The sequence below is a fragment of the Pieris napi genome, chromosome 22 (genome assembly GCF_905475465.1).
Source record: "Pieris napi chromosome 22, ilPieNapi1.2, whole genome shotgun sequence".
Taxonomy (NCBI): Eukaryota; Metazoa; Arthropoda; class Insecta; order Lepidoptera; family Pieridae; genus Pieris; species Pieris napi.
The window spans coordinates 2,799,417-2,860,364 of record NC_062255.1 but is presented as its reverse complement, the minus strand read 5'-3'; the positions used below and the strand labels follow the sequence as shown (position 1 = coordinate 2,860,364).

Sequence of the window (60,948 nt, the reverse complement as noted above, 5' to 3'; positions counted from 1 at the left end):
GCTTGAAAACTTTTAGTTTTTTTTTAAATATCAATATACTTATTTAGACATATATGTACTTAAATCTTCTAGGTCTATATTCCGATGCCTAGCACACATAACAGTCGCCACAGGCTGCAAAACTGTTCCATTTTTATTTCTTATTTGAAGTTGTTGAAATATCCAGCAAAGATTCTCCCGGTATATTCTATGGTTGGGGTGCTTTTGTCAGGTTCAATTCAGAGGCGTCAAATCACCGAACTAGGCAATTAATTTAATTCAATCATTTTTAAGTAGTGATATAATAACTATTGTGAGAAACATGATCAGTGTTGTTACACTTTTGATAATTTTAATATAATTTTCGTATATAAAGGTTTAGTAATATTCAGTAAGGAGTGAGTAAATAAAACATCGCACTGGTATTTCGAAATTTTATTTTTACATTTTACGTCGGTGACCGTAAACGAATTTAACTACAACGCTCCATCATTTCAATTTAAATTACACGATAGAATGGTACTAGAACATAAATATTTTTTTCGTATTATTTTACGATCAAATAGATAATCTTTTTTACATTCTAATGTAACGATATTATTTTAATTTAATTTGTAATTAATATTAGGCAAAATACAACAAAAATTACATAACTTATATTTAATTATACTCTTTATCGGAGTGAACAATTATTCTAAAAGCTAAATCATTTTAATTACAATTTATAAATAGTAACAAAATTGAAGGAACTAAATATTTTGATTCTACTAAAATTAAGACAATCACATAATCAACTTAGAATTAATCGCTTAATATCTATTTAAATTACGTCCTTAATTTGGCTCAGAAAATTTGAAGGTGCTGATAAAACTACATGAAAAAAAAAAACTGCAAATTCAACATTTGTAGGAAAAGTGAGGAAGTCACAGGACCTAACGTAACAGTCAAGCAACTGGTTTATTGCGACGCAACAAATGAGATTCATGATTTACACTAAATATCTTACCGTCGCTCGTAACAAATAACAAAACTTAATTAAAATATCTCAATTAAAACTTTAACAAAATCACTCTAATACTGCTGAATTTGTACGAATTATAATTAAAATATAACGAATCACAAAAGAAAGGAAGTGAAGTATAAAAAGCACTATATTTTTGGCACATCACTATAGAAATCTATAGATATATCTGCGATGTGGACACACGAAAATGCGAACGGAAATGTCAATATGTCCTTCGATTCGCAAGTCAAAGTTATGAATTCGAAACATGAATATACATGAATGTAATAAACAAATTTAAAAGCAAGTTATTAAACTATAAGCATACTAATAACGTTATATATAAAATCCCTGTAATGATATATTGTTAAATGACGAACCACTGTATACTATGTGCTCACTGCTGTTGGTATCTGTGAATTTGTGAAATATACAGACATACAAAATAGAGTCAAAAATAGTGTTCAGTCTTCTGTTAAAGAGATTTGCAGTTTTGAATATCTATATTAAAACATGAAGTGATGGATGAGGAAACTCAGGAAACGTATGTTAGGGTGTGATAAATCACTGTATATTTAATACGAAATGATTGTATACAATTATCTAAAGCCAGAAGGGTTTCGACCTTTAATCTAAACTTTCATTATTCACTAAAATCTCGAAAGCTCCTTTTTATTTGAACATTGAGTGCAGATACATTATTTGTCTAGACCAGGCGCGCACTGTCGTCATCTTATTATTGATAATCAACTCTTTGTATTTTTAATCTGTAATCATAAAGTTGCTTACGTCACGACGCAATCAGGACCACCCGAATAGTTGCGGGCACATCTCTTTTGGATCACGATTTCCGCATCGGTATCGAGCTCAAAGCTCGCTACGTTAACATGACATCGCTATACGTTGCACAGATTATGCGCTTGGTAACTCGTCATGACATAACCTATAATTTGTGGGATCACATTGAATTGAACAGATTTTGATTTTCCTATTTTATGGTTGAGTTTGTGAGCAGTGCGTCGCAGCCTCCGAACGTGCGCTCACGCACGACAGCCTAGCAATTCACCGATTTCATTCACTAATACTACAACAATTACAAATAAACTACTATTTACCATTTAGACACATATGTCATCTTATTTAATGGTTAATTAAATTTTAATATCCCAATAACTTTATAGTAACTATTTACAGTTAAAATTGTTTATCGAATAATACCTACCATTACGAAATATTTTACAAACTTTGGTGAAAATGTGTGAGTCAACTCGCACATTTAACATAATATTTACATTGGGATAACACAATTTACAGGCAAGAATACGTTAAAATATACAGTAAAATCATATTCTACAGTGATATGAAGTATTATCTAAAAATAATTAAAATGGAATGTCAGAATGGAATGTCAACAATAAAGAGAGCACGTCGACTCGACCGCCGATAACAATCACAACGCCTTTCATACTTATTGCACACCTCGGATCAATAAATATCGCCTATCCCTTATGCGCGATTTAAATACATTTACAATATTAACACATCTTTAAATATCAATTTAACTAATTTTGGAGATCACGACCTCTTTACTCCGAGTGAAACTGAAATTGTTAAAGTATAATCCAGTTCAAACGTCTTTATACATTATTGCACGAGAACCGATCAGCGTCTGGTATACGAAGACAATTTCAGTTTAACTGTCACATTCGCAAAGAAAAAACCATATTATGGAAAAATAGAAGAGGTACGGAATCTAAAGTTTACTAAGTCAGATTAAGTTTAGTCCTGTCCGTTGTGATGAAGAAGAGTACGGTTGTCCGGGGGGTGGGGAGGGTGTGAAGGGGCACGATACGTATCGCCCTCCTCATCAGCAGAGTTTTCCTTTGATCGGTCGCTCTTGCAATCTTCCTCCTTTGTCACTCCAGACAGAGAGTCCAGTGCCATTGGCATGGACTGGTATAGTTCTCTTGCTTTATCACTGGGCGGTAACAAGTGGAGCATGTTCAGCGGCATGGGGAAACCTGGTGGGAATTCAGGGTAAAAGCCCTGTTGGAAGGGGTTAAACATCGGATTCGAGGAGATATCAGGTTCGGAGCTCGCTGGTCGTTGGCCTATGTTCTGATGCTGTTCCTCTTTGACGCTATGTTTGCTTGATGGATGGTTGTTGTTATTGTTACCCGAATTTAAATTTAACACCTCTAAAGGCCCGCCTATACAGTCTTTTCTTAGCTGTTCTAATTTCAAACTTTTTCCGTACTTTCCTCGAACGTACATGAGAAGAGAATTATATGGGATGCCGAATATCCGTGACGCCTGGCTCGTCGTCATTTTCTTGTTCCAGACATGCTGAAGGGCTTCTGTGAGCTCAGCGTTTGTCCAGGAGCGAGGTGGCCCGCCGCGCGGCGCACTGTGCTGTCCCTTTGGTCGCCCTGTAGACAAAACATTACATTAAAGAATGTGAAAAACTTCATGTCAAATAAGTTAGCTAATTATGGTTTACAGTTTCGTTTAGAAAAATGCAGACTGTATCAATGCACGACATGTACCGTGCGGGCAGCAACTGCGGCAACATTGCCCCGGTAATGCGGCACAACTATCTAATAACCGTGTTTTAGCTGAGCAATAGCTCGATGCCAGTCGACACACGACCGAAATGAGCGGGTTGCGGCGACACGCCGGGATCCGTCATTAATTCGATGCGAGCACGCGACTATTAAGGCGGTTCTGTCAAAAAGAACGTACATACGGCGACGTCGCCCCCAACTTTATAGTTGTAATTTCGACGGATCACGTTAACTTCGTTCTGATCAGATAATTCCAATGAGTATTCTTAATAATCGCGGAGGTCACGCGAGTTCATTGCGCGATATTAAAAGGCGTTTTGCATTCGTAATGGGACCTTGTTTGGGGGGCATCTATATGCATGTGACGTCGATGGGCGCTAATCGATCGAGTTGGCTATTGTGTGTGGAGCTTGACAGAGGTCTATTGTGAGCATACGTTAGACTCGGCGTCTGTTCCTATGAGATACAGTATCAGATCGTCTTAATAAACATTCACCGGGAAACAATGGTCGTTTAACATTATGCGCGATGTGATTGCAAGACTGCGAGATATGTGACGGGACACGGTTGCAGCTCGTACGCTATTATTAGTTCTAGTGCATAATAACTATTGTTTGATCGGCTTTGGATACTTCGCAACATCGTTAACATACTGCGTGTAGGTATAACCAGTTGGCGATATCTTACGATCGAAGCTTCTAGACGAATGCCAAACTGTCTTACTTATCTACGCCTTTTACTAACGAGGTTTTTACACTTAACTTGCTTTTACTTAGAATAAGAACCAAGTTGTGGCCAACCTACTTTTCGTGCAGTTTTTAAGACGCCACTATTTACGATATAAAATTGGTTACACTTTCACACGTTTGTATTGGTAATAGAACCTTCTAAAAACCAAATCAGCGTTAATACAATGTTTTAATTTGACTGATTTGGTTTGTCTTATTACAGAAGTTAACATTTAAGACAATTGTAGTTAATACTATGTAGTAGGTAAGACAGATGTAGTGTTTATGAATAAGACGGTTGGTAATTAATATAATTTATTTAGTACTGGGATAAACGAGCCTCTATTTTACGCACAAATTAAATATTATAAAATTTAATTAGGAAAATTTAGAATACTTAAATGAAATTTGAAGAAATTTCGTTAACTATGTAAGATATAAGCAAAGGTTGGCCACAAGATAAAAGGGACTTACTATGAGTAGGATATAAGTGTAACCCACATTTCTTCTTGACGTTGGTGAAGAGCTGAGCGTCAAGGGGGGGCGGCCGGTGCTCCACGTCCATCAGGGGATACATCTTGTGCTCCATCCCGGGGGGAAAGAGACCCAATGGGGAGTCCATACCGAACACTGAAACAAATTAATTTCTTGAGTATTTGTCTAATTGTTGATAAGACATACCGCTCGCGCCCTGCACCGCAAAGTTTGAAATATGACATGAAATATATTATTACATAATAAAAAATCGGTTGTCTGTAAAGTCGGTTTACTGACGATAGTTGAACGTGACAACGTCATAAAAAAATATTGATGGTATGGTTGCATTTATCAAAAAAAAATTGTTTATTAGGTAATTTGTATGGATATAGAGAAGGAGGTAAATGGAAATCACAATTGAATTGATAAAGTTACATTTATTTGTACGCATAAATACAATTATGTCAATTTTAAATGGAACGCCTCAGAGCGAGGTAACGCCTCAGAGCGAGGTAACGCCTCAGAGCGAGGTAACGCCTCAGAGCGAGGTAACGACTCAGAGCGAGGGAACGCCGCTTGAGTCATGTTTTTTCGTGCGTTCAGCCGGCTCCATCGAATTATAAGACGTTGTCACGTCAAAAAATGATTGTAATTATAATATTGTATCAAAAAGATAACCATTTTCTTAGAGAATTGTCAAATATTAAGATTAATTTGTGTATTTGTTGTTATAGATATAAATTTAAGAATCGGTCGATAAGGTTTTCTAATTATTTCGATATTTTAACGAATATATTGAAATGACTGTAAAACCTGTCGTGTAACAAGTTACCTAATTGTAGGCGGTAACTGATTGCCCGTTTTAACGAAACATATATAATTCAACTTGATTTTATTACTAAACCACAACACACCTGATTTTAATCAAGAAAATTTCATTACAATTACGCTACTCGCCGGTAGATGGCATTCATATTTTATTGCATAAACGAATTTATTAATTTAAACGTGTTTATTACAGTTTACGATATACAAATAAGTGTTTTATACTACTATAAGGAATTTCACAATATAATCTTAACTATTTATACACGTAGGTACTATAATCGTTAAATTGCTATTTAATATTTTGTTCTCGTTCCCGTATGGCACATAACAACATATTATATTAGAATCCGTACTAGGAAGTGTCATATTTTTATTATTTTTAATTAAAATATTACACTAATATTATTTAATAGGATTTAAACAGAAGTTTACCGTAATTGTTAGATATGTATTTTAGAATAGATAGATTTTAACTTTAAGGAATATCAGTGCAAGTCCGGTATCTCGGACCATAGCGTCAAAAAATTATAGATCACTAAGACCATTACTAAGTATTGTATATTAAGTAAACATAATATTACTTATTAGCCATAATTATTATATAGGCTAGATTGTAATTCGTGTCACTCTAAAAACTTACACTGTAAAAAAATATTATACACGGTGCCGTGTAATTAAAGAAATAAAATAATTATTACAAAAGATATGGCATTATTTCAAACCATAACTATTTTAGTAATTTATAAGGCGTTAATACCGCCGTTCACAATACCGAAGGCTCAGAATATCAGGCTCAAAATATCAAAATCGATTTATCAATACAAAAAGTTTAAATTCAATATAAAAACTGTGAAATAGCTTTTAAATTAACATCCGTAGGATAAAACTATTTTACGTGCAATGCCCGTAAACCAACTAGCTATGAAGGTACAATAAATAAAATGCAGCTCTGCGCTGTCGTCTGTCCGAAGCGACAAATCGATACCTTGTTTCAAATACAGAATATATCTCGCCACAGATAAATCCTGCTATGACTCGTTTTGTATAGATTATAGAACTGTGAAAAGTTTTTATAATAAAACCTCATTTCGTTTTATAAGTTATAAATTGTATTGGTTTTTTGAATTTCAGGTTTTAATAGCTTTTGTTATATACAAAAAAATGCGTGCAAACAAGCGTGTCACTTTAAAGTGCTCACCAACCGACATAGCCTAGTGGCTTGCGGGTATGTTGACGACCTATGAAAGATTTGCTGCAAGCATCTAAAATCATAATTTGCTGATTGTTTTTTGTTTGAATAAAACAATATATTTTTTATAGGACAGTAGCCATACAACCGTGTCACTTTAAAGTGCTCATCAACCGACATAGCCTGGTGGTTTACGGGTGTGTTGACGACCTTTGAACGCCTTCCTAAAAGCACCTAAAAATCGTCATATGAAATCATAATTCGCTGCATATCTTTGTCGGTAATAAATAAAAATCGTTTTTCGTCGTTCTTTAACTGCTCACCAACCGTCATATTCTGGTGGTTTACGGGTGTGTTGCCGACCTTTGAACCTTAGTAAAAGTCTTTATCACTGCACTATACCAATTACACGCTGGTAGACCCACAACACCATTCAGATAACTAAGCGGAAAGGCATAAAACTATTCAAATCGACATACATTCAGTGGCGTAGCTACCTAGGGGCTAGGCGGGGCAGTGCCCCGGGGCCCTCAAGCTCAGGGGGCCCTCGAATCCTTACCAGAAATCTCGATCGAACTGAAATTTTGGTAATTTCTCCCATTTTCAAAATAAATATGACAGGTTGCAACCCCACTTTAATTCCCCTAAATTCTTTCTGTAGGTTGGCAGTGTCGTTTTGTAATTCGAGATTGGAAGCATTTATCAGAAAGAATTAAACAACACAGTTGTTCGAGTGCCCTACAGTGCACAAAATAGCTTAAGTAGCTTAGCATTTTTAAAGTATTTGTATATTCATATTTTTGTTTGATAAAACCTAATCAGTTTACAAAGTAGCGGGCCCCATTTTTCAATTGCCCCAGGGCCCTTGGTTACCTAGCTACGCCACTGCATACATTACAGCACTTTCTCGTTTTTCTCAATAAACTAGACTTCCTTTATAGTTTGTCTTGGTCCTATATCATTAACTAGTTGAGTATACCTGTGTTTAACTGTTCGCAATTAATGCGTGTGTCGTGATACCTAATATTAGTTATTTCCCGCTTCTATATAAATATCGGTTGTTGGAATAACGCTCTGCTTACGCAATTTGTGCGTATGGGTCCGAAAATGTTTGTCTAATTTTACGTACAAATCCACCCGCATTATCTCTTCGTAGATAAATGGACAAACATAATTTTTAATCTGAACTGAGATTTATACACCAACACAAAACTTCAACTGTAAACTTAAGTATATGTCGCTTCTATCACTGTACAAAATGTCGTACAATGGTAGAAAACACGTTAAGACATTAACTTAAATTTACAGCAATTTCTAAACATGACTTTGACATGTGTCAATGTCAAGTGACAGATATGTCAATGTGTGTAGTCTTTAATAAGGCACATTTACATCATTCTTTTATTCCCACTTGTAGATTGTTCTAATTTTATTATCCACATAATAAAATTGTGTTTTGACAGATTCACGGAAACTTTACACGGTTAGAAACTTGACATTGACGTATTGTATGATAAAAAACCTTTTCACTGAGACTTCACTCGCTCTTAACTTTTATCTGTGGAAATAACAGATACAGCCATTCAATCCTTAATAGATTTTTAAAATGTTGTTTAATATTTTGTGGGATTATTTCTTTTTAACATTGCTAGTTTTTACACAGATTACAAAATAGATGGAACTAATTGGAGGACATTTTATTTTTCAGTCTTTTATATTTAACCTAATATCCAAAAAACATTATTTAAAGGCGCGCCGAGAACATGTATAGCATTAAATGTTATATAAATCAATATTAAACCTACAATTAATTTTAAATAAAGTTCCGTTGTGTTTTATAGGCTATCCGAGTGTGCGGGAGTCGTTAAAACATGTCACTAGTTATGGCCACTCGATATTTGCATAATTACAAGTGTCGATATATCCACTCTTACGGAAATTGGATGAATTTTAAACGATATTACGCCTAAGGATTTAGGTTATTATTGTACTAATTTGTATAAATACCGGATGTTGAAAAAATTAATTTATAAGGACCTCACACCATCAAGTTACTTACGAAGATCTAAAATAACGTTTTCTAAATTAAAATTAAATAGTAATTGACTACTTATAAAGTGTAGTCCAACAGGGATGGTAAGTTTACAACTGTTAATAAAGCGAAGTTTTATTTTAATAGCCTTACTATCGTGAAAATTTTATCATTTTCGATTGTTTTTACTAAGTGTTTGTTGCCTAATAAATATATAGTCAAACATGGACGATTCTTATTTATTTTATGATGTAATTCACGTGGAAGGATTTTTGGAAGTGCCATCGCTAAAATGGCTATGAAAAGATGGTTTATACAAGGAATGTTGTCAATAACAACTTCTAATATTTGCGTATAGTTTTATGTCAGTTTATAAATGAAATGCTTCTCATTAGTGCAGTGGAGGTACTTATGATTAGTATAGAACAATATCTTTGAGGATTCATTGATTAAATTTAAGTGAAGGTATAGAATAAGAATAAACTTTTTAATAAAAATGGCGTCGATCTTGCGGTCACTTAGATCAATACTTTTGTGCTTTCTAATTCTAACGATCGACAACTAGTCGACCATAAACAATTGCAGAACATGTCAAATTGTGATTTTTCAATAGTCAAGTATCTTCAAGTTCTATTAAAAATATACATTATATCATTATATATCGACACCGCAAACTGGACACTTAACATTCAAAACCTATCGTGTTTATGTCCAACATAAAACGTTCAAATGGAGTAGTAAAACAAAGTTTATCGATCGCCCCATATGCGAAATCGAAAGTTACAAGCCCTTGTCAAACAGAGTTCATTCACACAAAAGTTTTAACCCTCTCGCTGAATCACGCGTGTTGTGAACATGCGTATAGAGAGGGAAAGTTACGGGCGCGTAAGGGGTAAGCTTTCCACCCGGCGTGTCCCCCCCACACCACACATAGTCGAGTCATTCATGGCACACACGGAGGTCGCGATCGTGTGACGTTACCTTGTGGGAGTCTCGTGTTGTCTGTGGTCAGGCGCGTGCCCGTTTATTTTGCAACGAGATTTACAACTATAACTGTAAATTAACTTTATCGAGCGGAGCCGAATCTAGGTCGTATGGAATCAGCATTAATTATCGCTAATCTCAGTGCCGATGTCGATACAATAGATCACATGATATAGCCAAGGACGCGAAAGTCTAACCAATTGGGTTATCTATTGTTAAGTGTGAGTGATTAGTAGGTTCTAGGCCATAGTTCCTCCTTGCATTGTTCATATCGCGTGTCGCATAAAACCTCTTTGCATAAATCATGGAGGGTACAGGTAGTTGATGCGTAGAGGAAAATAAATACACCTTGACTTGAAAAATTAATTTACAATGCAGCTTTAATTATGAATCGGTTCTGGGTGAACAATACCTTGTAAGTCATTAATTAAGTATTTAGATTGTTAATTATATTAGATGAGCGGTGTTGGAGCATCAGCGTGCGTCATCCTTGAGGTCGTAGGTTCGAGCCTCGGCTGTGCAACAACGGACTTTTTATATGCGCATTTAACATTCGTGCGGTGAAGGAAAACATAGTGAGGAAACCAGCTTGCCTTAGACCCAAAAAATCGGCGCGTGTCAGGCACAGGAGGCTGATCTACCTGCCTATTAGATTGATAGATAATCATGAAGGCAAATACAGAAATCTGAGACCTAAAAAGGTTGTCGCGCCACTGATTTATGTTATTACAATTATATTAGATAGATGGATATTTTTACTAATGTTGGATAGTGTTTGACTTTTCATTTCGACTAAGTTTGTAGGATATTTGATTTAGACTGTTTATTACGTGTTTAATATGTCACAGATATATTCTTTTCGTAGAATACATCTTAATAAGTATTTGAATGTATGGAAAGTTTTGTAGTAGGAAAAAAAAACGTTGTCTGCGCATCTAACGACGACATCTTGTCAGGAATTATAGCGGTTATTATTTATTACTTATTTACTTTATCACGCTATACAATTGTATATACTAACTTTGTCTAAGTAATTATAAATAAGAGTCGCTCCTCCAACTTAGAATTTTTTCCTCTGGAGAGACTCTTGGGCCGTGGGGTTCAAGTGCAGATGGTACCGGTGACCCCAGAGCTGGTGCTTTCCTCGCTCAACGAATAAGTATCGCAATACAGCGAGGAAATGCTGCCAGCGTTAAAGGTACACTGCCACAGTGACCAAACTTTTTAAATTTGTTTTAATTCTCTATTTTATTTTTTTTATTATTATTACTATACCTATGTAGGTTAAGAATATTACAAATATCAGTTACAAAACAGTATTCTCTCATTGTGTTCTTTTGTCGACGTCAAATAAATTGGTTCAACTCATTTATTTCATTCAATAATTATAACATACGCGGACGTATGGTATGTAATCATTATAGGGTTGCCACTTGATTGATTAAGAAATATTTTAATAACATAACTATTGAATACTGATTCAACTGTGTTGGGGCGGTGATTTTCGGCGTTTTATTTAAAAAAAATGTATATTACATAAATTATTATTATTACGAGCCAGAAATTTATATTTATAAATTAAGTGTATTATTATACATAATAAACAATATTTTCGAATATAATTATTGAAATGTTTTTTGTTAATGGCAACACGGTGCATTTTTTGTTCTGGCAACCATAATATGAGTACAACACACACGCGGGAGCGGTCCCACACAGTTGTTAATTTGATCCAATTGCTATTGAAATGGATTTTCGGTCAGATTATTGTGAGAAAGTCATTGTTCTTAAGCAGATTTCTCAAAAAACCTTATCATTACATCGCATTAATGTGTTTTAAACAGTTATTTGCAGTTTCGATGCAATTAACTCTGTCAAAATAATACAATAAATATAACATATTTTTCTTATTGTCTATGTCTTGCCCAAAGTAAACTTTCTAGAAGTGTGCGTTTGTTTTTTGTGTGACATTGTAATGTTCAAATGACTAAGTGATTTACGCTAATATTTTGTTTCACTTAAAAACAGGTGGACGAATATTTACAAATAAAACAGTATTGATTTTACTAATGATTCTGGTAAGCAATAAGCCTCAAAAAGCTATTAAATTTAACCTTAAAATATATAAATATATTAATTTATAAGTTTTATATTAACATGTACAAGATTATCTTATATTAAAACTTTTTGGTTAGACAAAATCTATGACATTCAAACAGACTACATCCTTCACAACCACAGATTAAAAATACAAAACCGCACATTATCTGTGGCAATAGTCTGTACCAATCACACGCTTCCGTATGTAATCATGTAGGCGCCAAAACGATTGTGGCAAAAATCGATTTGGCGCGATACAAATAAAAATCGATTACATGATTACGTCCGTTGCTTTCTCCGAGTAAACAAAATGCATTTTGTGTGTGAAATTACAATCTTATTGTAAAAATAAGCTTTGTGAATTCGATTTGGGAGTTGAAAGTCGCTATTGTTAATTAATATTGAATTAAATATTTTTGATTTATTCGTAAATTGACTTCTTTATAACGATTATATAATTCGGTTACGTTTAGGAATTGTTTGCGTTTTTTTAGTTTAATTTGTGTTATGCTTTACGATACGATCTTCCGAAGCGTGTAAGATCATAATTAGCTTTGTGTATCTGTAATGAACACACGGAGTTATTCATGACAATTAATTAATCAATAAGTGAAAAAACAGTATTCAAGAACAGAGTTCGTTCTAGATTTATGTACCTATTGGTTTTTAAATTACTTAGACGTTTGCGAGGATAACAATGGAAAATATGTTTTAATTCTGTATAATTATTTACAACACACCAATACATATACAGTTTTTATAATATTCTTACCTTTACTTAAATTTTTAAATTATTATTATTTAAGTTAAGAATAAATACTGTATATTTGGGTTTTGGACAAGATGTTACAATTTAATGTTTTCTTGGTACATATATGATTTAGGCCATACAAGGCGCAGAGGCGATAACAGAAACTTATCATAATTGGTAAAACAGAAGGCAAAAGATCACGTGGCCGTTCACAAACGAGATGGACCGATCAAGTGAAAGACTCATCGTCCAACGATACACTCTCATAACAGAGCGCTGGACAGAAACCGGTGGAAACAGATAGTCCACTCCAGATGCTTCCTTACTGACCACGACGCTACCGACTGAAGAGAGAGATCGACACTCGAGCCATTAGTTAACTATGGTTGGTATCAAACGCCAGTATGAGTCGCACGTCACTATACTCTCTACACTATCAAATTAATCTGAATATTGTCGGTAAGCCGCCAAAGCTCGAACACAATTAAAATCCATTAGATTTTATCATTTACTAATTACATCATACATACGTAACGCATGTTCACATATTATGAAATTATAGATGTGAGACCTAATTATCTTGCCTTTGTTAGTAAGTAATTATTTTGTTAAGGTATTTCGTAAGTCGAAATTGGAATTATCGTACTTATAGTCGTCTATATCAGTGGCGCTACAATCTTTTTAGGTCTGGGTCTCAGATTTCTGTATCTGTTTCACGATCTTTTGTTAATAGAATAGCAGGTGATCAGCCTCCTATGCCTGACCGTCTACTTTTTGGTTCTAAGGTAAGCCGGTTCACAATCTTTTCCTTCACCGCTCGAGCGAATGTTAAATAAAGAAAGAAAGGCCATTGGTACACAGCCGGGGATCGATCCTCCGACCTCAGGTATGAGAGTCGCACGCTGATGCCACTAGGCCAACACTGCTAAGTTTATAGTTCCCTAAATAAGTAATTTACTAAAACGTGTTTAAGCAACATTATGGAAACCTTTCGCCGAGTCGTTTTAAAAAGCTTTCTGTGCTAATTATTTTCTATTATTGTTATTTTCTTTATCCCTACATAACTATGTATTAAAAGTGTATATTCGCAGATGCTTGGCGAAAAAACCCAAGCGACTTCTTCAATACAAAGAGTACCCTCGTGAGTAGTGATATATTGCTACTCGATTGTGAGGAAGTTGCATGGATCTGGTTAGCGCTGCGCCTTCTTTAGTTCTTATGCCATTTTCACATGTGAATATCCTTTATATAATATATATTCATAAGTTCTGATTGTCCTCTTTGTAATGTATAATGTTTGAGAGCATAAATAAAATAAAATACAAATTAATGTGATGTAACTGTGTATAAATACAAAATTTGATTTTTTTATTTTTGAGTTGGCTTAAACAGTAGACATCTTGATATTAAATTTACAGGAAGTGACGTACGCGGAAGTTGGTACAAGACTTTCACGTTCTTTCCGTGAAATTTTTTCCCTCAACGTCACTTTTATTTTGCACCAGTTAAAACCTTTTTTAACATAACGGTCAACACTAAAAAGTATTATAAGCGAGATATTAAAAACTTCTTCCGAGAATTTCAATAGACAAAAAATATTGATACGAAATTGTTTACGTGTGTGGTTGGCCACAAGATGGCTGACTCATAATGTGAATCATGCGAGCTTGTCACTAATTGTACTTGGAAGGTAATAATGTATTTGGTAATCCTATTTCTGGGTACAAATTTAACGAATTATCGTTACTAATTAGGACTTATTACTTAATTTTATTAAAATATATGACCTCAGAAAGAAGAGTAATATTTCATGTGTCGTGGTTTTAAATTCATAGGTTCCTCACAAAGGCCGGCAACGCACTTGCGAGCCTTCTGGCAATGTGAGTGTCCATGGGTGGCGGTATCACTTAACATCAGATGAGCCTCCTGCTCGTCCAGGAGTGGACACAGTCCCATAAAACAGCATGCACATGACTGCACTATACAACCCTGGGTTGCAGATTCTTTAATGGTGGCTACACTTTACTATGGTATTAGAAAATATTATTGTCAACAAATTGTAGTAGTTTTTATAAAACATAGTTAATGTTGTAACAACATAATCTGTCAATTCATTTTAATTAGTTTTTTTAAATATTCGTTAAGAACTTGGCTTACAAAAAACAAAAAAAACTATAGCCCCGTCTATGCTAAATTATTATCATCTGTCAAACTGTGTTACACTGATAAAGATACAGCAAAAAAACGTAACAATATTTATTCAGTGTTTGTGAATATGGTTAGTAACCAGTCGATTTAATATAATGCATTTGTTTTATAGCTTCATAAAAACTTCTATGTTTGACGTTGTTGTTGACACTTGACACATGTCAAAAATAATCCCCAAAATGTGGTTACATACAAACGTCTGTGGTTTCCCTTTGTATTTTGCGATACCCACATTGTAATCTGATTTCAATATGGCTTTTTGTTGGCAGAAAACTTTTGTTTTGACTTAAAACTTGAAGTGAGCTATAGTTCGCGAAAAGCCGTAAACAAACTAAGAAGGACTATAGTGAATAAAATAAAAATTTTCAAAAGCTGGTTCTAATTGAAATAAACAACTTTTAAATTTATAATTAGATGTATTATGTTTATGAATACTTCTTTATATCTTAGGTCAACAAACAAATCTAATGAATGAATTTATTTTTGCAAGGATGATTATTATGTCCACGGTCTTTTCATTAATATAATCTTAAACAATAATTAATATGTGACGTAATGAAGTACTAACACAAATAGGATTTCTTATGAAGCTAAATTTAAAATGTATGAAATTCTCACTAGTTGTATTAGTCAAGCAAATTTTTCTTTAGCGAAATAAATAAAGGATTAAATTAATTAATTGATAGAATATACTTGAAATATAGTTGTATTACAAAATTATACAAACAAAGATTTGGAATAAATTTCTCAATACTATGAATTGATCTTTACTAAAAATTACAAGAAAAACTGCGTTTTCATATTTAATCTATTATTATTATTATTAGCCGAAGCCGGAATCGATTTGATGATCGCGTTGCGGACTGAGACACAACAAAACTAGCTCTAAGACAATCATATTTTTTCCTTTAATTATCAGTTACATACGTACCTACATTCATCTGTTTTGAGTATTGAGACCAATTTAATTTAGAAAATTACGTAAAAAACATGTTAATTCACATTATAATATAATTTCATATATTTAAGTGTCATTATAACTGATGAATTTCAACTTCGGCGTCAGCCAAATATAATCTGCATTCTGCAACGAGGGGACTTTGTCAAAATTTCAATCACTTCGTTCATTTGAAGATCAAGTGAACGAAATCAAAAAGATTCGCTCACAATGCTCGCTCGACGATTTCACGTGTCAATTGAACTTTTTTGGTGGTATTTCGATTTAATTGCTTTCAGCCCGGCATTCCCATGCCATGAAATTGCCTAGCACACGCTGCATGACACGTACTTTTTTCAACTTTTTCTGTTTATCGCTGGGAGATCTGTTCGTGTCGGTCACTCGGTTCACCCGTGATCTTATTTCGTTCCATTCATTCAGATTTAACGGAATTGGTCTCGGAATATGACGATACATCGCTACTGGTATCGCAATATCGAGTGAAAGGGAGCTGTATAAGGAATGGATTATGGATATTAATTATATTGCCTGGCTCACAGCGGGTAGGTGCACATCAATCTAGAACTGTGTCGGCACCTCTTTATCGTTTCAAAAATCGTTTTTTCACATGCACAGCTTGAACAATGGCATCTCGGTGGTTATTAAATTCGTATAAATTTAATGTAATGTGTGATTCGAGTTCCGGTTGCGTGCTGGGAATGTGGGCATGAGATCTGAGCAAATAGCTATGTAATTTACTATTGTAGATTTGCATAAGCAGCTTTCTTTCGAATTTGTGTTGATTTTATCAATTTTGGTGAAACTTAACCGTCAATAAGACGAATTCTGTTCGGCCTAGTTATAGTAACTAGCATCGAATTGCATGTTCTACCGCATTTACCACGGAATATGAAGAAGAGTTGCCAGTTGTTGAAGAAATTCCATCCGTATCACTTCGACGTCCGTCGTTCCACAACTGAGTTGTTTAAGGCAGGTGCCCACCGATGAATTTCCGAACTAATTCAACTTAGGGTCCTTCAAGCGTACCAATTCTTAAAAAGCCGGCAACACATTAGCGAAATCCATTTCTATGGGTATCACTTAACATCCCGTTTTCATTACATAAAAAAATAGAATAATCCTTAAAATGTGAATAGAGAAAATATGCTCACACGCATTATCCGAAGATAATTCAAGCCTTCAATATTGATAACAAACGAAGATCGTAAACTATAATTTACTATACATGCTTTAAGCTCGACGCACATCATCCAATTAGCTTTATGAATGTGTTAAAGCCGTGTACACATTCGCAATACATTCCTAACTCACGTGAACGTTTTTGTTCTTTACTGAATACAGTTTTTTGTAGATTAAAAACTAATATCATTAGTTTGGAGAAACGCGCTTATCTCAATACATTTGTATTTAATAAGTAATTTTGATCAACGCATCATATGGCAACTACGACAAAATTAAACTCATGATTTTGAATAAAGAATAAACACAAAAGATTAAATAAAGATACCATTCAAATTTAATGATAATTGCAATATAATGATGAATTTAATGATAATGAAATGCTGTTCTGACCGCAGTTTAATGCATATATGGGTGTTTTAAAGTTAATTTATGAGTCGTTTTCACACGTCCGTGTCACAATGGGTAAGCGGTGTATAATACCGGACAATTGTTGTAATTTGCGTAATTGACAGATATGGACGTCAACATCTAATGACAGTTGAGCTAGGTGACAATAATGACAGTAAATTGTGTGAATTCTTTTAGGCAAAGTTTTCGTATTAACAAATTTTTAGATGTCTTGGGAAATGGATTTGACGGTTAATGAATTGTTTAAGTTCCAAACACTTACTAAAAATAGCAATACTTCTTTAAGGGGTTTAAACATTGACACGTCACATACAAAATAAAAGAAGGTTTTATTGTTTGGGCCTTAGATTTATGTATCTGTTTCATGATCATTTGTTAATCTAATTGGCAAGTAGGTGATCAGCCTCTTGCCTGACGCACGCCCTCGACTTTTTGTGTCTAGGCAAGCCGGTTTCCTTACGATATTTTCCTTCACTGTTCGAGCGAATGTTAAATGCGCACATAGAAAGAAAGTCCGTTGGTACACAGGAATCGAACCCACGATCTCAAAGATGAGACGCACGCTGAAGCCACTAGGCCAACACTGCTCATATTATTGTGCAATACTCTACAATAAACTATAAAAATGTGTACCAATTCACGATTATTATTCCTATATAAGATGCCACACTGAGTGTGTGCTCCTATTAAACTGAGCACATCTCATAGACGTCAAACGTTTGATTTATTAATTATTTTTAATTAATTACAATAATTAATTGTTTTACATTTAGATGAGTATGACGTAATGGTTGCATGTGCAAACATGATGGTAAAAACAATGACGGGGAGTTTATTGCCAGTTCTTATTGTCTAGTGATTTGAGTACTGGCAACAATTTGTGTTTTACTTACTACAGCAAAAAATTATAAATTGTTGTTGTACGTTCTTATACACAAACTAAAATTTTTCCTAGTGAGATGCAAAGCTATCATAAATCATACAGCTTCCTACAGGACTGTTTTTTTCCTCGTAATTTTAATATCTAAAAAATTTCCTTTCGGAGACTATTCCATAGATATATTTAGTACTACTATAATCAAGCATACTTAAAAACATTGGTAGACAAATTTATATATTACTAGCTGATCCGGCAAACGTCGTTTTGCCATGTATATAATTTATAATTAACAAAATAGGGGTTGATCGTAGAGGGGTTAAAATTAGGGGTGTATGAATTTTTAATGTTGTATCATAAAAAAAATAAAGAATAAATTTTTATCTAAAATTAAAAAAAAAAAATTAGGGTTTGACTACCCTTAACATTTAAAGGGATGAAAAATAGATGTTGTCCGATTCTCAGACATACCCAATATGCACACAAAATTTCATGAGAATCGGTCGAGCCGTTTCGGAGGAGTTTAACCGCCGCGACACGAGAATTTTATAAATTAGATTTATACTCAGAAGTCATAACTATTTTCACCTTATTCATCACCGGGAAACGAAAACAGTTTTCATAACTTGAAAAAGTTCATGTGAAAATTAATATAAACCAGAAATACATTAAAATTAACACTTAGTCAGCCACGCCCACTCATTATGCGTTATTTAGGCGAGAAGGCTTCAAATGTTTTCAGAACGAATTAAATTATGAATTGCGAATGACAAAATGGGCCAATCGTGTACGAGGCTTTTATGCAGATAAATAAAATAATTGTATGAATACATAAAGTTGTAGTGGCGATACAAATCTTTATAGGCCTTTGACAAATATGACCCAGCTTTTGCCTGACACGTTCTGGATTAACAATAGTTAGATAGATAATATATTTGATTCAATTTCTGTATCTGTTTCATCATCATTCGTCAATTCAATAGGCAAGTAGGTGATCAGCCTCCTGTACTTGACACACGCCGTCGACTCTTTGGGGCTAAGGCAAGCCGGTTTCCTCACGATGTTTTCCTACACCGTTCGAGCAGTTAAATGGTCAGAAAGTCCATTGGTTGATCGGGGATCGAACCTACGACTACAGGGATGAGAGTCGCATGCTGAAGCCACTAGGCCAGCACTGTTGCTTATAAGTCTTTAGTAAGTAAAAATAATACAACTTTTATATGTAATAGAAGTTATATTTGCGGTTAAAACAAATGCTAGCTAGACCTAAAGAGGGCCTCAGTCGAGCTATTTAGACTTTTACGGCCAATAAACGCTTACTTGTACAACGCAGTTTGTATATTACGTGAGTTTGCTTGTGTTAAGTGATAAAATCTAGGAATTATACCACTGATACTATAAGCAAACATAGAAGAGCAGTTTCAGAAGGAGACAATTTCTGAAAATGTGTTTAATCTGTTTTGATTTAGATTAAATTTATGATTTAGGGAGCGTTCAAGTATTACGTCACACAATTTTTGGAGATTATTAACCCCCCCCCCCCAATGTAACGCGCCGTAACGTTTTTTTGTACCCAAGTATAGTAAAACGTTTCGTGACCACCTAGTGACTCTTTATACCTAAAAGTTACCATGTGGTGTAAAGTACTGAAACGTCGAAATATTATTAACAATAACGCGTAATTCAATCCCCGCCCTGTATCGTAACGTTTTACAAAAGGACCCCCCCCTCCAAAAGTTGTTACGTAATACTTGAACGCTATTTAGAAACAGGGATATAATATATGCGTTAAGTATGTGGTCCTACAGCTGGGATTTTTTTATCAGGGTTTTCTCAACTACGCAATAATATTTAATATGTAGCAAAACCTATTATTGTAATTATAAATGTATGTAATTAACCTGACACACGTGCAGGCGCCAACAAAAAATCACCTCTTATGTCACAATGGGCTAACGACGTAATTAATGTAGGCTACCCATACTTTAAGTTTATTGAATAACTAGAAGAGTAATTGTAAAAAAAAGTGCGTGCGTACAAAGTACACATGTCAGAAGTGAGACTTATTTGGCAAACTAATTTTTAAGTCTTGTTCATATTTATACAAATCTAAAACATTAGATTTCCGAGACTTAGAGGGAGGGAATTTAATGTATTTAACTGTCATTAAAATATTAAAAGTGTCGAAAATACAAACTAATTTTTTTTTAAATTTATTTCTATAATAAATACACGTGGAATTTTAATTTACAATTCGTCATTTGAGATTTCAATAAATTATTTTGCATAAAATATAAAATACTAATATTTCATAAATTCTGTATATAATTTTAAAAATCGAATTTCTATATGGTAATTCACTCTCTCTCCATCGGTCTCAATCGCTCTCTCCCTTTTCTTCGACAAATCATCTCCGTGACGTTTTCGCAAAAATTTACCCGCATGCGCCTAAAGAAGTTTCACTTCAAAAAGTTGTATAATATATTGAAGTTAAATTTTAAGCCGATTTTTTTTAAGTTATCTCTGATATAAAATACTTAAAAATAGTTCCAAGTTTTCATTTTTTTTTTCTAAATTATTTAAAACCTAGTGGAGCTGTGACCCTTTTTCTTGGACTCAGATCTGTGATCTATGGTCATTGTTTTAAAGGCATGTATCAGCATTCTGACTGAATGACTAGCATAGAAATGACTAGCCTGAATCGCCGACGGCTTTATGAGTCTCACACGCCGGTTTCTTTACGTTTAGATTTGATAGAAGACAAATGTTTTTAATTTATTTTATTATTATTATTTACTTAAGATATCATGTGGAACATAGTGTAATGGTTGCAGCTTACAAACGTTGTGCAAAACAAAGAACTTGGCGATTAAAAAGAGTGGCGCAGAGTTTATTGCCAGTTCTTCTATTCCGTTCTACGCCCTTGATTTGAAAACTGGCAGTGAATGTAAAATTTGAAGCATTTCATATACATTTATTTTTTTTGACGATCATAAGTGTACAATGTGTTATCATTATTATGATTAAATGATTTTTGAATTTTGAATTTTTTCTTTCAATGTAAAGGAAGTGCAATGCACAGCCAGTGCAATGCAACCTCAGGAAGAAAGTCGTCAACTGCTTTTTATAAACTTAATTTACTTCTAACCATTAAAGAGTATTTTTTATCGATTTTATCCTTCCGTAAATGAACTTTTTTAGAGATATTATATTATGTATTCCATATTTGGCCGTTTAGTATAATTGTGTTTTGTTATTAATTTTATGATAGCTATAGGATTACGAAAAAAATAAATGCTTACGGCATATTACCGACTGAAATTTAAAAAAAACTATTCGACAAACGTAAACTAAAACCATGAATCAATCTTGAACGTGACGGACACAAATTTACGACTGCGGACACACGAATGTCCGTAAACGGGTATAATTTGTACGTACAAGACATTAGTAGGGTATGCAAAGGGTTTAAACGGTAAGTGTAAGTAGGCCACTGACAAACGGTGTCGATTGAATGCAAATGCGCGGGCGCTGCTCGCTGCCATCTTAGAACTGGGTGACCATGGTTTTGGAAGAGTGTGAGATTAGTGTTTTATAATAATAATTTTTATTAATCAGACAAATACAGTCCATTGATTGATTAGTAAGTTAGTAACAATCGTTTCTTAAGATCTATGTTAGTAGAATTAGTAAAAATAAGAAAAAAGTAGTTAAATAAAAACTATCAGGTACAAAGCCCTGCGGAGATGTCGGAGCAGTGTCGTAAATAGGGGCACTCCATCCTCTCGACTATCATCCGTAAGATGTTGCTGGAGCTATATTGAAGTATGTTATAAAACAACTACAACTACGCCCTTTTTTTTAGGTCTGGGCTGACTTTGTTTGTGTTTCGTGATCATTTGTCAATCTAATAGGTAGATCAGCCTCCTGACACACGCCGTCGACTTTTTGGGTCTAAGACAAGCCGGTTTCTTCACGTTGTTTTCCTTCACCGTTCGAGCGAATGCGCTCATAGAAAGTCATTTGGTGCACAGCTAGGGATCGAACCTACGACCTCAGGGATGGAAGTGGCACGCTGAAGCCACTAGGTCAACACTGCTAGCTGTTTGCTAGCATTTTTGTTATAGTTTTTTAATAGATCGTCTCTTCATAGTCATATCATGAAACATTACGATTGAGCCTAACTTAAGACTATTGTTATTATTAATTAATTAATATGATTCAGACTTTTATAAGTTCTGCATCATTGATTATGCTTAGTTTATACTTCTCAGAAGCATGTGTCCTAGTCACCCTTGCGTGCGCGCAGCGTCTTCGTGTCAATGTCGGAGTTATATTCAGTTTTTTTATGTTTTTTTTTCTTAGCAAGGTTGTGTGCCCGATTGTAAGGCCTTGCGTGCCCATTGAATCTATGTTAACAATTGATTAACGTCGCAATTAAAAATATGGCTTTCTTAGTAATACATAGATAACAGAATGATAAAGATTATTACCTACATCGCTTTTTGCATCGCTCGGTTTAGACTACCCTTATCAGGGTATCAACTATATTTACGAAATATCAACCGATCTATCTATAATTCAGGGAAAGAGACGGGCTGGAAGGAAGAAGTGTTTATAACAGGAGTGGACCGGCATCACATCCGCCGAGGAGCTTTTTAGACTAGTGCAAGATTGTTATTGAAGTTGTTAAAAGCCAACCTTTAGCAATAAATGGCACCAAAAGATCTACGGATACACACAAATTCATTAATTTTTAAGCTGTTTCGGAGGAGAGGAGCAGAGAGCAGTGGTGTATTTTAAGTGAGGTCGTGGGATCGATTCCCGACTGCACCAATAGACTCACACTTGTTCATACTGTTACTAAAGACGACAAGTCATAGCTCGAATTGTAATATTTTTCGTAAGTGATTATTAAATGTCTGATTTTTAAGGTTAAATATAACAGTAAGTATAGAGTAAGTGTCACAGACCTAAATAGCTATGTCTATGGTAACAGATTAAAAATATGCATTTTATTATATACTTAAACAAACATAGACTAATCGACCTGTTTAATCGTGAGTCTCTTTCCTCTATATCTTCAACAACCTCACTTATCGTATATAAGACTGCTATTAAGAAATAAAACAGACAACATTTAGTGTTGCCATTACACCGTCATAAATACTAATGAAAAAATGAGCGGTAAAATCAAATTTCGAATTACTTGAGTCAAAGTGGCCACAATGAGGAAGTAGAACGGCTATTCCCGCAACGGTGCCTAGTCGCACGATTCGAAAACGAAATGAAACTAGCTTTTTACTTTTTTTTAATAGGGGGCAAATGGGCAGTAGTTTCGCCTGAGGTTAAGTTATATGGCCCACATTGCCACACGGCTCGCGAATGCGTTGCCGGTCGTTTACGAATTGGTACGCGCTTTTCTTGAAGGAAATTGAATTGGTTCGGACACAATTTTATGAATTTTCAGAAAAAGCTGTCAAATAATTTGAGTGATATGATTTATATTCTGACATTTATATGCAGTCCTTCAATTAATTCATCATAGTAACCCTTTTAATAGAAAATAATGCATTTATTTATTTATTATTTCCAATGATTATATTAATGACAAGTTCAAATATGTATTCTGCAATGTTTAATTAAGAAGCTTTAGTATTTAATCATTAATAATCACCTTATACACACAAATTGGTGTTTCAAAGTTTATAAGTATAGGTACAATATATGAAATGATATTTTGATTTTATTGTTCAAGTGTTAAATCTTCTATAGTAACATAAACTTCCTGTATAACGTGACTCTAAAATTTCGAATTTCGAATATAAACACTGTGCGCAGATTTTAAATTTGGAACTTGCTTTTTTAAAATAGCTTATTTTAATTTTGGTTTAATTTTTAATAAACCTTTCTTAAAATTTCCTTTATACATTGAGCAGATTTTAAATTTCGAACCTGCTTTTTTAAAACTTCGAATATACACTGTGAACAGGTTTTGAATTTTGAATTTGGAATCTTGTTAATGAACAAATTAAGTGTTTAGTACCTGCGACTAGTCGCGAAGTCTACAGAAGTTTTACGTAATAGCCCTACAGCGTGATTGCTAGCCAACCCTTCATTACATTTACGCCACCATTAAGCGTAATCAACCACTCATCACACACGAAGGAAACAATAAAATAAAATTGCATCTATCAACATTACGAATGCATTTAGCTTTTGTTTCGCATATCAAGTACATAAACTTTTGATATTAAAAGTTACCAGGATTAACATAGCTTTTTGTACTTTTTTTTAGTAAGTGTACCTTTCAAAACCAAACCTACTTATATTATGAATTATATCATATTTGGGTATAAAATCCAACTACCATTTACTTTTCTAGGGTAGGTAGATAAAAGCTGGGTAGGTAGGTAAAACCTAAATAAAAATAAAAAAAAATATTTCACACACAAAGGGAATTCTTTATCTCTGGAATTCATTTCAAAAAAATAGAATAAAGAAATTCTATTTTAGAGATGCGTTACCGATTTAAATATTCAAAACAATTCGAATTTTCAAATTTGGAATGAATTTGACAAGTGCGGAAACGATCGGGGCCACCCCTCATAGTTTCCCTACGCACCTTAAGCAACCCTACCGACTATTATGACGCAATCAAACACTCAACATATACGCAAAACTGGGGTACAAAGTTATGGCGAAACTTTATGATAAACTAATTTTTGGATTGTTTAATACTGTCAATTTACTATTATTAACACGAATGCTTAAAATCATTACTATTATATTAGAATATTAATTTTGTCAGTGTACTAATTTATTATATATATACGAATTATTTACAAGTCAGAAAACCTTCCAACACGAACAAATTTATTGTTTTTACCTAGAGGCGTTTTTCCAATTCGAATTATTTCTTATATAGATATACGTAAGCTTTGCTAGCTATAATAATTAAATTTAACGTACATACTTTAAATACTAAGTGAAAATCATATATCGTATAGAAATGTTCGAAGGCAGTTAGCCAACTATTAAATTCGCGCCGACACACGTTAAGAAGTGCATGCATGTAAAATTGTATTATCTGTATTCGAAGTGACGTTGGCGCCTATTTTATCAACAGCTTACAAATACTTACGATTGGCATTAAAATTACCGTTTAGCTTTGATTATTATAGAGAAACTATCTTATATGTGTTACTTTATAGTTTTAAATCCAATATTAAGGAATTTCAAATGTTTAATCAAAATGGAACAGAAATTCAAAATTTGTATTGTTTAAAGCGATATTTTATTCAAATATCGAATATAACTATATTCGATTTTTGATTTTAAAATTAGAACAGTTACAAAATGAAGTTTGCCATTTTAACGCAGGAAGAGTGAACGATTGCGACATAGGCTGGCTGAACTAAAACCTCTTTACGATAAACCATCGACACATGAATGGGTGATCTTAATTTATCTGTGAAAGGTTCCGGTTAACACTCTGTATCGGACTAATCGAATCATTAAGCCTACATGTGATTTAATAAATCGATAAACTTATCGATATCAGCCATTAAGTTATCATAGTTAATAAATTTAAATTAAGTAATCGTAATTTTGCATTCCGTTACGGTGATTTGATAATTAAAAGTTGCTTTAAAAACGAAATTTATCCCCTAACATTCTAATTGGGAGCCAAAATGTTTTTAAATTCTATGTATAAGAATTTATATTGTAACATTGACAGTAGATAAAGAAATCGTATGCAATGAGCGAACAAGGCCAGTTTTTTGTATTTAATTTGTTTACTATTTCAATAATTATTCGTCCACAACGCCATTGTGAAGTGACCTCCATTTTTTCAGGTTTTTAATACCTGTAATGTGTCAATATTACGAAATTTAAATCACTTTTTTCAATACTACTTTAGGTTTTAGTACCGACACAAATCGAATTTGGAAGGTATATGTTAATTTATTTGTAAACAATTTTTCTATGGCACCGAGTTCTCGAGTTTAATAAAGTAGCTATTAACACACTTCTTATCAATTAATTAATCACAAATATGCAGCCATTCCCTTTCGAATAACGTTTCTACACCAATGAACGAAGACTAGGTTTACGCAAATCTTTGAACTATGGTCGTAATTTTAGCTTAGTAAAAATGACTTACTGTGAGGAGGTGTCAGGGAAAGCGCTGATACTCCTGGCGGCACGGGCGGGAACATGTCCTGGTGCGGTGGGAACATCCTCGGTGGCGGTGGGGCTTCTGTTTCTGGCTCATCAGGCTCTTGTTTGTGTGGAGACCTTCCTCGCGATAGTCGAACGGCTTTCAAGCCACTGGGTGAACGACGCATAGACAAGTTTTCTGGCGTATCTGATTCTCCTGAACGGCGGCGAGGCCTTGCCTGTTTACGCCGGGGTTGCGGACTGTGAGGACTCGCAGGTGGCGACACGGCTGCTGGCCCTGTCGGCGGGCTGTTAACAGGCGATCTTTCAGATTCAATCGCTTCAGACACATCCTGGTCAGCCAGGCCCCGCACTTGTAACGATTCCCCCGCACGTATCACAGTACCGAGCTGTTCTTGCGCCACCGATACCTCGCCGCGGTACATGAAATCCACAACCGCCTGCACTTCCCATCCTTGGAAGTCCTTTAGCACGATCACGGGATGCTTGCATGGATTTTCGCTGAATATACGACGAAACAGCGGGCTACACGCACCGAGTAGCACTTTGTGAGCGCGGACGCGGCGTTCGGCGCAGACGAGAGTCACGTCCACGAGCGTCTCCGCATGGAGCAGGGCTTCGAAAGAACGTAACAGATGCGCCTGGTGGTTGTTCCAGCGGAGGCTGTAGTGCTCCTCGCCGGCGGTCGGTTTGTCGTCCATCGCGCGTGCCGGTGTGGACGCGTATGTGGTGTGGCGGCTTATCGTGCCGGCAGGCGCAAGCGCGGTTTCGCGCCGCCCTCCGCCCGTTGCACAACCCTTTCGCTCAGATAGTGTTCCCGGACGGTGTTCGCATCACTCGGAATGTCAAAGTAAGCACTGCACAGCACTCGAACGAGATGAGAGTAGACGCGGACGTGCGACGCGGTCGGGTCGCGGGCACGGAGTGAGCAAGCGGCCGGGACGAGCGCGCGATACGGAGACGTGAGGCGAATGGTGCGGACTGCGGAGCGACGGCCCGGCTCGACCCGCCCTCGGCCCCGCCCTGCGGCCCCCGCCCGCCCCACACCCCACCTCCACATACACCACACATGTCACACGAATACCTACACACGTGACGCCTACTCCACATTATATATTTTTCTTAATACCTACCGTTTCTCGGAAACAGTAGCAAACGTCATAACACGATATGTGTTCTCTTATATAGAAAATATATTTTAAATGGCAAAAGTACGCCATATCTTTTTTAAAATGTGGAACATCTGGAGTTCCTGTAGGAAGATAATCTGTTTTTCTATCAGATGGGTTCATTGAATGGCCGGCGAGAGCAATAAAATATTCCGGGAAAGAATTGCGGAGACTTCAGACGGTCGCGGACAGTGGCGGGTAATCCATTAAAATGTGATCGCCGAGGTAAGTTTATGATTTGAAAATATGCTTTGTTTTTCAACTTTCACTAAAGCGTAATTTTTTGTTTGACGTATCGTATTAGAAGCTTAAGATTTTATTATACCAAGAATGATTATGTTTTTTAGTTTACAGACGAAATAATCATATCTTATAAATAGTGTTTGTTGTTTACTCAAGAATATTAAAAAGTTAATGAAAAATATCGAGAAGTTTTTATTCAATAGAAGTTGTTTAGTACACATCTACAGGTTTTAAACATTCTGACATATCTAAATTAAATATTCAATATGTTCTAAGATTTTGTTTATAACGAGATTTAGAAACCTAATGTCAGGTTCGAATCTCCGTTGTGCAATAAACCTATTAATAGTGAAGGAAAAACATCATAAGAGAATCGACATAGATGATTTAGACACCTAGCTGAAAAAAACCTAATAATTACGATACAATAATATTTTTTATTGATTCATCACATACCTTTATTAGCTTTTAAATTTTTTTTCTTTTGATTTTACTTCATTCTAGTTATGTTTTTTGTGTTCCTTTTTGCTAATTATTTATACACTTCTTGTACAATCTGTAGGTGTTTTTCTTTTTTATTGTTCCATATTAGGGTTGCCTGGAAGAAATCGCTTGTTAGCGATAAGGCAGCCCGTTGCCTAATGATCTCCACTTGCTACCTGACATCTCACTGACCACCTCTCTAGCTTCATTAACTTTCATGACATTCTCCATGCATACTTGGATTATGGGTACTTTTAACATATCTAATTCGTCCTGGATTTGGTATCGGCAAGGCCAACCCGTCCCAACCTCACCATCCATCGTTGAATGTATTTTTTAACCGCTTCCGATTCATCCGTTCTACATAGTCAAACCACCCAAGCATAGGTAATCTTTCGTATCCGTGTTACTACGTCCTCTTTTATACACTATAGTATCTTAATAACTTTAAAAAGATTTCTTTTAACAAAGTATTAATTCCCAAAGTGTAAAATAGCTATTCAAAGGGGGAACGCTGCCAGTATCTTCGGAACCTTGCCTAAAGGGACTCCTTTTAATATATTTTATTTTTTAAGGTTAGTTATCGTTTTTTGTTATATAGTTAAATTATATATAAATAAAAAATGTTTACTATTCAAACTTACACCTTTACCTACTTAAGTTAACTTAATATTATATAATATTCACTAATATATGTTAAGAGGATTATAGTTTTTTTATAGAACGGGTGTAAATCGGCAAGAGGCTCATCTGATGCTAAGTGATACCGCCCATAGACACTCAATGCCAGAGGTATAACGAGTGCGTTGCTGGCCTTACTAATGAGTTGCAATAACTCATTTATAGAATTTTAATACCAGACATAGTCAATTATTAAAGTGTCTTAATTGTAATCGCTGAGTAAAGAACTTGGAAATTTAAAAGAGTGACAGAGTATTGCAGTTCTCGTCTACGCCCTTGATACTACCCGGTAAATTTAAATTTAGAAGACGTTCATAGTACATAAATGAATAAATAATATTTTGATTGACGTAATATATTTCGTGGCACAGTTCCTTGTTTTATTAGCATCGAAAACACTTACGAACTTTGTATAAAGCTAAAATAGTTCGTTCTATCGAAACTTTAGTGAAATTAATGTGAACAAGCCCATACATACGTTATTAATTTGTGGATCGCGTGGCTTTTCTTTGGGCATTTGTGGCAAATGGGCATTTAGTTGGCGTAAGTATGCTGCTTAAAATGTGCTTAGAGTATCGCAGTATTTATTTGGATATGGAAATGTTTTTTTGAATTTAGAATATGAAATCTGTGGTTTAAAAATATTCTTAGCGTCTGTTTGAATTTGGAATACATAAAAAATAAATATGTTTATGGGCAATCCATAGGTAACGTTTTAATTACGTGTTTAAAGAATTTAAGTACGAAAATATATTATGACGTCAACACAGATTATGGTGACGTAACTTTCTAAGGGGCATGGGGCAGACATGGGGCTTCTACTTCATTGATTTAGAGTAGTAGGTGATCTACCTCTGCCGATAGCACTGGAAATAAGTCGCATTCATTTAATAAATAAATTAAAAAAACCCTTTTAATTATCTTGATTTCTAACCAATTTCTCTACCCTTGTCTGCTATTTATGGCTTAGAACTTACTGGAATAAAAATACACTTTTTATTAAATTATCTACTAAAGAACTTAGCAGTTAAGCCATCAAAACATGTCATGAGAAATAACATTTTATTCACACCCAATCTAAACGAAAACGACACAGTGAATTGCCCAAAATTAAGTGCCTATATTAAAAACACCACGCACATATTCGTCGAAATAAATCAAGTTGAAATGCGTTATTACCGAAATTCGGTGGAAAGCAGTGTTTTCCACGAGCTTTATTAGCTGAGGTCAGATCTTATCGAGTGCCCACATACTAATGGCACACACGTAAGGGTAATTCGGGGTGATGTATGAGCTACGCGGGAAATGAAAAGTTTGAATTTCGAATGGATTTGCTTTTTAGTGTATGGTATGTTTTTTTATGGACAGTGTCTTTGGATAAGTTCTTAGCGGGGAGAGTTTTTATTTTTTTATTTCTGGCCAGTATTCATACTCATGTCTTTTTTCTATAAGTTTTTTAAGAACTCCTTACTGACGTTCGTCTATGTATAGATGTAATGTGGTTTATATAGTCTACAAATTTCTGCTTAGAAGACCTCGTGTTTTAAAGAAATTATTCAAATGATATTAAAATGTACGATATTGGTACCAAATACGTTCTTCGTTCTTCATTCAAATTTTCTTATAAGGAGAAAAAGGGTATACCGTATAATTCATTTTATATTCGTGCTCCAGCGTTGTAAGACGTGACGCGTCGAAGCAGAAGACATGAATACTCCGCTCTCACCTAGACGCTGCACTTTTCTTGACTTGTGAACTTATAGAGTAGAATGTCCACAGAGATTTAAATTAAATGTTGATTTGTAACTAATGTATTATAATGATTAAGAGTATTGGTTTTTCAACCGCACGTATAAAAAATTGTTAAGACATAAGTTCACACAGGTAAGTATGAAGTTTCATTGCGTATTCGTATTTTAATACAATTTTCTTATTTCAAATTATAAAAGTAATACATCAAAAATGGATATGGATATAACTGTAGTTGCAAAACAATTTAATAAAACCTTTTTTGTGTCAATTCAGAAATTGTTCTTTATTTAAAAAACAAACTCACGATGTTAATCTACTCTGTGCAACCCCTCATGCATGTTATGTTCATATCACCGGCTGAAGTTCAGCGGACGTTGAAAAGTGAAAAAAAAAAACACACTTGTCTGCCAACTTGTACGGCGAACCACTTAGATTAGTTTGGCACTGCACTTGCTAACTTCAGTGTACTTAAGTGTGTATTTTATTCATATGAACGTTTCAAAGGACAAGATTTCGTCTTTTAAATTGTATAATAAGAAAATATAGGTGCGTTGTTGTAATAATCCCTAATGGGACCTATTCATGTTTAATTTATTTTTTATATATATACGTAAAAACAAGCTTTGTGTTCGATAATTATTATCTGTCATAGGCTTCCTAGCCTTTCGATTACAATTTTTGTTTGGAAGGATTCGTACTTAACACCCATTCAATTACGATCTGTGATATGTCAGGTACGTTTACTTTTTTATTGGTCAGCGAATTTCTATAAATTTCATAAAGAAATATTAAAAAGAATAATTTAACCTATGAAATTATCTGTTCTTCCACAGAATCAATATAGATTTTTGATGTATTGTGTTGTGCCATAGAATATGTTAAAACGATAGAATATGACCACAGAGCACTGTAATGAATCAGATGTGTATCGGTGACGTGTGAGAACATACGGCCAAAATACCCGCCGTAAATATTGGCTCGCGTGCGATCACATTTGAATTTAGAATCCATAGACATTCCCATTTTAATTACATTATTGTTTCGAACTTTAAAAATGGATTATTATGTCAATTGTAATGATGCTGGAATATAATTTTATTGTAAATATATTTTGCGATATTATTTACGATGACGCAGTTTTAAAATTATGTTTAATAATAAATTATAGTTACAAAAATGTTATGGTGGTACAATCTAAAGTTAGCATATTCTGCCACACATAAATGGCGTGCAAATTTATTAACAGGTAGAATATAATTTGTAATTACATTATGTGTCAAATCATCACAGTCAATTTTTATATTATTTTATCACCACATGTTTCATCCAAATAATAATTAATAGAATAATCATTTTTTCCAAAAGTAGTACATTAAGTCTATTTTTAAAAACTTTAGTAAGAAGATCTTTGAATGTTTTTGTTATTATAAACTTGATTGCCATACAAAAGGTGTTTTTCCTATATAATTTCTTGAATATAAATCATATTTTAAATGTTTAGAAAATTAATGCGTCAAATTATCTGAGTATGCATTTAGTTTTCATCCATTTTGTCAATTACTTCTGTTATTTTCATTTTGCTTATACAGACTAGTGATAACATAATTCGTAAACTTGACACTTATAAACAGACCATATACTTGGCAAAAAAAAAGTAGATGATTTAATATCGTGTTATGTCCTTATATATAAACAAAAAATGCCTAATCTAATAGTAAAAGCTCTACGGCATTCGTGCTCATACCCGCCCCGGGCGGTGAAAATAAAAGTTAACTTCGTCTGATAAGCGCCGAAATTTTCAATGTTTCCACATTTCACTGGTTTTACATTGCCTTGCAGTTAATTTTAACCGTTAGTACTTTGTTAATAGATATGGGGGAAGTGCTGGGTTAAATATACATTTGGCATTTTAACTGGATAAAGGCGTTTTAGTTATTTTAAGTTTAGGCAGTATTCCGTGTTTTTGTTGTTTGAATTCTAAATAAAAAAGAAAATGTAAGCAAATTTGTATTTGTTTGTTTGGTCTATAGAAGCAGGTTCTGGAACATACCTATTTCATTTTGAATAAATCCCGGATGCTCAGGATTCATACTAAATATCTTTTCAGAGTTGTAATTTATGGCTAAGTATGACTCATGTACTAACCTATTGGACGTTATAAACCCAAAAGTGTCAGGCACAGAAGGCTGATTTAAATAGACACAGCCATAGACAACATTTTTTACATACGAAAACACACACACATAAACACACAAAATAACAATACTCAAAGAAAAAATAAAATAAGACATAAAAAAAAAATAAAAATTAAAAATTCCATTTTGCCATTCGGTTCGCTTCAAGTGTGCAATGTGTGTGTACTGTGGTTGTAATTAATAAACTACATATTATTTCCTCGTGTGAACAGTTTGTTTTTTTAAAGTATATCCCTTAGGCACATTCCTTTGTTAACATATTGTTTAATCCTATAGACAATTCCGCGCATTACCTGGCAATATTTTCATAGAAAGTTAATAAAATGTACCGTAAAGTCATAAAGGTGCCATCGAGACGAGCGGAAGACAATGGGTAGATACCTTTTTTTCCGCATACATTCTGTTACTAAAGATAATAAATGCTTTTATGACACATGCGGAATTACCATAAACAATGACAGCAGTCTTTACTAAGGTTTGGGCGGGAAATGGTTTAATTTATTTTTTGTTGTTAAAGTTTTACAATTGGAATTACTACATACATTTCGGGTACTTTCCAGCGATAATAAATGCTTTTGTGACACATGCGGAATTACCACAAACAATGACAGCAGTCTTTACTAAGGTTTGGGCGGGAAATGGTTTAATTTATTTTTTGTTGTTAAAGTTTTACAATTGGAATTACTACATACATTTCGGGTACTTTCCAGCGATAATAAATGCTTTTGTGACACATGCGGAATTACCACAAACAATGACAGCAGTCTTTACTAAGGTTTGGGCGGGAAATGGTTTAATTTATTTTTTGTTGTTAAAGTTTTACAATTGGAATTACTACATACATTTCGGGTACTTTCCAGCGATAATAAATGCTTTTGTGACACATGCGGAATTACCACAAACAATGACAGCAGTCTTTACTAAGGTTTGGGCGGGAAATGGTTTAATTTATTTTTTGTTGTTAAAGTTTTACAATTGGAATTACTACATACATTTCGGGTACTTTCCAGCGATAATAAATGCTTTTGTGACACATGCGGAATTACCACAAACAATGACAGCAGTCTTTTTAAGGTTTAAGTGGGAAATTGTTAAATTTATTTTTTGTTGTTGAATTTTTAAAATTGGAATTATTACATACATTTCGGGTACTTTCCAGCGATAATAAATGCTTTTGTGACATATGCGGAATTACCATAGACAATGACAGCTATCTTCTCAAAGGTTTAGGCGGGAAACGGTTTAATTTAGAAGATTTTTTTTATTTTGAATTTGGAATTCGAAAATCGGGGTACTTTCCTATGGCGTGTTAAAAATATTTGTATGTACTATGTAATTAGAGTTTCACAGAACCGCTCTTGTGGGTCTGTAAGCTTGTTTAATCTGTTCTATTCATTAAGGTACTTATTACATATACTTAAAATAAAGATATAAGGCAAACAGATGATTGCCAATAACAAAAAAAAATTAAGAAAAATATAAATATATACGCTATTTTAAACTGAGTGTTCGTCTGTTATAGGTAAAAGATTGACAAACAAACAAAATCTCATGTCATGCTCCAATCCTATAAACACTTTACGTAACACGCTCGGAAATTCAGATAAGGCATTAATGGATTGACTGACATAAATGTGACGTCACTACACATATTTCAGCGTTCGCATGTCGGTCAACCAGTTTCCGAAGACCCCTCGGCCTATACCATGAGCTGTTTTCGCCATTTTAATTTCCTTAATATCCACCTTATTCCATTGACTTAGAGTTGATTTTACTTTGCGCTAGTATATCGTATCAGTCATGTGTTAAGATTTTGTTTGGAGGACACGGAGGTCAGGTTACAGTGGTCAAAAGTTTATCAGATAGTTTGGGGGAAAGTATGCGTGGTCCGGCTTACGCCTTAAGGGTTAGATTACGATCATACATTAGCATTTCCCAGTACGTGGTTTCGGTTTTGGCTTCTCTTGAGGTCATGTGTTAATGCACGCGATTTTTATTACCTTAACCAATTTATATAGACCTATTGGTACGAATTTTGTTGAATCACAACTGTATAGTTGTGATTTGTGTACCATTGAATTGTTTATAACAATTTAAATTAGTTTTATCGCGAGGATGCGTAATTGCTAATAGCTGATATTGGTAGGGAGATGGGGGGGTACCATGGCTGTGATTCACCTTACAAAAATGCTCTTCACTCAAATGACATAAAGTCATACAAGTGGAGAACCAGCCTGATCCGTCCTGTGCAGCTTTTAATTTCACTCCACATCCAGCTTCCTTCGCCTCTGCAATGATGCTTCGTTGCCAGGTCTGTTTTGGTTTCCTTGTTTTGAGATTCCAGTCGAGAGCTTGCTTGGAAATGGGACATGGATTCTTCCGGCGTTTTATAGACCTGTCAATTGTCATCTCATAGCTTCCATTGATGATAAGAGAGTCTCTCGGGCTCAATATTCCAAGGATTTGACGCAGGGAACGGACAAAGATCTGGTGTTGTTGTGTGGTGGTCTTTGTAACTTTCCACGTTTCGCAACCATCTAACGTTCTTATATGTTTGATCGGAAAATTTTGTTTCACTTGTCGTATTAACTTCCGTGATTACTAAACAAGCCGGTTTTTGTGATTCTCAAAGTGATGCCATTTTCTCCAGTTTCTGTGAGTACGTTCCCAAGTAGGTATTTAGGGACTACCCTTGCCTGCTCGATGAGGAGTAGGTATGTACTGCTCTGCACCGCATTTCCCTTGTCTTTCGCGAGTTCAAGTCAAATGAATAATTTTCCGAAATATTAAAGAATCGTAGGGATCAAGTTACGCTGGTCGTACAGCGTTAAACGTGTGGAAGGCTTATGACGATTTTATCACTAAACTTTTGAAGCAGTGTTATTACAGTTTCGAGAAAATATTGCTTTTTACCTACTAAACTATGTGCTTAGTAATAACCTTTTATTAATTCATATTGCTAGAGCCTTTATATATATATACATATTTACTATATTTCTCGTAAACGTGTTCCATATTTTCCCGTATCACCTCGACGCCCGTCGTTCCACAACTAAGCGTTTTAAGGCAGTTTTGTGGCACCAGCAGCCCACTGAAGTATTTCCTTACCAATTCCACTTAGGGTCCTTCAAAAAAAGGAACCAATTCATAAAAGGCCGACAACGCACTTGCAGTGTGAGTGTCTTTGGGCGGTATCACTTCGGAGAGCCTTCTGTCCCTTTGCTCCTTGTAAATAAAACAGAGACACAAGGGCCGGCAACGCATTCGAGAGCCTTCTGGCATTGAGAGTGTCTTTGGGCGGCGGTATCATTTAACATCAGATGAGCCTCCTGCCCAATAGAAAAAATTACAAAGACATATAATCACGAAGTACTCGCGTGTGCGTTACCGGTTTTAAGGACGCTTTTTTATTGACCATAGTTCGAACATGCTTTGTACATCTCGTGCCAGATGTTATCCCTACCGTAATGCTTGATAGATAAGGTTTTTGAAGACACGTGTTAATAATACGGGGGTGTTATATTTTAACTTTTGACATACCAGTTAACATAATTTAACTTTTAGTAATTATTAACCCTTGCGGATAATTGTAGTTCAATTTATGTTGTATGGAAAGATTTATTATAACTAACATATTAAATATTATTTTAGCATAATTTTGTATGCGATCATAATTCCATTTTTATAAAGAATATTATGATAGTTGTTGAAGTGACGTAATTGTGTTATCAAAATAACAAAAAAAGTAATTTACACCTTCAAGAAAAGAGCCTTCCAATTCTTAAAAGTCCATCAGATGAGGCCCAGTCAGTTCTATAAAAATACCTCTAATGCCAAAACACTCTCTAATAAATTAAAAGAAAACAATAAATATAAATAAAAATTCAAAATATTTTGCTATGCGCAAAACTCAGAGGTAACTTTTGCTATGTTACCTCTATGTTGGTATGTAGCTACTAAAAAGGTAGGCTAAGTAGAATCATACTATGCAGAAACAAATTTGGCAGCTAGTATACAATAAATATGTTACTATATTTGTTTTAGCGCACTTTGCACATCTGATACAATGTATGAAAATAATGAATGAACTGCATACATTAACAGATGATTTTAATTGTCTGTTGATTGATTTGATTGATCTTTTTGTATTTTAATCTATTACTGTTTAATGTGTTGCTTTTGTCCGTTTATGAGGAATCGAACCCGTGATCTTCAGGTTATATAAAAGTTACCCAAGTCATTAGGGCAGGTTTTAAATCGTATATGAAAAATATTGTTTACTCAATACTAAACTACTTTATGATACCCAACGCCGGTAAAGACAAAAGCTTTCTTTTAAAACGTGTAAAGTATATGCAGGTAAGAAACAAACATTGAGGGCACGATATAAAACAACAATAGACCCTTTGTCACATATAATGAGTCATATACGAAATGGGACACAGGTAATGCAGAAACGAAATGTCTTAACACTCCGCTGGCTTTGTGACCCAAAAAGTGTCTTTGAAAGGTAAAACATACTTCGATATTTTCGGTAGTAATTAAAAAAAACCTTGTATATGGACATAGACATAACATTTATTACATACGAAAACACACACACATAAACACACAAAATAACAATATTCAAAGAAAAAATAAAATAAGACATATTCGATTTATATTAGACAAAAACAATAAAAATAAAAATTAAAAATTCCCTATTGCCATTCGGTTCGCTTCAAGTGTGCAATGTGTGTGTACTGTGGTTGTAATTGGCCCTGGCTCAGCATTATAGCAGCTAGTTTGCGCCTGAGTAGCAAAGAAAAATAATAATAATACTAAGTAGAAAATAATAATAATAATATTAAAGTTAGCAGTGTGAGTAATGAAAATCCGTGTGTAAGGGTGTATAGTAAATAAAATAAATTAAAAGTTAAAAATAAGAATTATAAGATATCTTTTGTTTTTGTTTTGTTGGGTGGATAAAAACTAAATTTCGTGGGACTTTTGTTGAGTAAGTAGACGTGTCTTATAACTGCGACTAAAATTTGACTTTAATTAAATAACAATGTAATTATATTAAAGTGAGGGTTTATTTGCTAGATACAAATAATTTATTTAGTATTGTAAAAAGGATTAACTATTTTTATCTACAGTAATAATGATATTAATTGATGGTTTTCGCCCGTGTAAATTTCTATTTGTAAAATATCTACTATTAAATTAAATTGTGTTTTTTCAGACTCTCTTACACTGCAGCAGCGTAAGGTTAAATTAGATGTGATTTAGGCCCAAATCAAGAGTTGTAGTGTTGTACCAATTAATATATAATTATTATTACGTTTATGGGATTCCAGAGAAATTAATAAAAAAAATAACAAAAAAACTGTGGCTACAACCTTTTTAGGTCTGGGCCTCAGATTTCTGCATCTGTGTCATGATCATTTGTCAACCTAATAGGCAAATGGATTAGCCTCCTGTGCCTGACAAACCGACGACTTTTTCGGTCTAAGGCAAGCCGGTTTCCTCACGATGTTTTCCTTCACCGTTCGAGCGAATTTTAAATGAGCACATAGAAGGTCCATTGGTGCACAGCCGGGGATCGAACCTACGACCTCAGTCGCAAGCTGAAGCCACTAGGCCAATACAGAGAAATTAATAGCTAATATTAACGCGTTATAAACCATAGCCGTAAAATAACGTTTAAAAATATCGATTCAGGGGCATTAATAGGGGTTACGAACTTTTTGGGGTTGTGATTCATTAGGCACGATACATCGCACTCGTACACTACCCAAACATTTTACACATAGATTAAAAACTACAGATATGTCTCGTTACTCATTTAAGAACTATGATTTAGTAGTTTTGTTTACTGGCATTGTTGTGAAGTTACAACAGTAATATCTTTGAATTTAGATGTCATATCGCTATTATACCGTGTTTGACGCATTATCAATAATAATCGTTGCATTTGGCCTTTTGAATGTATCGATGTATAGTATTGTCTTTGATTGACATAACCTTTACACATTTAAAGAAAAAACTTTTTGACCGGATTGAAGTTATGTATTATTATAAATTTACAACTATTTAACATGATTTTAAATTTATCCGACGTTTCGCGTGCTTTACAGCGTACGTGGTCACGGTGTCACCGTGATGTATCGATGTATGTTTGATTAAAAAATAAATCAACTTTGACGTATGTCACACTGTTTGACTGTATGTAAAGTATTAAAATAATCTAATATCTATAGTTTCAATTTAGTAATTGTTGCTATTGTTTTTTATAACACCATGCGCCTATATTTACGTATAGTAGTTTTTATTCTAGGTACATAGTCTTCACATATAATTATCATATATACAAAATATAGTAAAAACTATTTTAAAAGAGTAAGTATGGAGTTTTTTGCCCATGCTTCTTCATATGCATCTGTTGGAAGGAGCAACTAGAGTAATTTTTTATATTTCTAACTCGTAATTTTGACTTTTAAAAGTGCCTTGTTAATAGGCCTAATTGAAGTAAATGTGACTTGACTTGAGAAGTGAATAGTTAAAAAAAAAATGAGCGTGTACTAGTGTACACACGTTAGAAGTGAAACTTCTTTATGACCTTATTTTTCGAAAAATTATCTATAATATGCAACTTTACAGAAATTGGTTAAATAAAGTTAAATTAGATAAATTTTAACAAAAGGCTTTTAATATCACAGGCTTGAATACAAATAATACAATTATTTCATTTTACCTTATTACCACTAAGATTATTACAGAATTTCATAAATTGTATTAGAATTTTTACTATCATTGTTATCGTTATTATACATTTTTGTTATTAATGGTTTAGCATCTCTTTGAATCAACCCTGGTAGGGACAAGAAAAAGACGCGTGTAACGGTCAAATGTGACGCGTAACCGAAACATGTGACGCGTAACCGAAAAATGTGACGCGTAACGAAAAAATGTTACACAATTTTTTTTTCCAACCCCGATAAAGAAGTTTCACTTCAAAAATCACAAAGTATGTGACATTAGTATATATTTTCTTTTCCAGTTGGTTTGTTTAGTTGGCGAATTCATGAAATACTCTGACAGACATATTATTCTGCAGTCTTTAAATAACACTTGGGAATAACGAAGGATGAAAACCACACAGTTATGTATTAAAGGATAACATGCTGTTATCGTTTTCATTGAAGATTAGTAATACATTTCCTAACCAAGTCACCTTAACAACAGTAACATGTGTAGCCTTATCTGCATTTGTTTAAATTATTTATAATCTATGATAATAACATTGAGATCACGCGAGCGTACACACGTGCCACGTCTAATGCAAATTACGAATTGTATTGGTTCATTTTAAATTTAAACAAAAGTTAATAATACAAACATTGTAGGTTTTCGTATTACGTCGACGTCCGTCGTTCCACAACTGAGAGTATTTTAAGACAGTTTTATGGCATCACTTGTGGAACCAACTGTTCACTGTTGTATTTCCGAACCAATTCGACTTAGGGTCCTTCAAGAAAAGAGCGTACCAATTCTTAAAAGGCCAACACTCATGACATTGAGTTTCCATCCGTCCGTATGCCCACTGTTCTTTGAAAAAAAAGTTGTATAGGTATATTTTCACGTAAATATTGTTTTTTTTTATACTGTGTTTGGAATATAATATTCAAGCATTTTTTTTTAAAGACAATTCACACCAATTGACCTAGTCCCATGCTAAGCTGGTGAAGCTTGTGTTATGGGTACTAGGCAACGGATATATGTACATACATATTATAGATAGATAGACATATAAATACATATTTAAACACCCAAGACCTAAGCACAACACCAAATGCTCTTCACATCGATGTTTGTCTCAGCCGGGGATCGAACCCGGGACCCATAGATTCGCAGTCAGGGGTACTAACCACTAGACCAATGAGTCGTCAAACCTTTATACCTTTTCAGAGGTTCAGTCGTTTATGTTTAAGTATTCAAGGATAATTTAAGGTAAAAATAACTAGCGTAGCAGCTGGAGAATGTAGGACGCAGCATGTATTCTTACTGGACATTTCTTCAAACTACAGTCAAAACCGGTTATAACGACATTGAAGGGACCGTATAATTGCCGACGTTATATCCGATAGTCGTTATAAGCAATGTCATATACACAAGTACAGTACATATATATGTACATTGTACATAGTTATATTATCATAGTTATCGATCTAGAATAGGTAGGTATGGGTTATAATATGGTATGTTAATATTATAATATGTAAACGAGTCAAAAAAGAAACAAAAATATTTATTACGAGATAATTAGGTACAAAAGTAATCAGTCATTTTGGTCTGTTTTTTTTTTAGCCCAGTCTCAAATATTTTTTGCATTTTACGTTTCATACTCCTCAAGGTATGAGTATCACCAGTATCAAACTGTTCGTTAAAGGCAACAAATTTTTTTAAGAGCCTCGGAAATCGTTGTTGGCTGAAACTGTTCGTTGGGAGAAAGTGCGTAGGTAATAATATGCCTAAATAATCATTCAATGCTTATAAATAAGATTTAAAATCGTTTGTTTTGTTGAGATAAGAAGCGGTTGGTCGTTATAGCCGATGAATATCGATAAAATTTCGTCGTTGTAAGCGATATGTCGCTGTATCCGATGTTGTTATAAGCGGTTTGTTTACTGAATACTTTAATAGGGATTCGGACGGGACCATACAATCTGGTTGTAATAACCGATAGGTCGTTGTAAACGATGTCGTTATAAACGGTTTTGACTGTATTTCGATATTTCGAAACGATGATTCCGTATCTGTTCTTATAATCTATGCCCCCTAAACCAGACTACACTGTCTTGCAATTTCCAGAAATTAGGAACAGTGTCTAACTTTTAATGAGAGAAAAAAAAACATGGCGTACACACGATATGAGCGGATTCGGGGCGTACCAGGCCGTGCCATTTATAATTACCTTGTCTTGTGTGTTGTTTTGCGGGATTTTTGGGGGTTGTTATATTAATTCGTCATATTCGAACTGAAGTAGTTTTGTTTCAAATAAGAGCAATCTGTAGAAGCACTTGAAACTTTGTAACGTTAGTGATTCATAAAAAAAAATGTGCGTGTACTAGTGTACACAAGTTAGAAATGAAACTTCTTTATGACCTTATTTTTCGAAAAATTATCTATATGCAACTAACTTTACAGAAATTGGTTAAATAAAGTTAAATTAGATAAAGTTTAACAAAAGGCTTTTAATATCACAGACTTGAATACAAATAATACAATTATTTCATTTTACCTTATTACCACTAAGATTTTTACAGAATTTCATAAATTGTAATATAATTTTTAGTATCATTGTTATAGTTATTATAAATTTTTGTTATTAATGGTTTAGAATCTCTTCGAATCAACCGTGGTAGGGACGAGAAAAAGACGCGCGTAACGGTCAAATGTGACGCGTAACCGAAACATGTGACGCGTAACCGAAAAATGTTACACTAAATTTTTTTCCAACCCCGATAAAGAAGTTTCACTTCAATAAAAATGTGTTTATTGAATAAAAAACGGCTCAAAAATAAGGCTTTCAAATTCGATTTTGTTCCCTTTGGAGTAGACTCTTGGGCCGTGGGGTTCAAGTGCACAGGTAATTAAAGATTTAAGTTGGTAAGTACCGGTGTCCTCAGAGCTGGTGCTTTCGTCGCTCAACGAATAAGTATCGCAATATAAGCGACGAAATGCTGGCAGTGTAACTTACACTGCCACAGGATTTTTTTTTTAATTTTCAATTTAATTATTATAACTATTACTATGTAGTCATAGCAGTGTTGGCTTAGTGGCTTCAGCGTGCGACTCTCATACCTGAGGTCGCAGGTTCGATCCACGGCTGTGGACCAACGGACTCTGTATGTGCGCATTTAATATTTGCTCGAACGGTGAAGGAAAACATCGTTAGGAAACCGACATGTCTTAGACCCAAAAAGTCGACGGCGTGTGTCAGGCACTGGAGACCACCTACTTGCCTATTAGATTTAAAAATGATCATGAAACAGATTCAGAAATCTGAGGCCAAGACCTAAAGAGGTTGCGGCCGAGCTTTAGCGCTTGTCCGAGGTAGGTGAGACCGGACTAATGTGTCAACACAAGTAGCATTCCTTTTTTTTTTTTTTATAGAACGGGCGGCAAACGGGCAGGAGGCTCACCTGATATTAAGTAATACCGCCGCCCATGGACACTCTCAATGCCAGAGGGCTCGCGAGTCCGTTGCCGGCCTTTTAAGAATTGGTACGCTCTTTTCTTGAAGGACCCTAAGTCGAATTGGTTCGGAAATACTTCAGTGGGCAGCTGGTTCCACATAGTGGTGGTGCGCGGCAAAAACTGCCTTGAAAAACGCTCAGTTGTGGAACGGCGGACGTCGAGGTGATACGGGTAATTCCATACAAAAGAGAATTTCCACGGGATCCACGCAAAACTTAAGTAACGTTCTGCAAGATTTAACAATATTAACAAAAACTCTGTAACGAATATTCTTATTAGGAGATCTAGATTAAAATATTGCCTAACTGCTTTTTGTTTAGTATTAAAATTGCAATTATATCCGTGACATAACAGTTTGTGAATTTTGTTGAACGGTCGAAAACCTCACGTTCAATGATTTTGTCACTGTGTAGAAACGGTATGAAAAATCACTTGAAAACGATTTTACGCTCGATTAACTTGCGAAATCGAATGGGCCGCGTTGACGCTGGGGTTAATGATGTCATAATGCATATATAAATAAAAATAAACCTACAACCTTTTTAGGTTGTTCGGATTTCTGTAAGATTCATGATCTGAATCTAATATCAGGTGGATCAGCCTCCTGTGCCTGACATACGCCGACATAGGAAAGCCGGTTTCCTCACGATGTTTTCCTTCACCATTCGAGCCAGTGGCGTAACTTTACCACCTGGGGCCCTTGGCAAATCTTCTTTGGTGGCAATTCTTTTGATGGGGCCCTACTAGTAAAAATCGCCCCTACTCAGTTTATTTTCAATAAACTTCAAGATTTTCAGCGTACTCAAATACACGTTGTATATGTCCCACTAATGGCCATAGGCCTCCTCTCTTAGGCGAGGGGGAATGGTCCCCACGCTAGCCCAATGCGTATTGAAGACTTCACATTCATTCATAGAACATAATATCTCTTGGGCAGGGGCCCTCTTGGGTCGGGGGCCCGTGGCATTTTGCCAGCCCTGTCACCTTATTGTTACGCCACTGGTTCGACCGAATGTTAAATGTGCGCATAGAAAGAAAGTCCGTTTGTCCACAGCCGGGGATCGAACTACAACCTCAGGGATAAGAGTCGAGCGCTCTAAATATTTCATATATCTCTAATAACAATATCATACTGTCATACTTTGTAAAACGTTTCATAATAATATTGTAAATAATGTCGACGTTTCGGTGGACAGAGAAATGGGACTACCAATTTCTTCACGATGGAAGAAGATCCACCATACAAGCAAGTGTCAACTACAAATTAGAAATCCCGACCTATGACTTGACAAAGGACAGGCTCAGCTCTAAACTGTTGCTGTGGGTAGGAATTATATAATAATTTATTTATTTCCACATAAACATTCAAAAAATAAAGCGAGAATTTTGGCAATTTCAGAACCATCCAATCCAATCGGACGTCAAGGCAGAATACAAAATACCATCCATATCACCTCGACGTCCGTCGTTCCACAAATCTTTTTTTTAAGGCAGTTTTTGCGCATCACTATGTGGAACCAGCTGCCCATTGAAGTATTTCCGAACAAATTCTACTTAGGGTCCTTCAAGAAAAGAGCTTACCAATTCTTGAAACGCTGGTATAAGCGAGCCTTTTGGCAATGTGTGACCATGGGCGGTATCAGTTATCATCAGGTGAGCCTTCGCCCGTTTGCCTCCTATTACATAAAAAAAAAATCGGTTGTCTGTAAAGTCGGTTTACTGACGATAGTTGAACGTGACAACGTCATAAAAAAATATTGGGTTGTTATTGTTGTGGTTTGTTTGATAGGTATTTTGTATAGATATAGAGAAGGAGGTAAATGGAAATCACAATTGAATTGATCAAGTTACATATATTTGTACGCATAAATACAATTATGTCAATTTTAAATGGAACGCCTCAGAGCGAGGTAACGCCTCAGAGTGAGGTAACACCGCATGAGTCATGTTTTTTCGTGCGTGCAGCCGGCTCCATCGAATTATAAGACGTTGTCACGTCAAAAAATCGACTTAGCGTCCTACTGGAGCCTACCGACTCCAAAGCCTTGCGAGCCGTATGGCGTGAGTGTCCTGTTTGTTCTATAAAAAAAATATTGGTTGTTTGTAAAGTAGGTTTACGATCGAGATGTTTACGTGATAACGTCTTATTGGTGATATAAGTTTTTGGGAAGTAAGGAATTAATGAAGATAACAATTTTTCAAATTTTAAATTACATCTATCGTTTTATTCACACTTTTGATGATAAATTTCGGGTGTAAAATGACAAGTTTACTTATTCGACTATGATATACATTTTTCTTCATACATTCACGGAATGACTGGCAGCGCTCGAGATGAGACGGGAGATCGGTCCGTCTCTCTCCCGTTATACCTGCGATCGCGCTCGTGAGGTTTTGGTGTGACACAAGTTTCTGAACATGTCACCCGACTAAAACGATTTTAAAGACGTTATCACGTCAAAAAACCGGAAGTTCCATTTCAGTAATCACGTTTATAGCCAGATTATGTGATCACTCTGAGCGTGGGACAGCTGCGTAAAGGGAACGCAACTGTGACGGATTGATTAGAAAACGACTTTTCAATATAACGGTAGCTGTGCGATTTACATCTCGATAGTTACGTGGCAATTGGACGTTTCGTTGTGCACTGAAGCTGCAATTGTCATTTCATAAACCACGATACGAGCGTCCAGATAACGCTGACCCCTGTCCGGTTAAAGATCGACTGTTGTTCCGCGGTGTTAGCGCGACGTGGAGGCTCCAGTTACGCTGGTCAGTTGACACATTGTCACAATACGATTTCACTGACCGGCGAGACGTGACGAGTTACGCGTGGTTTTTATTTCTGCCAATGACGGTTGAGGCGTGGTTGCGGATCTTTGGATGGTAGCTCTTATGTCGGGGGGATAAGGGTGATTTGGGCTGGCACACACGAGATAATGGGAGTATGTTTTTTTCTCCACACGCCCACTGTATGAACGTTTGTATTGATTTAGATTTGTGATTAATTCGTTATTAATGATGTGGGAGGATTGTTGTTTAGAACTAAATATTGAAACTGATATTAAAAAGAATAAATATGGGTCTATATAATGATTCTATATCATGTAACTGTTTTTAATTTTGGTTCTTACGACAGCATAACTTTAATACTATAAGAATTTAATTGAAAAAGTAGATTTTGAAAAAGTAATAGTGGCTTTATTTACGAGAATTAATAAGAAGCATTACTTAATGTCCCATAACCCCTAGATGGGGCAGAGGACGTCCACAGTGAGTCACCTCGCTCGAAGACTTTCCGGCTCTCTTCACCTCATCTGCAACTGTACGACGCCAGGGTTTCTTGGCTTCCGCGTTCCTTGCGGATTCTCGAGCGCCTGCTTGGAGAAATAATTGGAATCTCTTTGGAATAATATACTTACCTTTCCCTCGCAATATATTTATGAAAATATTATGTATGTATACAAAAATAGTGATACGTTTACTAGAATAGAACATACGCACAAATTAATACTCGGGAGAAACGCAGGCTACAATTTCCCCGTACTAGACTATCTAAAGTTAGTAATTATTTTTTGGGAAAAGAGATACTCTTCTTTAATAAAATCCCAGAGGCTATTTACCTCTGCCTTTTAATAAATTTAAGAAAGGTATTAAAGAAAACCTGTGTAAAAAGGCTTACTATAAAGTTAACGATTATCTAGTTGATAAAAGGGACGGTGACTAGTGCTAGACAGGCTACTTCTAATTAATTTGCTATATGTATTTGTTTTAAAATAAGTGTTGTTTGATGATTTGCTATTTTAAAAGAGTACCGAGAGTTTTTTACGCCGGCTTTTTCTCTCGGCCCTCTGTCTTCTTTGCCGATGAGTAGGGATGCCTACAAATTCAAATTTAATGACGTGGAATAAGTGATACCTGTATCTTATGTTCCATAGTAAACATATTTTATTTTCCATTTTTACTTGAACTACTTGATCTACTGGCTAATCGGAGTTTCTCGGCAGCTCTCCCAGTCTTTTTGTTTTTGACGTGACAACGTCTTATAATTCGATGGAGCCGGCAGTTAGGGCATCGAGCCCGGGTTTACCCGGACCGAAAAAAACCGGGTTTTCCCGGTTCTGAGGCTTTCAAAAAAACCCGGGTTTAATTTTTAAAACTCGGGTTTTTCGGGTTTTTTTAATACTTTTGTTATTGCTATTTATTCACTTCGAATGCAATAATAAGTAAATTGAATAAAAAGACGCTTTGATAAATTATTATTTAAAACGTAAAAAGTAGCTTGGTTGCTACGTTCCTACCAATAAAACAAGCCTTGCAAGTTAAATTCGCGTTCCGTTCGTCCATCTCAAGACGTGATTCATAGAATGAAGTGTGGAGCAGTGGAGAGGTGAGGGTGTAGCGAAGCTCGTCGCGCGTTGTGCGGGGTGTTGCAGGTGATAATTTTTTTTAATTAAAAGCTTTAATTGATTTAAAAACAGATATTGTATTTACCGATGATGACTGGAGAAATAAAGATGAGATCCAAAAAATATTCGATGTTATTAAAACTGTCGTCGAGGCGCTATGTCGACGCGATGCAACATTACTTACAGCTGATGTTTCCCTAAAATTTGCATTGAAGTAAATGGATGAAATGAAGACACCACTAAGTAACAAAATGGCAACTGCATCGAACAAACGATACGCCAAAAAAATACTAACTCAAGCAACACTACAGTACTTGACAAATCCGGGTAAATATTTTGAGAACATTCAAAATGAAGATAAAACTGTTTTTATCGGCCTACAGGTAATGAAATGCTAAACGAAATTGTTAATCTGATTAGACGCACAACCAAAAAACAAAATATACCTCTTGAAAATTTACCAGCGCCAGACCAAGACCTGCGAGAAATTGACATTCAGTTGTCTACTTCGACAAATGAAGAGGAACTGAACAGACAGTTAAGTCAAGCTGTTGCTACTGATAATAATGCTCCTGAAACTGGATCAGCTTGTCCATCAGACGATTAGCTTACTACTGTGAGGGTAGAAATAGCACTCTTCGAGAATGGCGGTACGCGACAGCGAGAGCGTTCTTCTCTTTTTTTCTAAAGTGGTCAGATTGTCAGAGGTTATGTCTTAGCTATGTTGTTTAAATAATGTGTCAAATGCATAACTACTTTTTACTTAGTATTTTAGTTAATTATATAAAGACCTAATTATTAAGCAAACGACTGCAATTTAAATTATAGTAGAATAGAAGACTAGAATTATTCATTACTTAATTGTTAATGCGAAGAAGAGCTTTATTAATATTAAAATTAATTGTGATACTACAAAAATGTCTTATGAAGAATTTATTTGTATTAGCTTTTAAATACAATAAGTGAATGTTACCAAAATAATTCATTTAATGTTTAAACTAATCTCTGCAAGTCTGTGGTTTAAAAAAGACTAGATTACTTACTAAGTTTTAAGATATTCTGAAGAAAAAAATAAATTTTATCACTTTTTTAAACATTAAAACTGTTTTTGTAATTTATAAAGTACTGTTTCATTTATTTAAATTCTTCCTCATCCTTTATATTTTGTATTCATTGTAGGAAATCGATATATAAACGCAGATTAGTGCATTTTTTTTAAAAATCAATAAAAAGACCGAAATGCTCGAAAAAACCGGTCTACCCGGTTTTGATTACTCTTAGACCCGAAAACCCGGGTTTTCAAAATTGAACCGAGTTTCGATGCCCTAAGCCGGCTGCACGCACGAAAAAACATGACTCATGCGGCGTTACCTCGCTCTGAGGCGTTCCATTTAATGCTTGAAGTGCAAGCGAGAGCGCGAGAGCGACAAAGAGGCACAATCGGCCTCCGCGTTCGGCAGCGTTCGACATTTGTCTCTCTCCTACTTGAGTGAGCGTGGACAGCTGCTATACAATAATATATTTACATGTTTTCGTCAAGTATAAAATTAAAATTTTCTTTTGAAAAATGCAACCATTCCATCAGTATTTTCTTAGACGTTGTCACGTTCAACTATCGTCACTTTACAGACAACCGATTTATTTTTTTATTTTTACCGTAACTTACTAATTAAAAAAAACTTTTTATAACTTATTATAAATAATGCAATTCTTGTGAATTCAGCCAGTTTGCAACTAAATATATCCGTGTCACAACTCACAGGGTGCGTAAGACACGCGTTAATGGGGCTTCCCTAAGTAAATTTGTACGCGCTCGCGGCACTGCAAGCAATTGCGACCGCTTACCACGCCGAGTTTGATTGGCATTGGCTCGTTCGAGATCTTCTTGGGCCAGTAGGTACAGAAATAAAAAGCATAGCAGGGTGTTAACCCCTAACTGAGCATGCTTGGTGAATGTATGAAAGTTGATGAAGCGAGAGAGCTTTGTCAAGAGCGTAGCAAGAGGGGATCCGTCTCTGTCTAACCCTTCGGGGAAAAAACGATATAAATAAAATAAATTCTAAATTTCAATTAATAACTAACAATTTGTTATAGTTTGCTTCAAACAATTTATAATCGTAATATATATAAATTACGCGTCACGTTGTTTGTCCGCTATGGACTCCTAAACTACTTAACCGATTTCAATCAAATTTGCACACCGTGTGCAGTTTCATCTAACTTAAAAGATAGGATAGCTCATATCTCAATTTAAACCCGCAATATTATGTTATTGCAAATTATTTGTTAACTATTTATGAGCCGCATGTTGGTCCCCATGACTGGTGTTCTCCTACCGTTTCCCTTGAATAGTGTACAACTATGTAATATAACAAAAACCTTAGCCACAGCAACGCTTGGACAAGTCTGCTAGTTTGATATATATATTTAGTTGAACAGTCTCTACTGCTTCAATACAAGTGATCACCGAAACAGATCTAAATAATAGCTGTATTCCGTAGATAGAGATTATTCTTTGTACCTCGATTGACGCCCGCACGAGCCATAGGATCATTGACCTCGCTTTAAAACAAAATCTACATAACATTATCGCCATCTATTGTCGCAAAACTGGAACTTTTTTCTGCGAGATCACGTAAGCTTTTGCATAATCTATACTAATATTATAAAGTGGATTTTTAAACTTAAAAGCAATTGATACACAGGTTCTCAGCAACATAGGTTTAAATTTCTTAGATATTTAAAATAAATGTCCGTTCGTAGACATTATTCAGGCTCGTAAATATATATATTTATATTGAATTGTTCACTTAAGAAGCTTTGAGAAATTAATAATTGTTAATAAAATACAGGAAGTAAATTTTCAAAATATATAAAGAAAAACTTTAATTACAAATAATTTTAATAAATTTTCGAATAGCGATCAAACTACCCTCCAGTGTAGGAAACACTGACTTAGACTATGGTAGGGGAGCCCAAGAGGGGATTTCGGGATTTACTAAAGCGCGGCAGATTAATATATAGGGGGATACCTTGTACCCGGTAAAGTACCTCCACAAAATATGAGGCCCATATATAAGGCCGCACGTGAAGGAGACAGGATCAGTTTAGTAAAAAAAAATTGACCATCAGAAATTCCCGAGCGCGTCAGATTAAGGTAGGGTGAGTTAATTACATCCTAAAAAGTGTATATTCCACTAATCTGACAATTTGAGAGTGACGGAAAAAAAGGGGAGGGCAACAAAGTTGTAAAAAAAAACGTCATCTCGACATTCTCGAGCGTAGCTAATTTTTTTTTTATTTTGAAGGAAATAATTCAAGAATAATGAAAAATATATAATCTGACGATTTCCGCAAGCCGAAATAACAAAAATTCGTCGATAAAGTTAAATGCGTGCAGCTGCGTGATGCCTACATTTCCTTAAACCGATCGGAATCTACTAAACGGCGTTCTAAATATTTCCCTCAAAATTACATTTCCTGTGAATTTGAACCGATTCGGACCGATAGATTTTGAGAAATTTTGAAAAATCTTAAATAAATAAGAAATATTTTTTTTTAAAGTGGTTTCTTTATCGATCAATTTCAAAAACTAATCCGCCTTTGAGCTTGAAAAACCACGTCGATCGCCACCAAGCTGGTCAAAAGCGGTTGATTCGTTCGAGAGATATCGTACACGAAAGAAACCCGAAAAAGTGTTTTTTCGGGATTACTCCGAAATTTGTGGTTCGATCAATTAAAATTGCAAAATTATTTATGAGGATGATAAAACTGCGTCGAATGCCGCCAACCGCGTGAAAATTGCTTGATCCATTCAAAAGTTATTGCGGTTTGAAAATTCCAAAAATAGTGTTCTATGAAACTTCTATCAGACTTTCGAGCTGGGAGAGCTCAAATGCATAGAAATGTTATTTCTTTGAACTCAGCGAGCTCAAAATATCAATTTTAAGCGCCCAGGAATGGAATTAGCGGGAAGTTGCAGGGATGGCCCTTTAGGTGAACCGTTTTTCTATTTTTTTTTTGTCAGATCAGGCGAATCCCTCTAGATAATCGTCAGATTATGAGACAGTACGTTTAGAACATAAAGATGAACCACATATATCTTAATCTGACGCGCTTGAGTATTTCAAAATTGCGATTTTTTTTTGCAAATTAAGAAAATGGCTGTGGGTTTGCGTCCCATCGAAATCGTCAGATTAGTGAATGAGAGCTTTTTTTTGCTGCACTTAACACTCCCTTAGAAAATCTGACGCGCTCGATAATTTTTTTTTTTTTTTCATTTTCAACCCTTAAATACAACCACCCGCATCATGCAAACGATCAGATTAACATACGTACATTATTAAAAATACGTAGGGCATAGATGCTATCAATATCTGACGCGCTCGAGGATGTCCATGCAACAGTTTTTTTTTACATATTTAACTATCTATAGCCGCTTCCCCCACCGATGAAAAGGAATTTATCATATAACATTTTTTTCTTCTTTTTATCTAAGCTTTGCATCCCAATAGGTCTCTACGACGCTCGAGTAAATCCCCATTTAGCATCGTGGGCTCCCCTACCACTATAGTCTTATTCTATTTTTGACAACAATTTTAAACTTAACTGTTCTTATTATTGTAACATTATAGTTAATATGACATTTGCATGAATATTTTTATACTGATAGTGCGGTTTTTTTAGAATTAATCAATCTGTATGTACTATCTTTGCAAATTAACGATTAGTTATTATTAAAAAATACATGTGTTAGATTCCCAGCTCTTTCATAACAACGTTATTATTTTGTTTATTAATTTACTCGTTTAACTCTCGTATATTACCAGTCACAAATACTCTATTATCTATGAATATCTGAATTAAGGTTATTATTCTATCTCAATCCATAAGTCATTTCGTCAAACTAGTGTACTTTTATCGATAAAATCTATTCTCAAGACGCACGTAATGGTCGAATTATCGACATGGACATATCTCGATTTAATGATAACATTCACACATAGCACACGCTCTCGATAGAGATGCGCCGGCGCGGCTTTGTTATCGACAGTCGATATCGATAAACTGGCGGTCCTGTCACTCAAAGTTTTTCGGTGTTTTGTCTGTGATACTCTTATTGATTGGTTCTAAATTTGGTTTTAATGTTATCTGTATTATATTTAATACGTTTAGTTTTCAAATATATGTGTTAAATTATAACTTTAATAGGGAGCGTTCAAGTATTACGTCACGCAATTTTTGGAGATTATTGACACCCCCCCCCCCATGTAACGCGCCGTAACGTTTTTCTTTACCTATGTACAGTACTGTATCCAAGTATATTAAAACGTTTCGTGATCACCTAGTGACTCTTTATACCTAAAAGTTACCATTATGTGGTGTAAAGTACTGGAAAGTCGAAAATAATATTAACAATAACGCATAATTCAATTCCCGCCCCGCATCGTAACGTTTTACAAAAGGACAAAAATTCGTTACGTAATACTTGAGTCTTGAACGCTTCCTAAACCACTGAAGGCTTCATTTAAAAACGTATTCTCGTAATTCAGTTTTTAATTTATTATTGTTTGTTTCACAGGAGAAAACTTATATCTAAATGACGCTAGTTATATAAACAAAAATAGTCAGGTTAATCTGACGCTGAACTAGGTGTGAACCTGTATTTCAGCAAACAGCGCCTAACCCATAAATATAATAGACAAAAAAATCTAGCATCGAGTACATAGCTCATTGAAAAAAAAACTAATCTCTTAAAATGTACAATCTATTTAACAAGTAGTTATATGGTGTGGAGTGTTTAAGTGTTTTCCCTGTGAGTAAGGTGAGAGGGTGAATGTGTGTGTGTGTGTGTGGGAGAGTGTGTCAATACTATTTTACAAAAATAATACTATTTTATTAATATATTCTAAATATTAAAATGTCTCGTGTAATTCACAAATAAACAGTATTTATAATATTCTTAACGTACATAGTAATAATAATTATTAAAAATGGATAAATAGAAAATTTTAACAGTTTGATCACTGTGGTAGTGTACCTTTACCTCGCTGTATTGGGATACTTATTCGTTGAGCGAGGAAAGCACCAGCTTTAGGTCACCGGTATGTACCAGGCGTGCTCTTGAACCCTAAGAAGGAACAAAATGTATCTCATGTAAAAACAAATGAACATCTTTTATCATCATTTGTATTCCTAACGCAAGAAACCGTTCACCAACCAGATGAACCGATTAAGTGAAATACTTCAAAACTGAACTGAACCGGTGGAAACATCCACTCCAGATGTTCTCTTGAAGGAATCTATTTCATAATTTATCTAAAAAATTAAGACTGTTTGTGTTAGTAAAAATACTGTCCACAGTAAAGATGTTGGCCTGGTTTGAGCCTGCCACTCTCCTTGAGGTCGTAGGTTTATAATCATTAAAAACACATAGTACTACAACCTTTCCTTTTGGGCTCAGATATAAATATATATATTTTTTTATAAATAAAATTTTATTAAAATCAAAATTAGAACAATGTTAACATATTGGGTCCCTTTAAAAATGCGTTCTGTGCTATCAGTAGAAATTTTTAGTTCAATTATGAAATTAACAAATTATTGTTAATTTAATATAAATTGACTTTAAAAATGCCGAAAAACTAGTTGCTAGAAAGTTCATACCGTTTAATAACTCTTGGCCTCACATATTCGTTCTCTTTCGAGAGATCTCTTTCGTAATATTTTTTAAATCGCCTTCTATGTCTAAAACATTAGAAACTTATTATGTTTAAGTTACACATCTAATTCATAGTAGTTTAACAATAGGAAAGATAAAAAGCCAACGTGTGAAACGGTAATTAGTTTTATTACAAGCAACCCGTCTCTGCTGCCAGGTAGTAGACCCAAACACGGCTTACACTCTCAGTATCCTTGGTACGCGCAAAAATTGCGCTTTTCTAGTTCTTTCTTGATTATATCAATCAATATAGAATTCTTATCGAGATTTCACAGTGCGCAACCGGGGATCGAACCTACGACGTCAGCGTTGAGAGTAGCACTGCACTGTAGGGTCGAAAAATAAATAAATAAATAGCGATACAGCCTATTTAGTTCTGGGCCTCAGATTTATGTACTTCATGATCATTTGTCAATAGGTAAGTACTGTCAGTCTCCTGTGCCTGACAGACCGTCGACTTTTGGTCTAAGGCTAAGGTTTACTCACGATGTTTTCCTTCACCGTGAGTGAATGCTATATACGCACATAGAAAGTCCATTGGTGCACAACCGGGGATCGAACCTACGACTCCTGTCACTAGCCCCAAGGATTAAACACAGTTTAAATTTCAGATTCAGAGGCGATACTTACAAAAATCGTATTGATCTGACATACCCCGTAAGTCTCGTCTCTGAATGTTACCCTAAACAAAAGCTTCTTAAGTAGGTACTTAAGTATGATGTTCATTGATTTTCATACAATTATGAAAGGTAAATATCCAAGGGTCAGTTCATTGACCGTGGCAATAAAAAAGTTACGCACAATAGGGGAGTGGGCGAATTTAAGAACAGTGTCAATAGCCGGCGGCCGGTTGAACCTGCCCCACGCTCCCTCGCCTTGAGTCCCAGATAAAAATGGGCCAGATGACCGCCCCCCTCGCCCCTCACCCTCGCGGTATTGCAGCTGAAAACTCTAAGGATTGCTTGCAAAACGACGTCTAGTCTAGTATGTTGTAGAATTACGTAGAATTTAATTTTGGTTAATTAAAAAAAAACTTTTTTATCTATAATAAGAATTAGGCCTCATTTATTCCTTTTAACATTGGTTTTAATAAGGAGGGAACTTGTAGTTTATTGTTTATCAGAATGCCAGATCGTAAAATGACTGCTTTACGACTGATTTGAGCGCGACCGCCTCTGTGAGAGTTCGAAAAGTGAGTTACAGAATCGCAAGGCTGTACGAAGAACACTTAGCAAAATTATCGAAAATCTTCACTCTATTTCACACAATCCCGTCCTCACAGTAAACGTTAAAACTAATTAGATTTGATATATTCAAATTAAAAAAACGTTAAAAGTTATGAGTTAAGGTCTATAATTAGCAAACTACACAACTAAACTGAACTACAGATCCTCTTGCTCGTTTGTATTACATAATTACATAAGTCTTAAGACCAATATCAGAACAATTTCCCATTACTACTAGTAAATCGTTGCTGTTGTTTAATAAAAGTTGTTTGTTACAAAATAACAAATAATTGGCAAGAACAACAATTTTTTTGTCGCTTTTGCTAACTAGAGTGCAGCAGTGTTGGTTTAGTGGCTTCAGCGTACCACTCTCATCCCTGAAGTTACAGGTTCGATCCCCGGCTGTGCACCAATGGAATGGAACACACTTCATGTCTTATAAGACTTGTGTTTGATTAGTTGTAACACTGAACCTACTTTTCCTCCTGTTTAAAGTACCATGTACCACTGGCTAATTGTTATTTAGTTTCCCACAACACAGGGACTCCCTAGTGTGAGGACGAGCGATAAATGAATTTTATCCAATAAGAGTTCTCTTTCTGGTCCAACTAAGAAATCCTTAATGATATTCTACAATATCTTTGTGTAAAACCTATAACGATGGGTGTAATAGGCACATGGATTAACACGAAAAAATCTGGTGGAGAATGGATTAGATTTACGATTTGACGATGTTTTTTTTGTTCGGCGTGTGTAGGGGGTAATATTTAGCTTATATAGGGGGTAATATTTAGCTTATATATGGGACCATAATAAGGGTTTATAAAAATAATAACTAAAATCTTTGTACTACCTTTAGAACAATTAATAATCCAAATTGTTTAGTTATATAAAGTGAAACTAAATTATAATGTGCACTTTTAATTATTATTATTTTTTTCATGTATGCTTTATTAGTTAAGTTTGTTTTTTGTTCCTGTTTAGTTTCTTTTTCTGAACAACTATTTGTAATACATGTATTTTTGCACTTCTTGCCTACCTTATGTAATTTAATTCATTTTTTTTCTTTTCTCACAGTGGTTGCCTGGAAGAGATCGCTCGAAAGCGATAAGGCCGCCAGTTGCCTTTCCTTTTCATGTAATTTTGTTAAATTTTTATATCATAAAGCAACAAAGTGTAAATTAATAAAGTTTTGGGCTGGAATAGTTTAATGCTTTGAATTCTTCATACATAGAAATTGAAAAAGTATGTATCTTGTTAAACATTTCTGTGTTTTCTTAGCTCGTCTACGTTTACTTATGGTAATACTAGACAAGCATCAAAAATTTAATAAAAATGTCCGAACCCCGCCGAATCCTCCATTCAAAACATTCCTGCCACGTGGTCGATTCCATTTTTAAAAGTGCAAAGTGCCAGTAACCTCGGGAGTTCTTTTAATTTCAATAGTGGGGTCGCGGCTCAAGGTCACCGCCCGGAGGGGACAGTTTTACGATCAGCTGGATACTCGACGCTAAAAATATCTTGTAAACTTTTTTTAATGTTGAGGAACAATTGCGGAAGTTATACTTTCTCTTTTTTTGAAGGTTGAACGGAAATCTATGGTCAGTTCTCTCAATTTAAAAATGGAACATCTATAAAAACTTTCAATACGATTCTAAGCCAATTATTGAGTCGGGTTTGAATTGTACCCGATAGGACTATTCTATAATATAATCCGGATATATTAAGAAACTTCAGATCGCAACTGGAAGATTTCTGCAGTAAGGTAGAGAGATGTGTCTGCAACAAGAGCGTAGCAGAGGTGAGACGGGCCCCCACGCGCCCATGAATACATGTAATTGTATGTATAGATATATATATATATTAGGAAATTTCTTAATGTATGTATGTATATACATGTTTGTACAAAATATATGTATAAAATAAGGTCCCGCACCACAAGAGTCGGGGATATTGGGAAATTTATATATAAAAAAAAATAAGACTTGTATATCGAGAATATATTATTATGCCGACGGTAGCGCACTGGTCTTCTATAGATTGTTTTAACAGCCTGGCTTTTAGTTAGATCTTTTTTAATGGCTCTGGCACGATTTGTGCATTACCCAGCGTCAAGTATAGGATTTTTTATAATTCGTGCTTGTCTTTAGAAATTCGACCGTGTCCTCCATGTACGGTTTAGGCACTCGCCCGGTACCGCACAACCCTCCCAAAAGCCGAGAACAAATTTTAAATTAAATTAAAACTTGCCTTCGAACCGGGAATCGAACCCGGTACCCCTGACCTAGCTGCTACTTAATAAAACCGCTAGGCCCCTTTTTAGTTAGATATAGAGAATAATTCTCTTTGACTTACTTTGACATGACTGGCTGGTAACAATCATCTATTCTGACGTAAATATATCGTTTATTGCGTAACGTGAAACAATCAGGGGCCATCGTCCATTGCGTTCCATTGATTCGGCTTTCTTAAAGAAATCACGTCGTACGCCGGAAGACGATTCGACGCGCAAAGAAACCAGAACGAACATCTGACCACTCGTAGCGTTATAGCAAAATCGACTTTATTGCTTAGTAATAGAATCACAATTACCGCCTCCACATCGGTGTCTATCATAAAAGAAGTTTAGACTATTTTGACAGTAATTACAGTGATATAAAGTCGAGTTTTACGTGAATTATGAGTAAGATTTCCAATAGTTTCACGGACCGCTGATAAGGGGTGTAAACGCAAGTCACCGAAAGATGAGTTCCGCCCTGATAGGTGTGATTCTTTATCAATCCGTTTTTTGTATTGAAATACTTGGATGTGATTTCGTTGGACATGTTTTAGTGACGCTCATGGTGCATCAGTAGACAATGCAACTCGCTTTAATTTAAAGGTACTGGTAAAGTATGAAATTAAACTTGAACCTGGTGGGAAACTTGATACACATATAAAAACCTTTATTATAAATAAACGAGTGGACCCGACAGACGTTGTGATGCATGATATTTCAAGCGATTAGTAAAGCAAAGTATGAAAGTACCGACTGCAGCGCCATCTGGCGGGCTGATTTGTGAATCTAAACCATTCCCAGATCCCCTTGGACACACACAAAAAATTTCATCAAAATCGGTCCAGTCGTTTGAGAGAAGTTCAGTGACATACACACTCACAGAAGAATTATATATATAAAGATAGCAGTGTTTGTGGCTTCAGCGTGCGACTCTCATACCTGAGGTCGTTGGTTCGATCCCCGGCTGTGCATCAATGGACTTTCTATGTGCGCATTTAACATTTGCTCGAACAGAGAAGGAAAACATCGTGAGGAAACCGACTTAGACCCAAAAAGTCGACGGCGTGTGTGCACTGGAGGCTAATCACCTAATTGCCTATTAGATTTAAAAATGATCATGAAACAGACATGAGGCCAAGACCTAAAGAGATTGTAGCGCCATTGATTTTTTTATAAGAAAATAATATTTATTAATAGTCTTTGGAGTAATGCTTTTAAAAGTAATACAATATTTTTCAGAACAAGCATAAATTTATCAAAACTATTTCTTATATTTAAATGTTTTGAGTGACTTTGTTAGTAATAAATATGAACTGTATATAATATACTCGTATATACCTCAGTTCTAAGAATATATAAGCGAATAATAAGATCCTTTGATCTGCTGGTTAGTATTTAGTTCTAAATGTTCATACTAAAGCTTTAATTAAAACTTCTTTATTGGTATACTAGCGGACCTCACAGACTTTGTCTTGCATTATACCTATTTCAAGCGATTAGGATATTTAACAAAGTATGAAGTACCGACTGCAGCGCCATCTGCCGGGCTGATTTATGAATCTAAATCATTCCCAGATCCCCTTGAACACACACAAAAAATGTCATCAAAATCGGTCCAGTCGTTTGAGAGAAGTTCAGTGACATACACACTCACAGAAGAATTATATATATAAAGATTTGAATTCAAAGCCCAAACGTTCGAATACAAAGAACTTTTAAAGAAACCACCATTAATATCCTTTACAAAACATATAGAAAAGTCTTGTCTCCCCAGAGTCTGTTATTACACATCAACGAGGAACACCAATCAAGCTTTCATTACTACAACAATCAATATTCATATCCCATGCGAAATCTTCATAACGGCGCGCCGTACAAAAAATAAAACAGTGATAGATGATCCAACGACTCGCCCGCATTCGTAGAACGAAATTAAAAAGAACAAGCCATATCACTTAGGGCACACAGAAGCGCGGTTTTATTAAAAAATTCTACATATCTCGCGCGTCTTCCGAACCTATCTTAACCCCCTCCCCCTGAACAGAGACGGCGATAAAAAATACGGCCGAAAGAGAGGGACGCCCGCGAAAATTATAATTGCCAACTGTACGTAAATTAACACCGTAGATTTTGTGCTTTGTCTCATTCGTTCTGGGTCGCGTCTGAGAGAGATGGCTGTTTGTGAGATCCATATATCGTTTGGGAAAAAACAGATTTCCGATTTATTCGTTGCATTTCGGTGTCGGATGCATAATGGACGCTCGAGAGGCTGTAGGCACCACTCGCCAATCAATGCGAAGCCATCGAGAATTATTACAGTAAAAATCTGCAACTGTACGATACTTGAAAAATGCGACTGGAATTATGAATGTAGAAGAAAATACTCAATGTTTTTGTACATATATTTTATATAGGAGTGTACATGAATGGTTATATTAAGCTACGGAATTTATATTTGCTTGTATACAATCTTAAATTATTATATGGTCCGTTGTGAATATGAGCATTTAATTTATAATTAATAAATTGACGAATTACTTAAAACGGATAGATAAGCATCCATTAGAGTTTAAGATTTACCAATACCTAGAAAAGGCTTTTAAAGACATTCGAATAAAATTTCTGTACTAAGAAAAAAAAACTTTGTAATGACTTGTTTGATTAGTAATGAGTCGTTTTAAGAAAACCCTTTATGTATTATATAAGGTTTATGTATCTAAGGAAGCGTACGCACAAAACAATGGCGGTACGACGGTTGACCTCGCTCCCACCCCATGTCTTGCCTCCCGTGGTAGCGCCGCGTGCAATTAATATGCCGAGTCGGCCGCGTGTACTGCGACATCATGGTTTTGATACTTGATTGGACTCCGGACTTATACAAGTCAGGTATATCGATGATAGAACTGTTTTTATTATAACTCTGTACTCTGCAAAAGTCCGGAAAAGCTGGGTGCGTTGTTAAATTGGGTGTCTATGGGCCTGCAGACTTGTTTGCTGTCCAAAAAAAACTCAAAGTTTATCAAATTTTCTGTACCTATCAAATTTTCTCAAGGTAAAAACTAAGGTGTTAAAAACCACTATTTAAATTTGATAGATT

General features: G+C 35.1%; 1 protein-coding gene across 2 annotated transcripts; it reads right to left on the bottom strand.

Annotated features, from left to right (window-relative positions):
* Positions 1-399: 399 nt before the first annotated feature.
* On the bottom strand, positions 400-27,408 carry LOC125060751 (protein jim lovell). Of its 2 annotated transcripts, none has more exons than XM_047665793.1 (3): positions 26,436-27,408; positions 4,749-4,904; positions 400-3,411 (listed from the first exon to the last, which is right to left on the bottom strand). In XM_047665793.1, exons 1-3 carry the CDS (start codon positions 27,151-27,153, stop codon positions 2,762-2,764), a joined length of 1,524 nt encoding a protein of 507 aa, XP_047521749.1. In that variant the 5' UTR covers positions 27,154-27,408; the 3' UTR covers positions 400-2,761. The 2 variants fall into 2 exon arrangements, with proteins under 2 accessions (XP_047521749.1, XP_047521750.1); XM_047665794.1 differs by having other exon boundaries at positions 4,776-4,904.
* Between the last annotated feature and the right edge of the window lie 33,540 nt (positions 27,409-60,948).

What these genes read in the sequence shown, in the direction of transcription:
- LOC125060751 (XM_047665793.1), bottom strand. Translation starts at nt 27,153, where the DNA reads ATGGACGACAAACCGACCGCCGGCGAGGAGCACTACAGCCTCCGCTGG. An exon ending in TTCCCTGACACCTCCTCACA is followed by an intron (nt 4,905 to 26,435) that starts GTAAGTCATTTT and finishes AATTTGTTTCAG; the next exon opens with TGTTCGGTATGGACTCCCCA. An exon ending in ACACTTATATCCTACTCATA is followed by an intron (nt 3,412 to 4,748) that starts GTAAGTCCCTTT and finishes TTTTGTCTACAG; the next exon opens with GGCGACCAAAGGGACAGCAC.